The sequence below is a fragment of the Pelobates fuscus genome, chromosome 4 (genome assembly GCF_036172605.1).
Source record: "Pelobates fuscus isolate aPelFus1 chromosome 4, aPelFus1.pri, whole genome shotgun sequence".
NCBI lineage: Eukaryota > Metazoa > Chordata > Amphibia > Anura > Pelobatidae > Pelobates > Pelobates fuscus.
This window is the reverse complement of record NC_086320.1, coordinates 54157801-54229889: the sequence shown is the minus strand read 5'-3', so window position 1 is coordinate 54229889 and position 72089 is coordinate 54157801. Positions and strand designations below refer to the sequence as shown.

Genomic DNA, 72089 nt, shown 5'->3' with positions numbered 1-72089 from the left:
CGCTTTTTGGCATGCCTGAATGTGTCCCTGAATAGTTTTTCATGAACATTTGGCAGAGCCGAATCGTCATATGTCCAGAATAAAATTTCAATATTTCAAATATTGTTTGGCCTGAGTTATCAGGGACATTCCATTGTGCTTTTGTGAGTGTTCCACATTTAAAACATTTCTTTACAATGACTTCACCTTTGCCTTGCTAAATTAAGTTCATGATATAAACAATACATCTCTAGAGTATACAAGAAATACAAGAAGTTCCTTACACCATTCTAAGAAAAAGTGTTTTTTGGTTTTTAAATCTAACACAGCAAAAAATATTGAGAGATCTGTCTAGTTTAAATTAAAATCAGTGCATGAAATATGTTACTTGTCAAAATCCAACTGTCACCCTTCAGCAGCATTTTGGGCAACAATGGACCACTATAGTCACCTAAATTACTTTAGCTAAATAAAGCAGTTTTAGTGTATAGATCATTCCCCTGCAATTTCACTGCTCAATTCACTGTCATTTAGGCAGAGGCGGCTCTCTAATTAGGCGGTTTAGGCGGCCGCCTAAGGCCTCGCGCTGGCTGGGGCCTCGCGGCCGCCTAAACCGCCTGTTGGCAGAGTGTGTCAGGTCCTCGGTCACTGACCGAGGACCTGACACCAGGAGGGGGCCCGGCGGCTTGCCCGGTATGCCGCCGGGTGCGAGGCCCCTCCTGGCTGCCCGGCCACCATCGCAGACACTGGTCTGCAGCTCCGCAGTATGCAGAGCTGCAGACCATGTGACTTGCGAGAATTGGCCAATCAGAGCGTTGCCGCGGGTTACCACGGCAACGCTCTGAAATCTCGCGAGATTACACGGTCTGCAGCTCTGAGGAGCTGCAGACCGTGAGCAGTGGCCACCGGACCACCAGGGAGCCCACTGGACCACCAGGGAAAGGTAGGCTCTCCCTCCCCATCACCCCCCACCACCATCACCCCCACCACCCTCAGCCTCACCCCCCACGACCACCATCACCCCCCACCACCCTCAGCCTCACCCCCCACGACCACCATCACCCCCAGCCTCAACCCCACTACCACCATCACCCCCACCACCCTCAGCCTCACCCCCATTACCCCCACCACCATCACCCCCACCACCCTCAGCCTCACCCCCCACCACCACCATCACCCCCCACCACCCTCAGCCTCACCCTCACCACCATCACCACCATCACCCCCACCACCCTCAGCCTCAGCCTCACCCCCCCACCACCATCACCCCCCACCACCATCACCCCCACCACCCTCAGCCTCACCCCACCACAACCATCACCCCCACCACCCTCAGCCTCACCCCCCACCACCATCACCCCCACCACCCTCAGCTTTACCCCCCACCACCATCACCCCCACCACCCTCAGCATCACCCCCCACCACCACCCCCCACCACCACCATCACCCCCCTCAGCCTCACTCCCCACCACCATCACCCTCAGCTTCACCCCCCACCACCATCACCCCCACCACCCTCAGCCTCACCCCCCACCACCCTCAGCCTCACCCCCCACCACCCTCAGCTTCACCCCCCACCACCATCACCCCTCACCACCCTCACCATCACCCCTCCCCACCATCACCCCCCACCACCCTCAGCTTCACCCCACCACCATCACCCCTCCCCACCCTCAGCCTCACCCCCACCACCCTCAGCCTCACCATCCCCATAACCCCTCCCCACCCTCAGCCTCACCCCCACCACCCTCAGCCTCACCATCCCCCATAACCCCTCCCCACCTTCAGCCTCACCCCCACCACCCTCACCATTACCCCTTCACCCTCAGCCTCACCCCCCCACCACCCTCAGCCTCACCATCCCCCATAACCCCCACCACCCTCAGCCTCACCCCCCCACCACCATCACCCCCCACCACCCTCAGCTTCACCCCCCACCACCATCACCCCCACCACCATCACCCCCACCACCCTCAGCATCACCCCCCACCACCCTCAGCATCACCCCCCACCACCACCATCACCCCCCACCACCATCAGCCTCACCCCCCACCACCACCATCACCCCCCTCAGCCTCACTCCCCACCACCATCACCCTCATCTTCACCCCCCACCACCATCACCCCCACCACCCTCAGCCTCACCCCCCACCACCCTCAGCTTCACCCCCCACCACCATCACCCCTCACCACCCTCACCATCACCCCTCCCCACCATCACCCCCCACCACCCTCAGCTTCACCCCAGCAACATGACCCCTCCCCACCCTCAGCCTCACCATCCCCATAACCCCTCCCCACCCTCAGCCTCACCCCCCACCACCCTCAGCCTCACCATCCCCCATAACCCCTCCCCACCTTCAGCCTCACCCCCACCACCCTCACCATTACCCCTTCACCCTCAGCCTCACCCCCCACCACCCTCAGCCTCACCATCCCCCATAACCCCCCACCACCCTCAGCATCACCCCTCACCACCCTCAGCTTCACCACCCACCACCACCCTCAACATCACCACCCTCAGCATCACCCCCTCAGCATCACCCCCTCAGCATCACCCCCCTCAGCCTCACCCCCCACCACCCTCAGCATCACCACCCTCAGCATCACGCCTCACCACCCTCAGCATCGCCCCTCACCACCCTCAGCATTACCCCCCACCACCCTCAGTGTCACCACCCTCAGCCTCCCCCACTCACCATCACCCCCTCCTTCTCACATCACCCCCCTCTCACTCTCACATTACCCCCTCTCACTCTCAAATTACTATCTCACTATCAAATTACTAGCTCCCTCTCACATTACCATCACCCCCCGCTCCCTCTCACATTACCATCACCCCCCGCTCCCTCTCACATTACCATCACCCCCCGCTCCCTCTCACATTACCATCACCCCCCGCTCCCTCTCACATTACCATCACCCCCCGCTCCCTCTCACATTACCATCACCCCCCGCTCCCTCTCACATTACCATCACCCCCCGCTCCCTCTCACATTACCATCAACCCCCCGCTCCCTCTCACCATCACACCCCCCCGCTCCCTCTCACCATCACACCCCCCCGCTCCCTCTCACCATCACACCCCCCCGCTCCCTCTCACCATCACACCCCCCGCTCTCTCTCACCATCAGCTACCCCATACACATAGGGTCTCAGAAAAAAACGCAAACATGCTCACAGAGACATACATTCGCACACACAAGGATACTCTCTGTCAGACACACTCTCAGGCACATACACAGGTAGACAGTGCATCAATGTGTATATGTGACACTTTTTTGTTAGTGGGGCCTCATGTTTGCGTTTCGCCTAAGGCCTCATAAAGTCTAGAGCCGCCTCTGCATTTAGGAGTTAAATCACTTTGTTTCTGTTTATGAAGCCATGGCTATGATTGACAGAGCCTACATGAAAAAAAAACTGTTTTCACTTTCAAACAGATGTAATTTACCTTAAATAATTGTATCTCAATCTCTAAATTGAACTTTAATCACATACAGGAGGCTTGAGCAGGGTATGGCAAGCTATTAACATAGCAGGGGATAAGAAAATCTTAATTAAACAGAACTTGCAATAAAGAAAGACTAAATAGGGCTCTCTTTACAGGAAGTGTTTATGGTTATGCAAGTCACATGCAGGGAGGTGTGACTAGGGTTCATAAACAAAGGGATTTAACTCCTAAATGGCAGAGGATTGAGCAGTGATGCTGCAGGGGCATGTTCTATACACCAAAACTGCTTCATTAAGCTAAAGTTGTTCAGGTGACTATAGTGTCCCTTTAATAAATATAAATGTGGGTCTTATTATCGAACTAAGACTATATTGTAGACTTACACATATACTGCTATTGAATCCAAGTACATAACTTCAAGTGGAGACCTCAGCAACAGTTCCTAAAGGGATATTATAGGCACCAAAACAACTTTAGCTTAATATAGCAGTTTTGGTGCATAGATCATGCACCTGCAGTCTCATTGTGCAATTGTCTTCCATTTATGAGTTAAATCACTTTGTTTCTGTCCATGCAGCCCTAGCCACACCTCTCCTTGCTATGACTCACACAGCATGCATAAAAAATAAAATGGTTTCATTTTCAGTTAGATGTTAATTTGCTTACAGGACCACTATAGTGCCAGGAAAACAAACTAGCTTTCCTGGCACTATAGTGTTAATAGGTTCTCTCCACCCTCAGGGTCCCACTCTCGCCGGGCTAAAGGGGGAGGAAGAGGTTAAATTCTTACCTTTCTCCAGCGCTGGGGAACTCTCCTCCCTCTTCCGACGTCGGCGCCTGCGCGCATATTCAATCAATCCATAGGAAAGCATTACTCAATGCTTTGCTATTGACGTCAGCGTCTTCTCACTGTGATTTAAACAGTGAGAAGTGCGGAAACTCCTCTAGCGGCTGTCAATGAGACAGCCACTAGAGGCTGGATTAACCGAAGTGTAAACATAGCAGATGATTCTCTATAAGAAGTATTTGATTGGAACACGGATTGAGATGCAGTGACGTTGGACAGGACATGGAAACCAGTGAGGGGAGCTTCACCTGTTGCTGAATTTCAGGTAAGTTTAAAGCTTATAACGGGGACCCAATTACTAATGCCCAATAGGACATTCTAAATGTAATTAGAAAATCATTCAAAAAGGGTTGGAACATCCCTTTAAGGGTTGCTGTCAAACTCACGTATTTTGAAAGTTGCCCTTATCCGCTCTTGCACCGCTCCATGCTCCTCCTCCTACAATACCACCCCTCACTCATGTCCATTGAAAAGAAAAAAAAAGACCATGAGCATCTAAGGTAAGACGTTCTAATATTTTGTTGCCAACTGAGCTGTATTCGCTTACATTGTGATTTACTATTGCCGACCCATGATCTTTGTCTACTGAAAACCCGCTGCCCACTACAACTATTGACCGTCTCCGGATAGTGTAATTTGACTCACCTACATGCCTGCCAAATCTGTTTGATGCCTGAAAACCTAACCTTCATTTCCCAATACTAGTAACCTCAAGTTACTGCTACTAACCTCTGCAGCCATTACCTGCATTTTCCACTATCTGCCAGACATCACTTTTCTGCACTCCTGTTGATGGCTGTTCCCTAATCATTATTAACCTCATCTTCTGCAAAGTGAAGGAACACTATAGGCGGTGGGGGTCGGGGAGGCGACTGCAAAGAGATCTGACCCAGATTTTAAAAATCAGAGAATAATATTGCCAGGGTATGCTCCAAAAGACCATCCACCTTATTGCAAGGAGGAGGCCTCAGAAGCATCCCGAGAAGAGGAGGAAGCCCCTTCCTCACCACCAGCGAGTGACCGCTACAGTGAGTCAGACTCGGAGGACAATTCGTCACCGGCAACTAAAGGAGACATCAAAAGTCTCCTGCTGGAAAGGAGGCAAGTGTGGAAGGCAGGTCTGCTGGAAATGAAAGTGGAACTGGGGTCCTTGCACCAACAGATTACCGCTGGGGAGTCTAGAGAAGGCGCAAGGGAACAAAGGTTGCAGATCATCCACGACCAAGTCCAAGACCTCACCCAAAAAGTCCATAGTCTCACAAGAACGGTAATGGTGCTGGAGTCCCGACATAGACGGAAGAACATCTGTCTAAGGCGGGTGCCAGAAACGATTGGAGGAGAAGCCTTACTACCCTTCCTCCGGCGACTGCTCACCTTCATGGGCGTCAGGAACGGTGCCGACCAGAGGAATATAACCACAGAGTTCTGAGTCCGAAAAGCTGCAACAGCCCCAAGAGACATCATCGCAGTAACAAGAGACTTAATGGTTTAGACGGTGTATTGGATTGGATTAGACCGTCGAGCACCTCCTCCGTGATGTCACCTGGGGAGGAAAGATCAGCAGCTGATCAAGGTAAGTAGGGAACGGGTTAACCCTTTCAATGCTGGGAGAAGGGAGAGCAGTGGGACAAGACACCTAACACTACTAAGGACAGGAAAACTATAATGTAACTATAACGGAATACAAATTTGTTAATCCTAACATTATAATGTTTTTTTTTTTAAAGCAAATACAAACTATCAGGCCACATTCAATGTCTTCTTCAAAAAAAATCAGAAACAATCAAACCGTAAAAAAACATCATGAGAAGCTTTGTGGTATTTTTTTTAAAGGGACACCATAGTCACTAAAACAACTTTAGCTTAATGAAACAGCTTTGGTGTACAGATCATGCCCCTGCAGTCTCACTGCTCAATTCTCTGCCATTTAGGAGTTAAATCCCGTTGTTTATGCACCCTAGTCACACCTCCCTGCATGTGACTTGCACTGCCCTCCTAAATACCTCCTGTAAAGAGTCATGTAATGTTTATCCTTCCTTTATTGCAAGTTCTGTTTAATTTAGATTTTCTTATCCCCTGCTATGTTAATAGCTTGCTAGACCCTGCCTCCTATGTGTAATTAAAGAGCAGGAGATAAAATCATTTGAGGTAAGTTACATCCGATTCAAAGTGAAATCATTTTTTGTTTCATGTAGGTTGTGTCAATCAGATCCCGGAGAGGTGTGGCCAGGGCTACATACACAGAAACAAAGTGATTTAACTCCTAAATAGCAGTAGTTGAATAGTGAAACATCAGAGGCATGATCTATACACTAAAACTGCTTCATTAAGCTAAAGTTGTTTAGGTGACTATAGTGTTCATTTAAGTTTTATGTCAATAGTTGGAAACTAAAATATTAAAATGACAGAAAGGATACAAAAGAAGAAAAAGGTGACATGTTTCGCATCTGCAATTTCTCAAAAGATTCCTGGATTGGTGCTTTTCTAATAGCGAACAATTGAGTTGTATTTGAAACATACCTGAACAGTCACAGTGAAAGCTGCCATAAGCAATGGTATATTTAGCTTTCGCCAACTATCATCAAAGACAAGCAGCCTCAGATAGTGGAAAGTATTATATTAATGCAGGTCGTGTATGCTTTATAACATATTAGCAAAGTATTGTGTTTATTTTCCATTTGTACATTGACATGGAATATGCTAACTCTATATATAATATTTAGAATACGTAGAGCATACATTTCTATACATTCAATATCTATTTTATCTTTAAATACCTACATACATTAATTAATAATTGGAATTCCTAGCAGGCTTAATTTCAGCATTCTTTCCTTCAACCTACAAATAGCATATTTGCAACTGTTGCCTGTCTAGACTCCAAGAAAAAAAAAACCACAGCTGATATGATGTCCACTGCCAGTAACTCAAGGTTATATCTGATAATCGCATGGAGTGATGGGTGGGATATATGTACAACAATTGGAATTATTAGATACAATCACCCTAGCACAAAGCCTACAGAAAGGAAACAGAGGCTAAAGAACACAAGGACTTTAGAAATGTTGGAGCGATTAGGCTATCAAGAATACAAAAGGAAGTCAAGGGTCAGTTCTGGTCTCTGATTTTAGAAGTGATAAGGAAATGGGCTGACTAGGTGTGACAAGAGGTTCCTATCTAGATTCAGATGCAGGACTTCAATATAACAATATACTTGCAGAGGAAATGAGGGCTCTAAAGAAAAAAGGTTGCTCATAAATTATAATTTATATGTATAAGTTTTAAGTCTGCCAGTGGGAAAAAATGTATATTATTGCTTATTTTGTTAAGCTTTGCTATTATAATTATATATGCTACATTTTCTATATTGCAAAACTGTTGAAGACGTGTTCATATTTGTAAAAATGATTTAAAAAAAAAAAAAGATTTTGCAAAAAATAGATTTTCCTAATAAGAGGACACTATAGTCACAAGAACAACGACAGCTTAATGTAGTTGTTCAGGTGAGTATAGTCAGTCATTGCAGGCATTGTCATGTAAACACTGTCTTTTCAGATAAAACACTGTCTTTTCAGAAAAAAGGCAGTTTGCACATTACTTCCTAGGGATACCTCCAGTGGCAGTCACTCAGACGGCCACTAGAGGTGCTTCCTTGGTTAGGGCTGCATAACGTGCAGCACTGATATTCACCCCAATGAATTTTCTTCTCATCCTCTTTTTTGTTCTTTGTTTTCTAACTTCACCTTCTTTGTCTTTGCCTTATTCTTTGTCTTTCTCACCTACTTCTCCTCATCCTCCTTCTTTGTATTCCTAATGCTATTTCTCCTCCTCAGCCCTTTTTGTTATACTACTCCTCTTTTTACTATTTCTTCATCTTCCACTTCCTCCATCAATTTCTACCACATCATCTTTCTCCTAAACCTCCTTTTATTTTTCCTCCTCCTTCTTCTTTGTCTCTTGCCTCCTCTTTCTTCTTCCGCCTCCTATTTCTTCTTCTTTTTCCTGCTTTTCCTACTCTATCATTGTCTTTTTCCTCCTACTACTACCTTTTTATAATTTTGTATTACTCTTCCTCCTTATTTGTCTCACTCCTCCTCCTTCTTTGTTCTCCTGCTTCGTCTTTGTCGTTGTCCTCTTGTACTTCTTCCTCCTTACCATTCTTCCTACTCCTTCTCATTTTTAATTTGTCTGTCTTTCTCCCTCCCTTCTTCTCCTCCTTCTTATTCTTTCTCCTCCTGATCCCATTCTTTTATCATCTTGTTCCTCATTGTCCTCTTCCTATTTTCAATTCCTTAACCCCTTAAGGACCAAACTTCTGGAATAAAAGGGAATCATGACGTGTCACACACGTCATGTGTCCTTAAGGGGTTAAGAAGACACAGACATATGAAACGCTGCGTTATTTAAGCGTTTTACGTTAGTGCCTCAGTGCACAGTTAATGTGTTAACTTTCTTGTTGCAAGATAATATTTTGCCTCCAATCTTTAAGATCCTTTGCTGTAAGGTCCCTGAACAGAACTTGTCTCTGGATCTTCCTTAGTTGTTTCAGCCTGACTCCCTCGTTGCCTACCTTGGATCTGTACTTAACCTGCTTTCATATTTTTCCTATATTGCTTCAACTTGACTCCCTCATTCCCGTCCTTGGAACGGAACTTACCTTGCATTTGGATTTTCCTTAATTGTTTCAGTCTGACTCCCTCGTTGTCGACATTGGACAGGAAACTACTTTGCCCTCGGATCTTCCCTTTGCTAATACTGCCTTAACTGCCTATTACAGAAAATCTAATTGAAATATCCTTATTTCCAGCACCCTGCTCAAAACTTGGATTATATTTGAATCTTCATTCATCTTGAGAAGTGCAGAAGACCTCTTAAAGGGGAAAATTGTTTTCATTTCTATATTATTTGCAATTGATTTATGACAGAGGATGAAATGACAAAGAAGTAGGAGGAAAAAGATGAAGTCAGAGAAGAAGATGCAGAGGAAGGAGATGAAGGAGGAAGACAAAGAAAGGGGAGGGGGAAGAGGACAAAGATGAAGGAGTAGGAGAAGTGTGATAAAGAAAATGAGGAGTAATATGAAGAGAATGAGGAAGACAAAGAAGGAGCAGTATGAGGACAACAAATAAATAAATGGAGAAGAATAAGGAAGAAGTGTCAGGGTAATATACCCCAACAAGCAAGAATAGTCCAGATAGTCTAGAGGTCCAGATAGTCTAGAGGCAAGAAAACAAGATACGTCTTACCGGGCCTTAGAATGGCCGGACTTGACGAGGACAAGAAAAGACAGAGTCCAGAACGAGCCGAGGTAAAGGGGACAGAGAGACAGCATAAACTAGAACAAGCCAAGGACTGGTACACAGGAGAGCAAACCGGCGAACAAGACAAGCAGGGATAAAGAGAAAACGGATTCAGGAACAAAGCCAAGGTCTAGCACCAAAAACCACAACTGAATGATACAAGCACTAAAGGGAACTGAACCAGAAACCACGATAGGGCAGGGAGCTAAGGGAAAGGTGAGTATAAATACCTATTAGATTGATTAGATTGGCCCTTGTCATATCCACGCCCCCAATACGTGAGAGTATGGGGAATGTGGAATGACATGGGCCAATGGGAGACCTTTTTATTTTTTTGCTCCCGCTGTCCCTTTAAATGCACGCCCGCTGTGCGCGGCGCGCTCCCAGTACCAGGCGCATCACGTGGCTGCTTCTCGCGGTCCGTGCACGACTCCCTTTCAAAAGCAGGACGGCGTGCGGCGGAGAAGGAGGACCTCGCCTGGCCCCTGGAGAGGGTAAGTACCGCTACAGTACCCCCCCCGAAGACACGCCCACCGGGCGGGGAGGGCCTGGCCTGCCAGGAAAACGAGAATGGAAGGAGCACAAAAGGCGAGGAGCGTGAACAGCATCAGCGGAGATCCAACTGTGTTCCTCCGGCCCATATCCCTTCCAATGCACCAGGTACTGGAGGCGACCCCGGAGAAAACGAGAGTCAAGTACGGCAGCCACTTCAAATTCCTCATGACCCTCCACAGAAACAGGAGGAGGAGGAACATAGCAGAATCCACCAAAGAATGCTGAATCTGCTCCCAGGTAGTACGCAAACCGACCAAATGCTCATCCAAAACTGGCATGCCCCGCAAGGTGAATGCAGATGGAAGAACCACAAGATGCCGGCCATAAACAACGTAGAAAGGGCTAATACCGGAAGATTCATGAGTAGCGTTATTACGAGCAAACTCAGCCCAAGGAAGCAGGTCAGCCCAATTGTTCTGATGGTGGGATACGAAACAGCAAGGGTACTGCTCTAGCGATTGGTTGGCACGTTCAGCAGCTCCATTGGACTGGGGGTGGTAAGCTGAGGAAAACGAGAGAGTAATACCCATCTCTGAACAAAAGGCCTTCCAGAATCTAGAAATAATTGGCTACCCCTATCGGATACAATAGACTCAGGTATACCGTGTAACCTAAACACCTCCTTGGCAAAGATAGAGGCGAGTTCCTTAGATGAGGGTAATTTTACAAGAGAGACAAAATGAGCCATCTTAGAAAATCTATCCACGATCATCAGGATGAAGGGGGCAACTCAACAATAAAATCCATGTACAGATTAGATTAGACAGATTAGACCAAGGCTTCACGGGTATGGGTAACGGGTAACGGGTGCAACAACCCACAAGGAACACTATGTGAAGACTTCATACTGGCACAAGTAACACATGCCCGTACGTAATCGGTGACGTCCTTGCGCAAGGAGGCCCACCAGAAATATCTAGACACTACTGTAAAGGTTTTAGCGATACCAGGGTGACCAGCGGTTCTGGTGTCATGATAGAGTGACATGATTTCCTGCCTTTCAGGAACATCGACAAACAATTTATCAGCAGGTTTCTCTCTAGGTGCAATATTTTGTTTAGCTTGTATGACTTGCAAGATGGACGAAGAAATAGAAAGGACAGTAGTAGCGAACTGTCTGGACAGAGCGTCAGCTTTAGTATTACGATCACCCGATCTGTAGGTGATGATATAATTGAAACAAGACAAAAACAGAGGAACTCCAGCGTCAGATTTTCCCCATAGGAAAGCATTGAATGCGCAGCTGACGTCGGCAGGGAAGGAGCGTGGGCAGAGCTTGACCCAGTGCAGAGGGACATTGGCGCTGAATTCAGGTGAAAGACTGAAGGGGTTTTAAACCCTTCAGCCGCGCTGGTGGGAGGGTGGGGCATCATTAGGGAGGGGGGCACTCCAGGATTCTACAGTGCCAGGAAAGCGGGTTTGTTCTAACCCTGTTCTAACCCCACCCTCCCCCCCTTCTAACCCTGCCCAGACTTTCTGTGGCTGTCCAATTACTGACTTCCCAATAAAGCTCATTGAGAAGTCAGATGCTCTGGGCAATTGCTGCCTCCTGAGTTTAGTGCCACTGAGCTTAAAAAACAGGTAGTAACAAGACCAGTTGGCTGCTTAAAAGTCAAAGGGGTGTAACCATTTTCATTTATGAAAGTGTAAATTTCTATTGAAATCTGAACTTTTTTCAAAATGAAAAAAAAGAGGACACTCTCTTCACACATAATGCATATCAGCAAGCTAAAATGCTTTATGGCTCCATAGTGACCCTTTAAGGTGTACCAATTCTCAAGCTTTTTCACGTATGTACTGCAGTTTGCTTTGTGAGTTGATTGTGTATTAATATTTTTGGATGATACAGAGGAATTTTACAGCAAGCCACTTAAAGAAGAAAGACTATACAAAAAAATGATATATCACAATCATCATTAAAATACTTATTACACTAACCTCCTACATCGCCTTCTTTCTCAATTTATTTCTCATTTTCTTCGCCTTCTCTCTTTCCTCCCTCTTTTTTTCATCCTTTTTCTTTCTCTTCTTTTGTCAACGCCTCCTTCTTAATATTCTTAATCTTCCTCTTACTTGTCCACCTGTTTCATTTTCCTCCTCCACCTTCGTCTTCCTCATTTCCTTCTCTTCTTCTTCCTTCTATGCCTCTTCCTGCTTCTTCTTGCTCCTTCTCCTCTTGTGTCATCTTCCTCCTCCTTCTTATTCTTTTTCCTCCTGATACTCTTTGTCTTTCTCCTCCTCCATCTTCTTTGCCTTCCTCATTCCCCTCCTCCTAGTTTGTCCTCTTTCTCTTTTTCATTTGCCTCTACCTCCTTTTTCTATGTATTACTTCTCCTCTTTCATCTAACTCCCCTTTCTTCTTCATCTAACTTTTCTCCTATTTATCCTTTGTTCTCTTTCTCCCTTCTTCATCTTTCTCTTTCTCCTCTTCCTCATCTTTCTCTTCCACCTTCTCTTCCTCCTTGTCAGGATCGGGACAGGGATCCAACACGCAGAGTACAAACAGGTGGTAGGTACGTATACCGGACCTTAGAATGGCCGGACTTAACGTAAGGAGTAAGTAGAGAATGGTCTAGGAACAAGCCGAGGTCGAGGGAACGAGAGGACAGGTAAGCGAGAGACAAGCCGAGTCAAAGGGTAAACAGAGATAAACAGGGTAGTACAGACAAGCCGGGTCAGAACCAAAGAGACAACTAGAATACAAGAGCACTGAGTGACTAGACAGGCTAGAACCACGACAGGGCAATGAGCAGATGCCGAAAGCCTTACTTTATACCTTGATTCTAGAGGGTAATCACGCCCCCGACGAGTCCTGATTAGTGCTCGGGACTTGACTGACAGGTCGACCCGGGTTGGCGTCATGACGTCGACTACTGAGCGTCGCATCATATAAGGAAGTGGATCCCTCGCGGTCGGCTCGTAAATGGCCGAGAGAACCGCGAGGAACGGAAGAAACAACCCCTCTGGGAGGATAAACGTCTAAGTCTCTCACCTCCTCTGAGGTAGAGACTACAGGTACCCTGACAGTACCCCCCCTCTCAGAAACGCCCACCGGGCGGAAGGAACCGGGATGAGATGGAAAACGGGAGTGAAAAGCCCTGCGGAGGCGAGGAGCATGTACATCCTCCTGAGGTACCCAAGTCCTCTCCTCAGGACCATATCCCTTCCAGTCAATAAGATATTGTAACCTCCCCCGGGAGATTCGAGAATCGATGATGGAGTTGATCTCATACTCCTCCTGACCCTCAACCTGAACAGAGCGAGGAGAGGATATAGTGGAGGAAAATCTGTTACAGACTAGCGGTTTCAGTAAAGAAACATGAAAGGAGTTAGGAATGCGTAAGGCAGCTGGAAGAGCTAGGCGATACGCAACTGGGTTAATTCGAGTCAGAACCCTGTAAGGACCAATGTAACGAGGAGCGAATTTCATAGAAGGAACCTTCAAACGAATGTTTCTAGTACTCAACCATACCCTATCACCTGGAACAAAAACCGGAGCCGCCCTTCTGTGCTTATCAGCGTGTTTCTTGAACAACATGGAATTATGTAGGAGAATTTGTCGAGTCTGATCCCACAACTTCCTCAAATTGGCAACATGAACATCAACCGACGGTACCCCTTGGGAAGGAGAAACCGAGGGAAGAATGGAAGGATAAAAGCCATAATTCATGAAGAAGGGACTGGAACGAGTAGAATCACAAACGAGATTATTGTGTGCAAACTCCGCCCAAGGACTCAAACCGACCCAATCGTCCTGGTGTTCAGAAACAAAACAACGCAAATATTGTTCAATCTTTTGATTGGTACGTTCAGCAGCTCCGTTAGACTGAGGGTGATAGGCAGAAGAAAAATTCAATTTGATGCCTAGTTGAGAACAGAAGGATCTCCAAAAACGTGAAACAAATTGGGAACCTCTATCGGAAACAATTTCGGAAGGTATCCCATGTAAGCGAAAAATCTCTCTCGCGAATATCTCCGCCAATTCAGGAGAAGTCGGGAGTTTAGTTAAGGGCACGAAATGAACCATCTTAGTAAACCTATCAACCACCGTGAGGATCACAGTCTGTTTTTTAGAAACAGGCAAATCTACAATGAAGTCCATAGCCAAACAGGACCATGGTCTCTCTGGAATGTTCAAGGGATGTAACAACCCACATGGAAGCGTATGAGGTTGCTTAGTCTTCATACAGACCTCACATGCTCCGATGAAATCCCTAATATCCTTCCGTAAAGAAGGCCACCAGAAATCTTTAGAGATCAAGGAACATGTCTTGCGAATACCCGGATGCCCAGCCGCCTTACTGTTGTGAAAACACTGTAAGAGTTCCAGTTGGAGTTCAGGAGGAACGAAATGCCTTGCCCCAGGAGTCTGTCTAGGCGCCAGATGCTGCAACTTCATGATCTGACCAAGCAACGGAGAGTGAATCTTAAGACTCGTGTTGGCGATAATATTGCACCTGGGTACTATAGAAGACAAAACCGGCTCAGATATCGCAGAAGGTTCATATTGTCGAGACAAAGCATCGGCTTTAGAATTTTTAGAACCAGGTCTATAAGTGAGCACGTAATTGAAATGCGTGAGGAATAAAGACCAACGAGCTTGCCTGGAGGACAAGCGCTTGGCCTCCCCAATATAGGACAGGTTCTTGTGGTCTGTCAAAATAGTAACAGGATGTAAGGTGCCCTCCAATAAATGTCTCCACTCCTTTAAAGCCATGATAACTGCTAGTAGTTCCCTGTCACCAATGTCATATCTGCTCTCAGGGCCTGATAGTTTCTTGGAAAAAAAAACACATGGATGTAAGGGCTTATCCACACCTAACCTTTGGGACAGGATAGCACCTATACCTGTCTCTGAGGCGTCTACCTCGAGTAGGAAAGGCAGAGTCGTATCAGGGTGAACTAAAATTGGTGCAGAAGCAAACAGTTCCTTGAGTGTTTTGAAGGCAAGAAGGGCTTCAGTAGACCAGTTCTTAGTGTCAGCCCCCTGTCTGGTCATATTGGTAATAGGAGCTATAATTGAAGAGTAACCCTTAATGAAGCGCCTATAATAGTTGGAGAATCCAATAAACCTCTGAATGGTCTTGAGGCCCCTGGGTAAAGGCCAATCCAAAATGGACTGGAGCTTATCCGGGTCCATCTTAAACCCTTCCCCAGAAATCACATAACCAAGAAAGTTTATCTGGGATTGGTCAAAGCTGCATTTCTCCAATTTGCAGTACAGGCCATGTTGAAGAAGCTTGCGCAATACCCTTCTGACTTGTCTGTGGTGAGTCTCAATCTCTCTAGAGTGTATAAGTATATCATCCAGATATACAATAACGCAGTCATGTTGAAATTCCCTAAGAACTTCATTGATCAGGTCCTGAAATACTGCCGGTGCATTACAGAGGCCAAAAGGCATTACTGTGTATTCATAGTGCCCATAACGGGTATTGAACGCCGTCATCCACTCGTGTCCCTGCTGAATTCTCACCAAGTTATACGCCCCTCTGAGATCTAACTTGGTGAAAATCTTGGAGCCTTTTAGACGATCAAAGAGCTCGGTAATCAAAGGAATTGGGTAGGCATTTCTAATGGTTATTTTGTTCAAACCTTGATAATCAATGCAAGGTCTTAGTGTACCATCCTTCTTTTTAACAAAAAAAAAACCCAGCCCCGGCAGGAGAGGAGGATCTCCTAATGAATCCTTTTTCAAGGTTCTCCCGAATATACTCCTCTAAGACTAAGTTCTCTTTAGTGGACAAAGGATATACATTACCCCTGGGGGGCATAGTACCAGGTAGTAGATTAATCAAAAGACCTGTGTGGAGGTAAAGTATCAGCATTCTTTTTGTCAAATACTGCCTTTAAATCCAGGTACAGGGGCGGTATTTGTACCTCTGTAGAGTAGGTAGAATTAATCGGTGTGTTAACTGCGCAAAGCGGTGACACTGTCCGTAAGCACCTGTCCTGACAACCCTGACCCCATGAGATTATCTCCCCTAATTCCCAATCAATAATAGGGTTATGTTTTTTTAACCAAGGGTACCCCAGGACTATGGGAACAGAAAGAGAAGAAATAAGCAATAAAGATATGTCTTCCTCGTGTAAGATACCAACAGTTAATTTAACGGGTATGGTTTCACGGAAAGTAACAGGCTCAACTAAAGGTCTACCATCTATGGCCTCAACGGCCAAGGGTGTCTCCCTTAACTGGGATGGGATAGCGTGTTTGGTAACAAAAACTTGGTCGACAAAGCTCTCAGCAGCTCCGGAATCTATCAATGCCATAGTTTCTAGTACTCCCTTCTCCCAAGTTAAAGAAACGGGTAGCAGAAGCCTGTGATCTTTATAATTAAGATTAGAGGACAAAATAGAAACACCCAAGGCCTGTCCTCTAGAGAAACTTAGGTGCGAGCGTTTCCCGAGCGATTAGGACAATTTAGGCGTAAATGACCTCTGACTCCACAGTACATACACAACCCCTCCCTTCTCCTGTACTGTCTCTCCTCTTCTGAGAGGCGAGTATTGCCTATCTGCATAGGTTCTGGAAAAAGTGAGGTTGTGGATTCAGAACTTAGAAATGAAGGAGCTAGTTTAAAGGAAGGTCTACGGTTTCTCTCTCAAGTGGTCTGCCTCTCTCTTAAACGTTCGTCAATGCGAGAAATAAAAGAAATAAAATCCTCCAAATTTTCAGGAAGCTCTCTAGTAGCAACCTCGTCAAGGATTATGTCTGATAACCCGTTTAAAAATACATCAATATAAGCCTGTTCATTCCACTTAACCTCTGCCGCCAAGGACCTGAACTCTAGTGCATAATCCACAAGTGTTCGGTTTTCTTGTCTAAGGCGCAACAGTAATCTAGCTGCATTGACCTTTCTACCTGGAGGGTCAAAAGTTCTTCTGAAAGCAGCTCCAAAGCATTATAATTATATACTAACGGATTATCATTTTCCCACAATGGATTGGCCCATCTCAAAGCTTTCTCAACAAGTAATGTGATAATAAATCCAACCTTCGCCCTATCTGTAGGATAGGAGCGGGGTTGTAATTCGAAATGGATACCTATTTGGTTTAAGAAACCACGACACTTCTCTGGAGAACCACCATAACAGTGGCTAATAGTGGGAAGAAGCACCTACAGTGGCTACCTCTAGACCTGAACTCACTGGAGAGATAGAAGTATTACGCATCTCCTCTGGTTGATTACCAGAACGAGATAGTAACGCCTGTAGTTCTAGAGCCATCTGGTCCATTCTGTGATCCATGGCATCGAACCTAGAGTCAGAAGGACCAACCTGAGTGTTTGTACCTGCAGGATCCATTGGCCCTGTCGTAATGTCAGGATCGGGACAGGGATCCAACACGCAGAGTAAAAACAGGTGGTAGGTACGTATACCGGACCTTAGAATGGCCGGACTTAACGTAAGGAGTAAGTAGAGAATGGTCTAGGAACAAGCCGAGGTCGAGGGAACGAGAGGACAGGTAAGCGAGAGACAAGCCGAGTCAAAGGGTAACAGAGATAAACAGGGTAGTACAGACAAGCCGGGTCAGAACCAAAGAGACAACTAGAATACAAGAGCACTGAGTGACTAGACAGGCTAGAACCACGACAGGGCAATGAGCAGATGCCGAAAGCCTTACTTTATACCTTGATTCTAGAGGGTAATCAACCCCCGACGAGTCCTGATTAGTGCTCGGGACTTGACTGACAGGTCGACCCGGGTTGGCGTCATGACGTCGACTACTGAGCGTCGCGTCATATAAGGAAGTGGATCCCTCGCGGTCAGCTTGTAAATGGCCGAGAGAACCGCGAGGAACGGAAGAAACAACCCCTCTGGGAGGATAAACGTCTAAGTCTCTCACCTCCTCTGAGGTAGAGACTACAGGTACCCTGACACTCCTCCACCATCTCCTCTTTTTTTTAATTTTCCTTCTCCTTCTTCTTAATCTAACTATTTCTACCTCTTATTCTTTGTCCTTTTCTTCTCTTCCTCCTCCTTTTCATCTTACTCCACCTTCTTCTACTCTTTCTCCTCCTTCATATATGTCTTCCTCATTCTCTTCCACATTGTTCTTCATCTTCACCTTCCTCCTCCTAATCCCTCTTCTTCTTTATGGTTCACCTCCTCTTTTATTTTCTTATTTGGCTTTAACCTACTCTTTCTCTTTGTCCTTCATCTTCCTCCTCCACTTTCTTCTTCTTTCTCGTTTTCCTTATCATTCTTTGTTTTTAATCTCCTCATTCTTTGTCTTTCTCCTTCTTTTCCTTATGTATCTTCCCCACCAGCTTTTTCATTATCCTCTTCCATCTTTGTCTTAATCTCCCTCCTCCTCCTTTTCTCCTTCTTTCTCATCCTCCTCCTTCGCTGTCTTCCTTCTTCTTTCTCCTCCTGATTCTCCTCCATCTTCTTCTTCTTTGATTTACACATCTCCACCTTCTACTTCATCTTCTTCTCCTCCTCCTACATCTTCTTTATCATCATCCTGCTTTCTTTGTCTTCCTCCTCCTGCTTCTATATCTTCCTACTTGTATTTCCCTCCTTCCTTCTTTTTCTTGCTCTTCTGCTTGTTTTAGACTCCCATCTCTTCTTTTTCTTCCACCTTTTTTGCCTTCTCCTCCTCCTGTTTCTACTTCTTTGTCTTCCTCTTTCTTTTCCTCTTTCCTTGTCTTACTCCTCTTTCATCTTCTTCATCCTCTTGCTTCTCATTTTTATTCTTCTTTCTCTTCCTTCTTCTCCTTACGCTTCTTCTTAACCTTCCTCCTCCCTCTCCTTCTGCTTCTACTTCTTATTTCCTTATTTTTTATCTTCCTCTTTATTTTCCTCCTATTTTTTCCTCTCCTCCGTCTACTTGTTTGTCTTTCTTCTCCTCCTTCCTAGTCATCCTCCTCCTTGTTTTTCTTTGTCTATTTCCTACTATTCCTTCTCCTCATCATTTATCTTGTTTGTCTTCCACCTCCTTCTTATTCTTCTTCATCTTCTCCTTCTCCTTCTACTAGTACTTCTTCTTTGTCTTCCTCCCCTACTTCTACTTCTCCTCCTTCTTTGTCTTCCTCCTTCTTTGTTTTCTACCTCCTCTGTCATTTTCTTCTACGTTATCCTTCTCTTCATCCTCCTTTTATTTTTCCTCCTTTGCTGTTGTCTATCTTCCTCTTTCTTCTTCTACTTCCTCTTTCTACTTCTTTTTTCTCCTCTATTTTTCTCTTCTTCCTTCACCTGCTTCGTTATCTTCCTCCTTGTCCATCTTCATTGTATTTCTGCCTCTTATTCATCTCACTGCTCCTCCTTCTTCGTTGTCTTCTTTTTTTCTTCTTAATTTTACTGCTCCGCTTGCTTTGACTTCTTCTCATCCTCCTACTTCTTTGTCTTTCTTGTCCTCCTCCCCTCCTTCTTTGTCTTTCTCCTCTTCTTTAATGTTCTCATCCTTACTACTTTTCCTTCTTCTCATTTTTAGTCTTTCTGCTCCTTGTTTATTGTCTTCCTCTTTCCCCTTCTCCTCCTTCTCCTTTCTCTCCCCCTTCATCTTCTTCTTGTAGCGGTACTTACCCTCTCCAGGGGCCGGGCAAGGTCCTCCTTCTCCGCCGCACGCCGTCCTGCTTCTGAAGGGGAGGCATGCACAGACCGCGAGAAGCAGCCACGTGACGCGCCTGGTACTGGGACAGCGGGAAAAGGGGCAGTGGGAGCAAAAAAATAAAAAGGTCTCCCATTGGCCCATGTCATTCCACATTCCCCATACTCTCATGTATTGGGGGCGTGGATATGACAAGGGCCAATCAAATCAATCTAATAGGTATTTATACTCACCTTTTCCCTGCCCTATCGTGGTTTCTGGTTCAGTTCCCTTTAGTGCTTGTATCGTTCAGTTGTGGTTTTTGGTGCTAGACCTTGGCTTTGTTCCTGACCCCGTTTTCTCTTTATCCCTGCTTGTCTTGTTTGCTGGTTTGCTCTCCTGTGTACCAGTCTTTGGCTGGTTCTAGTTTACGCTGTCTCTCTGTCCCCTTGACCTCGGCTCGTTCTGGACTCTGTCTTTTCTTGTCCTCGTCAAGTCTGGCCATTCTAAGGTCCGGTAAGACGTATCTTGTTTTCTTGCCTCTAGACTATCTGGACTATTCTTGCATGTTGGGGTATATTACCGTGACCGTTATTTATTGAAATGTTATGAACTAAATGGAGAACCCTGAAGCAATTTCTGGATTCAATACCTTAGGTTGACTTGACTTCTGTAATTGCAGATATATCCACTTCTACCAAAAATTCAAAGCTGGCTGAGTGCAGAAAGGAAGTTCTAGAATCTACAGGTAGCTGAAATCAGGCAAATCAGAAATACGAATATTCCAATTTGTGCAGAAAAGACAGTCTCCAACTTTTTATAGCCGCAGTGCACTAGAGTTCCCCTGCTTTTATTTCAGTGTCCCAGCAGGAGTAGGTAGCAAACATTTCCTGGACAGACAGAGAACATGGCTTTAACCCCTTAAGGACCAAACTTCTGGAATAAAATGGAATAATGACGTGTCACACACGTCATGTGTCCTTAAGGGGTTAAAGTATTCAAAGTCTCAGCAGCATAGGGCAAAGCAGCAAAATATAACAGTATGTTACATCTGTCATCATAAAAATAGTATATAAGACAGGGAACATTATGTTAGCTTGGGAATTACCTGAATATGGCATGTAACCTGCTGCTAAATGCATTTCCTCACAATTAAAGACGAGACTAAAAAAGAACTTTCTTGTCTTGTCTAACTATGTTTTTTGTAACACCATGTTGTCAGGGTTTATAGTTTGGAAATGGTCTAAAGCAGTGGTTCCCAAACCAGTCCTCAAGGCTGTCAGGATGGGGTGGAACCAGAACACACAGATAATTTTACAATAAATGATTCTCGGTCTCTCCGATCTGCCCGTGACCACCTCCTGTCCGTTGTCCGCAGCCATACGGCCAACTCACGTTTGCAGGACTTCTCGCGGGCGGCTCCCTTCCTATGGAATAGCCTGCCTACTGCCATCAGAGTCTCCCCTAATCTTTCATCTTTTAAGAAGTGCCTTAAAACCCATCTGTTTAGGAAAGCTTATGGCCTCCAAGACTAACCTCTACCTCACACACCTGTCTCTTGCTCTCTCCTAAAGGGCAGCCCACCTTATTTGACTGCAAATTCATGTCCTAATGTGTTTTACACCTCACTTCCTATAGAATGTAAGCTCGATTGAGCAGGGTCCTCTTCAACCTATTATTCCCGTAAGTTTTTTGTAATTGTCCTATTTATAGTGAAATCCCCCACTCATAATATTGTAAAGCGCTACGGAATCTGTTGGCGCTATATAAATGGCAGTAATAATAATAAATAGACTTTCCGTATACCGGTCCTTAGAACGGTTGGGTTAACAGACAAACAGAGTCAGTAAGGATAGCCGAGGTCAAAGGAATACAGAAATCAGGATAAACATTATACAAGCCGAGGTCAAAGGATCACAGTAGACAGGAACAATGATAAACAAGAACCAAAAAAGAATACTGCAGTAACGCTCTATTGGGCTAACAAGAACTACAACAGGGCAACAAAGGAATGGGATAGGTAAGTATTTACAGGCAGGTCTTGACTCCAAGTGTTTCAGGACAGCTTGGAATTACGTATAATTCGTGGACGGTAATTGACCTTTTTAGTTTGACCTCTGATGACATATTTGTGCACCGAATTCAGCCGCACAAAAAGGCACACTGTGCGCAAGCGTACAGTGTCAGACGGAATGCAGTTGGATGAAGGGAACCTGGCAGCAGACCTGACAATGCACCCCTACAAGCCCAGGAGTTAGGGATTACCCAGTTGTGTCTAAGGTGTTTTTTTTTCTCTTCTAAAAACACCTTAGACACAACTGGAATATCCCTAAACCCTGGACTGGTAGAAGTCCCTTGAGGACTGGTTTGGGAACCACTGGTCTAGAGCATTTTAGCTCCCACACTAAGCAGTTTTTTCTATATTTTTACTGTGCATTCTTCCCCCTTTGTCCAGATAATTGAAAAGCCTTGCCTGGCCTTCCCCCCCCCCCCCCCCCCCCCGAAATTTGTCATCCTTAACCCCTTAAGGACCAAACTTCTGGAATAAAATGGAATCATGACATGTCACACACGTCATGTGTCCTTAAGGGGTTAAAGGGTTAACCCAACCAAAAAACAGTGTTTTAAGAAAATGTCTTTTGAGCCCTTGCTTTCCTGCCCCCTCCCCAAGTCAATGTTTTTTTTAAAATAAAGCTAAAACTAACCTGTATTCCAGCACCGAGGGTAAGTTCTCTCTTCATCCCGACTCTCCTCTGCTGACATCACATTCCCTAGCAGCCAGAGAGAGATGTAGGGGTTGGCTGAGGGGATGAAGATGGGAAGCAGGGGAATGTATGTCCCTTTGGTCGCCTGTCACCAGCGTTATGTGTGTGTGGACGAGAGACGTCCGATATGCACAAAATTAGCCTGTCCAAAACTCTTTTTTTCTGGCTTACTGATACCCTTCCTGCATCAATGGGGCTAAACTCTGTATGTGTGGTGCATATACAGATTCCAGGCACCACGACCACTTTAAAACAGTGAAGTGGTCGTGGTGCTTGGACTAGCCCTTTACCAGGCTTGTCTAGTCATTGCAGTGCACCTTTGGATCAGTAACCTTGGCTATTTTCCCCAGAATACTCTCTTACGCTTTTGTACAGCTCCAAGGCCTATTGTGTTAAGTCTGTATACAAACAGTTTGTTTCTCCTCCCCCAATGCAATGTGTGCCCTGACCTAGATTGTGATATTAAAGGGACTCTCGAGTGCCAGGAAAACATATTAGTTTTCCTGGCACTGCAGGACCTTGCAGTGCCCCTCTCCCTCCCACCCGCCCATCCCAAACTGCTGAAGGGGTTAAAACCCCTTCAGTGACTTACCGGAGTCCAGCACCGATGTCCCCCGTTGCTGGGTCAGGCTCCGCCTACTCTCCTCCTCCGCTGACATCAACCGCGCATCAGACCTAATGCTTTCCTATGGGGATTTCGGCGACGCTGGAGGTCCTCACATAGCTTGAGGACGTCCAGCTTCGCTTAAAACACTTTTCGTGTTCTAAGAACAGGGAAGTCCCTCTAGTGGCTGTCTGGTAGACAGCCACTAGAGGTGGAGTTAACCCTGCAAGGTAAATAACACTTGCAGGGTTAAGGGTGATGGGAGTTGGTACCCAGACCACTCCAATGGGCAGAAGTGGTCTGGGTGCCTGGAGTGTCCCTTTAAATTCTAAATCTTTACTATACAATCAGAAGACAATGGAGCATCATGTAACACAAATGGCCATAAATGATCATGTTTTATCGTTTTATTCAGTGGAATGATTGGTTTGCAGAGACAGTTCCCCACTGACACTGTTATAATAATGAGTCAGGTTCAGGGGTTATGATAACAATTCCCCTATTCAGGAATACATCAGGTGACACTGGAGGTAAAAAGCAGAACAAGAGCATGTGACAGCCAAATGTTACGCACACTCCCACCCACTCCTGTGCGTACGTGTGACGTCAGCGCGCAATCCACTACGCATAGTTGTGTTTAGAACTCTGCCAGCTACCCTCTTCTATTTGGACTATATTACTATTGGCAGAGCGCAGTGCGGGCCAGATATATTATTAATATTTTATTATTAAAAGACAAATGTAATGGAGTCTGGGTCGAGTTCGCCGGGCGGCCTGTGCAGCGACTAGTGGTGTCCTATGTCTCTTTCGTTTAGCGCTCTGCCGTTCGCCCCGCCCCCTCCCTGGCTGCCTGCGTTGGGCGGCGGTCAGCTGACTGGCTCACGTGACCCGGTGTGTATGTCTGAGAATGGCTGAGATGTTCTGAGAGCTGCCCCGAGCTCCGAGCGGATCGTGTGACCGAGATCCAGGCCTGGGAGGGGGACAGGGGACTGTCACAGCGTGCCAACCGCGGCTCCTGCTCACCCTGCTGTGAGTATCCCGGCCCGGGCGGACAGAGTGTCACTGGGCCTGCTCCTCCATTAATGGAGAATGGGGGGAGGGAGGCATTCTGCTCCAAGCTGGATACCTGACTGGCTGTGTGTGTTCAATGTATTGTGTCTGACTGTGTGTGTCTGAGCTCATTGTATTGTAGCTGGCTGTGTGTGTGTCTGAGCTCATTGTATTGTAGCTGGCTGTGTGTGTGTCTGAGCTCATTGTATTGTAGCTGGCTGTGTGTGTGTCTGAGCTCATTGTATTGTAGCTGGCTGTGTGTGTGTGTGTCTGAGCTCATTGTATTGTCGCTGGCTGTGTGTGTGTCTGAGCTCATTGTATTGTCGCTGGCTGTGTGTGTGTCTGAGCTCATTGTATTGTCGCTGGCTGTGTGTGTGTCTGAGCTCATTGTATTGTCGCTGGCTGTGTGTGTGTCTGAGCTCATTGTATTGTCGCTAGCTGTGTGTGTGTCTGAGCTCATTGTATTGTCGCTGGCTGTGTGTGTGTCTGAGCTCATTGTATTGTCGCTGGCTGTGTGTGTGTCTGAGCTCATTGTATTGTCGCTGGCTGTGTGTGTGTCTGAGCTCATTGTATTGTCGCTGGCTGTGTGTGTGTCTGAGCTCATTGTATTGTCGCTGGCTGTGTGTGTGTCTGAGCTCATTGTATTGTCGCTGGCTGTGTGTGTGTCTGAGCTCATTGTATTGTCGCTGGCTGTGTGTGTGTGTCTGAGCTCATTGTATTGTCGCTGGCTGTGTGTGTGTGTCTGAGCTCATTGTATTGTCGCTGGCTGTGTGTGTGTCTGAGCTCATTGTATTGTCGCTGGCTGTGTGTGTGTCTGAGCTCATTGTATTGTCGCTGGCTGTGTGTGTGTCTGAGCTCATTGTATTGTCGCTGTGTGTGTGTCTGAGCTCATTGTATTGTCGCTGTGTGTGTCTGAGCTCATTGTATTGTCGCTGTGTGTGTGTCTGAGCTCATTGTATTGTCGCTGGCTGTGTGTCTGTCTATGCTCAATGTATTGTCTCTGTTTTCTTTCTCAGTGGACGTTCAAAATGCATCTATTTCTGTCTGTAGAGCATTATGGGATCTTGCTAGAATGTCGATTTTTATATAGCAGCTCTAATTATATTTATATAGCAGCTCTAATTATATATACAGGTGATACTTGAAAAATTAGAATATTGTGCAAAAGTTCATTTATTTCAGTAATGTAACGTAAAAGGGGAAACTAATATATGAGAGAGACATATTACATACAAAACAAGATCGTTCAAGCCGTGATTTGTCATAGGTGGTATGAGTATGGCTTACAGCTCATGAAAACCCCAAATCCACAGTCTCAGTAAATTAGAATATTGTGAAAAGGTGCAATATTCTAGGCTCACAGGGTCCCACTCTAATCAGCTAAGTAAGCCATAACACCTGCAAAGGGTTTCTGAGCCTTAAAATGGTCTCTCAGTCTGGTTCAGTAGGAATCACAATCATGGGGAAGACTGCTGACCTGACAGTTGTGCAGAAAACCATCATTGACACCCACCATCCGGAGGGAAAGCCTCAAAAGGTAATTGCAAAGTTAGATGTTCCCAAAGTGCTGTTTCAAAGCACATTAATAGAAAGTTGTGTGGAAGAAAAAGGTGCTCAAGCAGCAGGGATGACCGCAGCCTGGAGAGGATTGTCAGGAAAAGGCCAATTCAAATGTGTTGGGGATTTTCACAAGGAGTGAACTGAGGCTGGAGTCAGTGCATCAAGAGCCACACACAGACGGATCCTGGACATGAGCTTCAGTTGTCGTATTCCTCTTGTAAAACCGCTCCTGAACAACAAACATCAGAAACTTCTTACCTGGGCTAAAGAAAAACAGACCTGGTCTGTTGCTCAGTGTCCAAAGTCCTCTTTTCTGATGAGAGCAACTTTTGCATCTCATTTGGAAACCAAGGACCCAGAGTCTGGAGGAAGAATGGAGAGGCACACATTGCAAGATGCTTGAAGTCCAGTGTGAAGTTTCCACAGTCTATGTTGATTTGGGGAGCTATGTCATCTGCTGGTGTTGGTCCACTGTGCTTCTTTAAGTCCAGGGTCAACACAGCAATCTACCAGGAGATTTTGGGTCACTTCGTGCTTCCTTCCGCAGACTAGCTTTATAGGGATGCTGACTTAATTTTCCAGCAGGACCTGGCACCTGCCCACACTGCCAAAAGCACCAAAGCCTGGTTCAATGGCTGTGGGATTACTGTGCTGGATTGGCCATCTATGGGGCATTGCCAAGAGAAAGATAAGAGACATAAGACTGAACAATGCAGAAGAGCTGAAGGCCGCTATTGAAGCATCCTGGTCTTCCATAACCCCTCAGCAGTGCCGGCTGATAGCTTCCATGTCCTGCCGCACTGAGGCAGTAATTGCTGCAAAAGGGGCCCAAACCAAATACTGAGTCCATATGCATGCTTATACTTTTCAGAGGTCCAATATTCTTCTATGTACACTCCTTGTTTTATTGATTGCATGTAATATTCTAATTTACTGAGATTGTGGATTTGGGGTTTTCATGAGCGGTAAGCCATAATCATCGCACTTATGACAAATCACGGCTTGAACTATCTTGCTTTGCATGTAATGTGTCTATCTCATATATTAGTTTCCCCTTTTACGTTGCATTACTGCAATAAATTAACTTTTGCACGATATTCTAATTTTTCAAGTATCCCCTGTATATGTGTGTCTTTAATTATGATCTTATTGTGCTCCTTTGTATACATCCCTCCCACACCCCAAATAATAGGACAGATCTGTCACTTTTGAGGTCTGCATATTTGGGGTTTGCATAATTCGCAAAGACCAATAAAGGTAGCTCTCCAGTGAGGGGTTAGTGGCTGCGCGGTGCAGTGCAAGGTATGTATATTTATCTGATGATGTCCCCCACAACCGTCTGCAGTTTCTGACGCTTCATCTGCCAGGAGCCACATTAGTGCTGTCCTCTCGCGCATGTTATAGAGAACAAAACTAATATCTTTGGAGGATCCCACAAGACCTAAGGTCATAGATCACATCTAGTTATAAGCAGTCGGCATGAGTATTATATTATGATTTATATAGCGCCAACAAATTCCGCAGCGCTCTACAATGAGTGGACTAACAAATACGTAATTGTAATCAGATGAATTGGGCGCAGTAACAGAGGGGTTGAGAGCCCTGCTCAATGAGCTTACATGCTAGAGGGAGTGTATCTTTATGAAATATGGCAAGGAGTTTCTTTTAGCGCTTCTGAGCTAAACCCTACGAGGCCAGCTTATTGATTGAGAGTGATCAGGTGATACTATAAGCAAACCTGTTTAATCCTGGCTAAAAAGGTATACAAACTTGCCCTCTTCCAGCGCCGCGCAAGTCTGGTCATCACAATGCTACAGTAACCAACATCTCCTCACAGAAATGCATTGAATCAATGAGGAATGTTTAGCGCCTCCGTGCAGGGTGTGGGGAGACACTAAATGTCAGTGCTGCACAATGTGCAGCACTGACCCAGGTAGCACCTTTAGTGACTGAATGAGTGACTGCCACTAGAGGTCTTACTAGGAAGTAATGTTTACATTAAATAGCCTGCAGGGACAGGCTGTAGATTACCTTAATCTATAGTGGTTCTGGTGACTATAGTGTCCTTTTAATCCCATTGCTGGGATAAGCCCAATACAGAAAACTTCTGACTCTCATGGAGGCCAAGACTAGTGCCTGGCAGGACCCATACAAGTTGTCAAATCATTAGCAAATGGCTATTTACATGGGGTTGCACCAGGGAACTCATGCACTGCTGTAGTGTTTAGTGTTAGTTTAAAGTCTTGAGTATTAAAATAATGACATTTTATTGAAGTGATGTATGCTACTTTGCTCATGAAAGCAGAGCTGTTTCTGATAACAGAGCAGACTAACAGTAAGCATGCGGCTTTTGGACCAATAGATTGTTATTAAATCTGTTTTACACTTGGCAAAAAGAAACATTTGACATCAGAACGCGGTCTGCCCAATGCTTCACTATGGATTTGTGGATTGGGTGATAGTTGTGCATGCACCATGTCCTTGTTGCTTCTCTGTAAGAAACATCTGATTAACCCCTTAAGGACCAAACTTCTGGAATAAAAGGGAATCATGACGTGTCACACACGTCATGTGTCCTTAAGGGGTTAAACAAAGGTCATCTATCTTTATGATCCCTCCAGTGGAGGATTGCAACAAGGAGTCTGTCTCGCTCTAAACTAAAGATATGTTTAATTCTTTTCACAGAAATCCAATTTATGTATATGACCTTGACCTTGACCTTTGCTTAAGGATGCATTCTCAATTAATTTATTTAGTGACCTGCTTCTTGAATTGTAATTTCATATATAAATTCTGTAAGCCCTCTTAGATTATTGTGTATATCTGATTAGCAAAATAAAATGGACATAAGTAAGAGTATCTTTAGAGTACTCAAATTCTTCTTGGAATGTTGCCATACAAGTCCTGAAGAATGAAGGAGTTATCAATCTATTTAACATGCAGCCTTCTAGAAATGTTGGGTAAATGTTCATTGATGGCTTGATTTGGTGATTGAAGAGGCCATAGAAGACATGTTAACAAATGTTTCAATTGTGGCGGATCAGAAAAGATTTGCTGTTGTTTGGCCAAAAGAGTTTTGCTGGAAATATAGCCGGTTTGGGAAAATGTAGGCCAGAATTACAGGACTGGAAACAAATTAATTTCCTAGTCAGTTCTTCATAATGCTCTGTTTAATGAGCCTCTTTTGATTTCAACTTTGTGCTTGCGAAACCACTCTTGAATTTGATTAACATTTTGCATTGAGGTATCAGCATCCTGAAATAATATAACATTACAAAGGGATAACAAAATGGCCTCATTTCTTGACCATATTATAAACATGCAAGTTTGAATTGTTTTTGTAGTATGTTTTAAAGTCTTTAGATGAGTTAATTTGTAAAACAGAGAAATGGCAGTATACAAATCTATATCCATAATGAAAACATGAAATGTGTCTGCCTGCCTATGTATCATAATGAGTATGGCAAAGTCTTCAGGTATATTCCTTTAATGAGGTAGAAAAATTGCAAAGAAATTCACGTAATGAATGGGGAAAATGTATGCAGCATATTGTAATACGTAGTGTGCTGCTGCTATTACATTGCTTGAAGGAGGAGACGTGGTACACAGCGGGGATCTTGGATGCTGTGTTTAAAAAAAAAAAAAAAAAAAATTCTATTTATTTGTAGTGTTTACCAGTAGGGTAGAACAGTGATTTGCAACGGGTGTGTCACAAGCCATCAGAACATACATACTAGCGGATAGTTATCAAAATGTTCTGAAAAGTGATGGTTATAGGAACACAATAACATTAGGAATACAAACTTGTAAGCAGAGTACACACACTTGTAAGTGATTTCTATTTCTTCCATTGACGTGTGTCTTTGTCCAAAATAGACAGGGTCATGCTATAGCTTTGGGAAAACAGTCTTGTATTCCTAATGCTACAGTGTTCCTTTAAGTTCTATATTTACAGTGTGACCATGCTGTTTTTTCCATAACAATTGCACTAAAATATAAAGCATTTGGCATTGTGTTTTTTTTGCTGTTATACATATTTTAAAATAGCAGTAAGCAGAATAGTCTTCCTTTTGATGTATGGTCCATTGTCTGATTTTTGTTGTAATTGATGATTTGGAGTAGGTAATCAGTATTTGGTTATTGGGATTCTTGTTCTTACTGGAACTTTTCTTGTGCTACTCGGTTCCTGACATTTAATAAAACAGTAGGCTATTGTACAGCTTCATTCTGCCAGCCTTTCCAAGCGAGAAATAGATAATAGTTGTCTCCACAGTGGCGCAGTATGTTTTCTGATAACCTTGTGTTTCATGGTATCTAGTATTGCCTAACATTCAGAAGGGAAGTAGGGCCTATAATTTAAGGAACAAGCTAATTCTGTTTTTCTTATTGTGGATTAAATTCGTCCATTTTTGTTTCATCTTGACACACAACATTCTAGGAGTGTCGTACAAGTTTAGTCCTTTATTAAATGTTTTACAATATGCTTACTATGAACTTCACAGACGGTTCCACATTTAGGAGAATAAAGTGCCTAGCTTGCTTGGTTCATGAAAGATGTACACCAATGCCTTGGTTTTACTTTTGTTTATAGGCATCAGATTTTTGCTGCATCTCATTTATTTTGTCTATCTTCTTATAGTATTTTATTTTGACACTCTAAGGGTTACTTATTTAAGTGAGAATTATCAGGAGTTTATTGCTTATTTCACATTCATAGAAACATTCCATAGGAAAAAATATCCTTGTTTTTCACTTAAAGAAAATTAGGATATATAAAAAAACGGCTTGCAAAAGCTGCAGACTTACTGTCTGCAGCCTTTACAAGCCATCCCCTCTTCCCCCAGCACACTATAGTCACCAGAACAACTACAGCTTAATGCAGTTGTTCTGCTGAGTATATCATTATATGCAAGCATTTTAATGCAAACACTGTTTACATTGCCCCATGGAACACCTCCAAGTGGCCACTCCTCAGAAGGCCATGGTAGGTGCCCTCTGGCTCAGTGCTGCACAGTAGGCAGCACTGCCGTTCAGCGTCTCCACGCTCTGCATAGGAATACAAAACGGTTTTCCCGAAGCGATAGCAGGACCTTATCTATTTTAGATCAAGACAAATGTCAATGGAAGAAAAATCCATTGTGTGTGTACTGTTTCCAAGTTTATATTCCTAATGTTATTGTGATGTGTTCAATGCATCTCTATGAGGAGGTGCTGATTGGCCAAAACTGTTTGGCCCCGCCCCTTGATGATTTTATCCAATCCAAGGAGCCTTTTAACCCTGCAGGTAAAATAAGAATTGTAAGAAACGGGAGAATCGTGCCAGGATAATCCTGACATAACTGATGCAGAGCGAGCTGTAGTGACTATGATGCTTGAAGTATAACCCTTTAATAATTGGCATTTCCCCCCTCCCTTTCCTATTCCTCTTATTAGTACTCCCTTCTTCCCTATGCCAGTATTAGTATGCTATTTTTCTTCTTCTCTGTAATAGTTACTATTCATTGCCAGTAGTAAAGGCCCATTTCAAAGCCACCCACGTTTTGCTTATTTCTGCCAGCAAGGCAATTGCCCCTCCCTGTTTATAGTGTTTTCTGTATTTGTGTCAATCGTTCGTGGAGCATCCAGATATTTTAGCTTGCTACTGTAGATCTAAAAAATAAAACCACATGCACCAGCTTCCCAGAGCTGGATTTAAACTTGCAAAACACAGGAGTGTGACTGGACGTTTTAAATCCCTGATATTTATTTATGTAGAGATACCTATCCTTCAGGTGATCTTAAATGTCCTTGCAGAAGCCTTTGGTGCAAAATATATTTAAAACCCCAGGATCAGCTACCAGTTATGTTGGGAATATATTTTTATATAACATGCATTTTTTCCATTAAAAAAAAATGTATTTAAAACATTTATTCTTGATTGGGACTGAACGACTGCCGAGCTTTGCAACGCATGAGTTCTGTACTTTAACACTGAGAAACCTGGTTAAATCACAGAACAGTTCTTAAATGCTTATCAGTCAACATTCTCAGACACATAGAGACTACTGTGGGCAAGAGAAATAAGAAGCTGAGGCTATCTGTTGCTGGAGGCACCTGAGATGTCGGGGACCTCATGCAGGTAGGCCTAAGATGGCACCCGTAGAAGATCTCTGCTCCCACTCTTCCAAGGATCCACATTTGGACACACATGACACCTCAGGTTAGCTCCTCAACTACAACAGACACAGCTAAAAGTTCTCCGGCTACTAAAAGGGACATACAAGACCTCTTCTCCCACATCAAGCGTGTGTTCGCAGCAGACTTGGAGACACTAAGGGAGGGAATGGGAGGAACATCCGGAATGTTCCAAAGGATGACCCTTGCATCCAGACATTGGACGTGGACTCCACAGTCCCCTTTGTGCCAACGAATGGTCCTTGAAGGACCTTGAGTGGGTTACTTCCGTTTTGTTTTTCTGCTCTGGGGTTTCATGGGCACTGGGTTTACCCTATAAAGTTGGTTAATGGGCTTTAATTAGCCCCAGTTAAAAGAAAGTTGTTGCTCCTAAGTTATTTTTTTAAAAGTTTATGAATGTCATATATCTTTCTCTACCCCTCCCCATAGCGGCATCTGTCCCAAATTAAGCTTCCTTTCATCATAATGTGTTTTGGTTTACCATTTGGGTAGTCCCTTTCTATTCAACAATTAGATTTAGCCCACCTCCACTTCTAAGTTCTGCTAATTTTATATCAGTGGAATTGGTATATTGCATTATAGTATTGTTTCACATATATTGTAAAATGTGAGTCCTGTTTTGAAAATAAAGAATGCAAAAAGGTGTTTTATTCTTACTTGTATGTATTGTCTTTCGTTGTGAAAAAAGTGATCTTATCGCCTCTTACAATTTAGTTTGGTGGTAAATTTACTTGGGTTTCCACCAGTTTTGGTAGTCCATAAAGCAATGCTTGTATGCATTGCCAGACTTCAAACTAATTGTCATCCTTTCTGCCCATTCTTCTGTAGGTAAATGTAGAACTCTTGCAGTAGTTCTTGGAATTGTATAACTTCTTGTAATGCACAAATTGTATCCACTATGTTTTTTACAGTTAGGTTAGTATACATGGCTTGATTAATAGGTTAAATCTAGCGTTAATATAGATTGTCTGTAAGCTTAACATAATCGTAAAAAATAAAATCAAGACACTGAGCTGGTTTTACAGCCATGTATATAGCAGACATTCTGAGGTTTTTGCCCTTACGCTAGTGCATGGATCCTGGAAAATGTATTGGTCTAAGTATCAGCTGACTACAAAATATATTGTGTAAGAAATATTTGCTATGCATTCGGATTTGTAGCAAGAAGTGTCTCATAAGTACTTTTTTTTTTTTTTTTTTTTTTAATTCTTTATTTTTGTATGTGCATATAGGTTACAAACAAGCGTGCAGGGCCACGACAGCTACTGCAGGCATATTCAAGGCATTTCAATGAGTGGCATTTTGGTACAGCACATATTTTTGTAATTTTTTTTTTTTCAAACATGAAAACATCGAGTATTGATACAGATTAGGCTTGCATAAGACAATCCGAAGCATTTCTGGGTTTAGTAATATATTTAGCTGGTGAGCATTCATTTGTCAAGCTAGGACAACAGCATTACTATTATTCTAGTAAGATTAGATAGTCGCTATGAAGCAATATTAGGTTAGAGTAACCTTGCTGGTGGACAATATGATTAGCATTAAGTGAAGAATAGACTTATGTTCAAACAGGTGTAACTAATATAGAGAATAACTAGGTCATTTAAGCTAAAACAATAAGGTAAAGTGTCGCAATATTACGGCAGCTTGTGAGTCACTGGTTTGGTACCGACAGGCTGGGTTTGGGCTGTAAGTCCTTTAGGGGACATGGATACCTTGCTCAAGAGTATGTGGCACGATCAGCCGATACCTCGGCTTGGTAGAGCCATGTCGTCCCTGGGATTTCTTCTGATTGCTTGGTTGCAGTTTTGTGGCAGTGCTTGGTGTGTGTTGTGCCCGTCTTCTCTTTGGGTCACGGCCTCCCTGGACGGCAGCGTCGATTCGCCCCGGGTTTGCAGTGTTTGGATCCAATTCCTCCCATCTGGGGCTGAGCCCTACTTGCCCGAGGTTGTCGGGTACGTTGTGTGTGGGTCGGCAGGTCCCTCTCTGGGTTGTGGAAGCTTGGGTGCTTGCGCCCGGGATTTCCCGCCCTTGCGGTCGTCGCTGTGCGGTTGGTCGGGCGGGTGCCCTGAGGGCTCGTTGTTGGGGTCCGTAGTGGTGGCGGCGGGTCTCCGGACGGAGCCAAGAGGCCACCACTCGAGTCGCTTGACGGTGGGACAGTCCCTTATCGCACATGAGCTTGTGGAAGCCTGTGCAGAGGAGGTCTAGAGCTTCCAGTTGGCAAGCGCGTGTGTAAGTGCTAGTGTTCCCGCCTTTAGGCCCGTGCCGGGCGGCCATCTTGGGTGTGCCGTGGCAGGCTGGGGTCACTGCTGGCTGCGAGGCTGCAGTCTTTTGTCGTTGTGTCGGTCCGCTTGGTTTGTGGATACCAGGATAACCCCCTCCGGTCCAAGGGGGGGGGGGGGGGGGTTGGGAGATCAGGAGCGCCTCTGAGGGGATCTGGTGCCGGGGAGAGCGGCCGCCTCTCCCCAGCCCCTACTCCCGTAGGCCGCAGGTCTCGTTTCGGGTTCAGGGCTCCGACAGGCTCCGGGAAGGTGTCCGTTGAGTCTGCGGTGCACCCCCAGTGTGGGTAGCGCACCTCGGTGCGTTTTTGGGCTGAATAGCCTCCGTTATGGTCCATTTTGCTGCCCGCCTGTCAGGAGCTCCTTCCATGCACGTCTGTGCAGCTTGGCGGTCAGACTCCGCCCCCCTCATAAGTACTTTTAATTTGGGACAATAGCCTTCACCAGATCATTATCCGCTTTTCTTTGTAACTATAGACCAATATACGGTTCTAAATGATCCTTGCAAGCATACAATGTATGCATTCTAAAGTAAGAGTTGAATTTAATGCAGATTACAGTCTGTTAATATTAATACAGATCTGTCTATTGTTTTTTTTTTTTTTAGGAATATTTTTTAGATTTTGTAAAGACTCCCTGAGTTGACATTTCTGGTTTGGGTCTAGTGCCCTAGAGTGTTGAGGAAGGTAGGTTTATTACCTTAAGGGGACACTCCATTGCCCAAATACAAATATAAATGAAAATCTCCTCTTTGTAGATATGCCCTAAATGAAAACCTGCATGCCTTTTATTATGCATATTTTCATTGGCGGTAAATGTAAAAAAACGCTTGCAAAACCTGAATTACTTTTTTATTTTATTTTTTATTTTTTTCTGTTGCCTTTACAAGCCCTCCCCTTCTAACCCCATTTAGGCTTTATTTTTCTTTCCAATCACAGACTTCCAAATGCAGCTCAACGAGAAGTCTTTGTAAGTCAGGTGCTCTGGGCAATTGCTGCCTCTTGAGTTTTTTTTTTTTTTTTTTTTTAATTCTTTATTTTTGATGTGCACAAGATGAACATATAGCCTTGGCGCGCCACAACAGCGACACCTGGGTGAATTAGCAGACATTTGCTTTACAATGTGTGGCATTAGTTAGTCTGGCACATTTTTGTTATTTATCAAAGTTTAACAGTGTAGTGTACATTGATGGAGAGGTAATAAACATTTTTATGAGTATAGTAACATAGGCTATGGTTATTCATGCTTGACCTGTGGCTAGACGTCGAGTACGTCAGTAAGCTGGCAACATGAAATCTAGATAACTGGCGCATAGCTGGCCTTAAGGGTAAGTAATGTGGGCCACAGTAAATATTTACATGCATAGATTATGGGCTAGGCTGATTAGCGTTTGACTCTTGGTTAAATGTGGATTAAGACAGTAGGCTGGCTACATAAAACATAATTACCCGGCATTCAAACTGGCACAGAGGGTAAGAGTTGGGAACCACAGTAAAAAAGACATAGCTAGCAAAATCATTTAAGCATCAACTGATGGCAAAGAGAACTGGGTTAGTTAGTCCTACAGCGCTGGCATTGTAGGAGTGGTCTGCCCTGGCAGTAAGCCTGGCATGTCAGTACAGTCAAGCAGTCATTCAGCCAATTCCCTGGCTGGGCTGTAAGCTTCCATGTGAAGACATTTCGAGGGCCTCGGCCTTGCGTGTCAGGTAGGCTAGAGGGATTCCACCGCTGCTACCCTGACTTGTGTGGGTATCGTGGGTGGCGGTGATGCCTCCCTGGTGATGTGGCAGCCTCTCCGCTCCCCGTGTTGTTTTGTGGGTCTGAGTCCCTGTGTGTCTCCATGGTACAGAGGCATAGTCCTTCTGTGTTTGGTTTGCGGCTTTGCGTCGCTGCTTCTGGGCGGTGCGCTGGCAGGTCCTCTTGGTGTCGCTTGGTGCAGGCCGTGTCCTGGCCCCTCGGGTGCGCTGTTTTAGTTGGCATGGCTGCAGGTCGCGTTTAGAGGCCATCCGAGTTTGGTGGGACCCGGGCCAGCGGTGTCGGATGCGCAGCCTGTGGTTCAGGAGTCTGGGCATGCCCCTCGCCGCCCCCTGCTGTTTCATGCCGGTCGGTAGCTGAGCTGTACGTTGCAGAGTTGGTCTCCGTGCAGGCAGGGTAGTGGGCAGCCGGGGGACCTCTGTGGTTGCTTGGGTCCTCACCGTTATGGCTTGCCACCGTGCCCAGAACAGGTTGAAGGCTGCCGTTATGCGGTCCTCACAGGGGGAGTCGCTTGTCCGTTGCGTTGACAGGGGTTGGACGGGTGGAGACCCAGTGGCCCAGTCAGAGGACGCCATTTTGGCTTTTGGGTTCGGAGGGCTTGTGTTCTCTAAGGCTCGTAGGGTGCTGAAGCCCTGTGGATTTTGGACCGGGATGACCCCCGCCGGTCCATGGGGGGGGGGGGAGCAAGGGTCTTTGTTCCATGTGGTAGCTCGTCGTGGTGGTGGGAGAGCGGCCGTCTCTCCCGCGCTCGCCATGTGAATAGGCCTCGACCGCCTGACCGGTGAAGGTAGCTTGTTGTGCCGCTTGTGGGGTACCATATTGCTTCGCTTGACGTCCCCTTTTGGTTGCTGGCCGTTGTGGCCCGCTCAGTTGCTGTTTGAGTCGTACAAGTAGGTTTTATCCGTAGATTAATGCCGGAGCTCTGGAGGTTCACGTCCTCTCGGCTCTGCGGTCAGGCCCCGCCCCCGCCTCTTGAGTTTAGCTCCACTGAGCTACTCAAAGCAGGAAGTAACATAACTGGTTGTCTGTTTGAAAGTCAAGGGGGTGTAACCAGGTTATTTTATAAAAGTGCCAATTTCCATCACAATCTGCATTTATTGCAAAATGGAAAAAAGAGGACTCCCTCATCACACATACAGTTTTTATTCTGCAAGCAAAAGTGCTTTAGGTGTCTGCAGTGTCCCTTTAAGCTGTCCGTTGCCGCTGCCACCATCTTCTCCAAAATGATGACATCTTGGGTAAAATCATTCCTGATCGTCCGGTTATGATTTTTTTTAAAAGGCAGACAATCTCAAAAGCAAATTAGCTCAGAGTTTGCTTCCAGATAGAAAAAATAAGATCCAAAGAATGACATTGGGCACAAACTGCAAAGGAGGATACTATAGCTGTGGCCATTGCTCGACATGCACGCACCAAAAAAGTTACAAAACCTTTTATTGGTACTTGTATCCAGAAGGAATATAAAGTCAATAAGTTTATACAATGTTCCTCTTCTCACGCAGTTTATCTGTTACAATGTGATTGTGGGGCCCAACACGTGGGCAGAACAACACGCAAGCTACATGTTAGAATACGGGAACATTTTAACATTGTACGAAAATATAAGAAAATTGATCAGTGTCCCCAGACACTGTAATGCATGTCCAGTTTTTTAGTGGCACAATTTTATAGCCATAGGAATATATCAGATGCCAATAAATTGGAGAGGAGGCAATAGATCTTTAGGGCTTGCTAAAAAAAGCTAAATGGATCTTTAATTTAAAAACCCTCAAGTCAGGTCTGAATATGGATATAGATTTGACTTGTTTAATTTAATCTTTTCTCTTTTGTCTGATTTCTGTTTATAGGGGTGTGGGGGTGTGTGTGTGTATATATATATATATATATATATATATATATATATATATATATATATATATATAATTTTTTTATATTTGTAAAAAATTTCGATATATATATATATATATTGTTTAAATTTTTTTTTTTTTTTTTTTTTTTTTTTACTTTCTTTATTTTTGTCGTGCATTGTTTACACGTCAGCCTGTTCGGCCACACAGCTGGAACAGGTATTATAACATTAGGCTTTACAATGACAGTTGAGAAATTTGCACATTTTTAAACGAGGTTAAACAGAGCAAGTAAGCCAGATGTTGTAATATAAGTACTGCGGGGCGGTTTTCATGGGGCTGTAGAGTGTGTCAGAGGGTTCAGAGAGGGATTGGTCGGTTGACCCTGGTGTGCTGGGACCGAGCCCTTATGACTAGTGTCTGGGTTGTAGGTGGTTGAGTCATGTACCTCTGTGTGTAGGTAAAGTAGAGCTTCAAGCCATATTGGAAGCTCCGGTGTGCGGTTATTAATAGAGGGTGACTACATGGCACTTGTTGTGGTGAGTGTGGCGTTTGGTTAGGTTGGACTGATTTGCGTCCGTGCGCGTACATATACAGCTCCTCCGTGGAATGCGTATGATGAATGCATATGATGGGAGCTGGGGTGGTGGTTATTAAGGAGCTAGCGTGTCCGGGGAAATTCCCGGTCTTGGCCGTATACGGCCTCTGTGGGTGGTCGTGTTATAACTTTGTGTAGTGTTCTAAACGTTTGTCACATAGTCAACATTTAACAAAGGGCGAAGCCCAACATAGAGAGAAACTACATATAAAGAATGTTTAGGCTTATGAGTCAGGTATTCTCCCTCCTAGGTCCTCCCTCTGAAGCAGGGATGAATGGCACAGTTTTTGCTGGGTCCCAGGTTGTAGAGGGGGGTGGGGTTGTGAAGCCCAGGGCCGCCAGGACAGTGTCCATCTCAGAAACTTCCGCCACCCTTTGTTCAGTGCCTTGGTGCTGAATGAGGAGTACATGTGTAGGTCCCCAATGGTACTTCACTCCCCTAGCTGCTAGCGTAGTTGTCAGCGGACAAAGAGATTTCCTCCAGAGCAGAGTATTGCGGGAGAGGTCAGGGTAGAACGACAGTTCCATATCTTCAAATCTATAGGGTTTTTTCCTCTGGTCGCGCTCATGAAGGCTGCCCTGTCCTGCCCGTTTTGAAACGTAATCCGTAAATCGCTGGTAGTTGCGCTTGAGGGTGTTGTTGGTTTGGGCAGGTGGAACATCTCATTTAGTTGTATTCCTTTGGCTTGCCTGGGGGATAAGAGGGCCGCGAATAGCCTTCGCATAAAATTAGGCATTTCTGCTGGGAGAATTTCATCAGAGAGGCCTCTGATTTTAACATGCTTCCACCGCCGTTTATCCTCCATAGATGCTAGTTGGTGGGTGAGAGTGGTGTGAGCAACTGTCAGGTCGGTGACCTGCTTCTGTAGTGCCAGGACCTGTGTTGAGGTTGTTTGGGAGGTCTGCTCCACTGCAGTAAGGCAGGCAGTGAACCCCGTGATGTCTTCCCTCACTTGTGAAATTTCAGGGGAGAGCGTTTGGCGGAGGTCTGTGAGGAGGTTAGTAATTACCTCCGTGGTGACCGGGTTAGAGGTGCCTGCTGTGGTGGTTTGGGGGGCCCTTTATACCCCAGCGTACCTGGGCTGTGTACTGGAGCCTCTTCTGAACTGTCCGGGAAGTCGTCGTACACGGCCGCCATATTGGATCCGACCGCGCCTATGTTTGCTGTAAACCGCGGCTGATCCGCTCGCGGTTTTTAGTTTTTTACTCCCCATCGGTGTGGGCGCTCTTTCCGACCGTCGGCCGGGTCGTGTGCGGGTTTATATCGGCTGTATTGAAGCCTGTAGTGTTTGCCGACCAGGAGAGCTGTGATCATATATATTCGTTTTATGTCCATGTGTTTGTAATTAAAAAAAATAAATAAAAAAAATCTGATCGAAGATCTGAAATTAGGTGTATATATAAACTGAGAAGCGGTTACAGTGTCCCAGATCCCGAAAGAAGTCCACGGATTGGATGAAACGCGTTGGATGTTTATTTGGGACTTGTTTTATTTTACCATTTTCACTTATTAGCTATTGTTCCTGCTCCATCCAGCCCATACCAGTGTGCTGTTTTAAGGTCCACCTTGGGTGGAGATATGCTTGAACATACTGCCTTCTTGTAAATGCTTTTTTTTTTTTACTTTTTTTTTTTACTTTTTTACTTTATCGTGCTATTGGCTTTCCTCCTTTTTATAATCTACAGCTGCAAGTTGAAGGACCATCAGACCTTTTCCCCTTTTTTGGGGAGACTAGCTTGAATTTACCGACGTCTTGTGAGTTTTCTCACACACCCCTCCCCTCCCTGTTTTACCCCTCTTATTTTACTGTATAACACGATGTACAGTTTTATTTTTTTCTAGATATGCTAATTATATAACCAGGTGGTATTTATCTTCTTAAAGTGTGGAGCTTGTCCTTTTCTTATACTTTGTATAAATGTATGTTTATCTTTTTCCAGTGGTACTGTGAGGTTCACCATATAAGCTCCAAACTTATCTATACACCTCTTAGTGACTCTTTTTTTCTGTTTTTTTTTTTTTTGCACGCTGCCACCATCTTGTCCCAGGAGACCTTCTTTGGCTCCTCATCTGCCAGGAGTGTCCATGCTGTACGTGTGCTCATATGTGAGAGTACAACACTAAGGTCTACAAAGCATCCTGCAAGCCTGCAGAAGCCCTATACATTCAATCTTGCAATGATTGAGACCACAGATCCAAAATAAGAACAGTACCTACAAACCACACAAGGGTTTAAGAATTCTGTTTCTGCCCAAACCAGTATTTATTCATTAAAGTAGAAATATAAATTCCGGCACTTTCTTTTGAAACTAGTGTCCCTTTACTCAGGTGCCCAAAGTGTACAACAACATAGTTACTACCACTACAACAGTCTTTACCCTGCTAGCTGTTCCGGACTGCCAAATGTCGAATCTGTGCAAAATGTATGCCTGTGACGACAGATATAATGGTTTTCCTTGCGTGTAGTGCACCTACAAGGGGAATCTTGCTCTTCCCTCTATTTTTGCACTCTCTCCTACCTGATTCCATTAAACAAAGTGCATGTTTTAATTTTTTTTTTTTATTAAATCCCTCTTTTGCTGGTTTGGAGCCTGCACATGTACTCTGAGACTGCAAAATGGTCCAATTAAAGGCTTCTCTATGAAAAACCTTTGAACAGCAGGAAAGCAGGGATAATGTTGGACGGAGGGGTACAGGTCAAAGCCAGTTGCATTGCCTGCTGTTTGATTTCAGATTTAATATGATTTTTGCAGGTTGTACGGGAGTGAGGGGTCTGTTAGTATTGCGTGATCAGGCATTTTAAATTAATAAGGAAAAAAAGGGTAAAGGGTTATCCTTTTAATAACAAAATACTGGGACTATATTTTGTTAATAATGCTAATTAATTAGTGATAGAAGGTCTGATATAGTAAATAATCTATACACTATAGATAAACCATGCTAAGAAATGCAGTGCTTATTGAATTTGCTTGCTTAAGTGCAGACATGTGAGTGGCCACTCATATTTAAGTATTTTTTTTTCTTTTTTATCTTCTATCTTGAAACAAAACCCACACGTTATATCCTGAAGCAAATTGTTATCTATTTCAGGGAAACTAATGACGTTCATTCTATTTGCACACTTCATAGAAAACTGTTTCTGACCTATAATGAACCAGATGTATTCCAAATGCAGTAAAGGGATGTTCCAGCTTTGGACAGATATGACCACTATTTCTCAATTGTGTGTGACAGTCCGCTGAATCATCATTGAACTGTGGACTAAACCCTTGCTTGCAAGTACCAACTCTTGTTTCTTCTTCTATAAAACTTTTTATTTATTTATTTTTTTTCTCCTCCAGGGATTTTGCTTTCTGACGAGCACTGAAAATTTTTAATCATGACTGAATTCTGGTTGATTTCTGCTCCCGGGGAGAAGACGTGCCAACAAACATGGGAAAAGTTGCTGGCGGCAACCACGAAGAGTAACAATCTGTCTACCAACTCAAAATTCAACATTCCGGACTTAAAGGTATAAATTCAAACTTTTAAATATAAAGCAAAACAAAAATCCTACCCAATGTTGTCTGGAGCCATGAATGTTGTAATTCATATTTTTTTATTTATTTTTTTATTTTTTTTAAATTGGCCTAACTTTACATCTGTGATTCATATTGGAAATAAGTAACCGTTTTATGCACATACGTCATGTGGGCTAGTCAGCCTTCTTATTCATTTGGAAAAATAAATAGGAACTTGGATATGGTGTGTGTGTGTGTGTGTGTGTGTGTGTATATATAATATATATATGTATATGTGTGTGTGTATATATTTTTTATTTTATTTTATATAAATAAAGGTTAATTAAAAGAGTGCACCTAGCCAGAGTAATATGTAAATTGAAAGATACATTCTATTTCAAATCGGGGAAGAAGCCTGTATGCTCTAGTAGGAGGTATCTAGATTGTCTTGGTTGCTAACATTCTCTCATTCATTCCAGAGTGACTATGTTTTCATGTAATAAATAAGGAAGGATTGTTGGGTAGTATGTCCTACTAATATACCCATTACATGGGGTGTTGTGAGAATATAAAAGCCACTGTTTATGACGCTCTCTGGTGCTGTCCCAGCACAATAATTGTATTATGTCCAACACTCTGCTGTTTCTTGCAAATACTCCCCTTCACCCCTCAATTCAGCCTAATTTCAGGTCATATTTGCCAGTTAATGTCCTGAATGGGGGAAACTGACATTCTCTGCAGCTGCTTATAGATGTTAATATCAACTGCAGGTGAAGGTGTAGCATGTACATTTCTATAACTGCCAAGGTTGAGAAGTATAAAATCAGGAAGGGGGAGGGCAAGGTCAGAGTAAGGGCTTGTCATTGATGCAGTTTGCCATGGTCCAAAACTACCTACTTAGAATCACCTGCAGGGCTTGCTCACATTGGCTGATCACTTACAAAGCACTGCTGAATCACTCTCACATGAATTGGGAGCATAGAACAAAAAAGCTAGATATAGAAGTGAAGGGGTCCTAAACTGGGAATGTAGTGAGGTATGGAGTTGATCTTCATTAACCCCTTCACTACCAAACACTTTTTGATTAACTAATGCCAGAATAATATTTATTTGAAGCTTGGGGATATATAGCTAGCATGTAAACATATCATAACTGCAATTTTATGTATGGATTGCTTTGCAGACAAACTTAAAAAAAAAAAAAAAAAAAAAGAGAAAATTATGTAAATTTACACTTAAAAAAATAATAATAATAATAATAATAATTTATTTGGGAAACTAAAAGCTTTAAACAGTATATAGTGTCCTTTATCTTGCAATATTTAATACTGGGTCTGAAATGTTGCTCTAATAGCAAAAATACTATATATATATATATATATATATATATATATACCGTATTTTTCGCTCCATAAGACGCACCTCACCATAAGACGCACCTAGTTTTTAGAGGAAGAAACCCAGAAAAAAAATATTCTGAACAAACTGTCCCATAGTGTTTCTTACTATGGGACAGTTTGTACAGAATATTTTTTTTCTCCCCTGTCCCATAGTCTTCTCCTCTCTCCCATAGTCTTCACTCCCCCCCTCCCCATAGTCTTCACCCACCCCCTCCCCATAGTCTTCACCCACCCCCTCCCCATAGACTTCATCCCCCCCCGTCCCCATAGACTTCATCCCCCCCGTCCCCATAGACTTCATCCCCCCCCGTCCCCATAGACTTCATCCCCCCCCGTCCCCATAGACTTCACCCCCCCCCTCCCCATAGATAAATCTGCCTTCATAAGAAGCCTCCAGATGTGCCCAGATATTGATATTACAACTATGCAAATGTCATATTGTATTGACGGTGTAAGATAATTTCAATTTTAGTCAGTGGTCACACCAAAAAGCAGTAATCCATTGTTTTTTTTTTTTTTTTAACAATTACTGATATTTGTTTTGATTTTGAGCCCTTTCACTACTTTACAATGCATTAAATATTTGGTATCTCCTTAATATACCATTAGATTTAGACTATTCCTTTAATATACCATAACCCCATCAACCATTTACTACACATTTTCAAAGTTAATAAAATATTAAATAAGTTTTTATTACAAATGAAAATGCATTAGCATTCTTCTCTCCCATACTGTCCCCCTCCCCTTGTCCCATAATTACTTACCTGTCTTGTAGCGTTGGCCGGCAGCACAGGGCGCACCGCGGTAGTGGAACTTGAATTTCATGTTCCGGTTTCCGGCGGAATTCTGTATCCAAATCACCTGTAAATCTTCTGTGTGTGTTTTTTTTTTTTCTCCTGGCCAAAATTAATTCACCTGTTGAAAACCTGAAGTGGAAGTGCGTTCCACCACATGCTTACGTGCGTTCCACTCATTAATTGCCAAATAATCTGGAAGCCAATATGGCTGTGCGTTCCGGAGTGTCCAATGGCGTTGTCTCTTCTGGTGTTGGCTAGGAGAATAGCAAGACAAACGCTTAGAAAATAAATAAGTAAATCGTGATATGTATCTACTAAAGAAATATAATGTTATTCCCATGTCATGGTTTTCTTTATCCAAAATGGACACCTTAATTATTCATGATGTAATGTTAGATAAAGTATATAAAAATAATTTATGAGAAATACTTATTTTTATTTTTATTATATTATATTTTTTCTTTCTTTGTGATGTTTACTAGATCACAAAAAACATTCAATTTTAAAGTGACAGGTGCACTATATAAACGGAATTATAATTACAAATATATCTTTTGAATTTCACCAAGTTCTTAAAATATAAAAATTATAACAAAAATTAATATAATATATATATAATAACCACACATACCTATCCTTTATAATATGTTTATATCTTAATTGATACATAATTTAGCATGGTATAGTATCTAATATCCTCATTTGAAGGTTATAATGAGAATTACTCTCTCTCTGTCTCTCTCTCATATAGTGGTATAAGGGAAATTTATTACTGTAAAATTACAAAAAACAAACTGAACTGAAATGGTTTAACCCCAAAGTTTGCCTCCAACGCCAGACCTCACTTTCCTTAGCCGCATCTGGCTTCTTTAATTGATTTTTCAGGAAGCATGGAGTGCTGCCCGGCATTGGTGCTGCTGAATGGCTAGAGTGGTCATGAACTGAGAGCTACTGATTGATTTAGAGTGTCAGCTGACTGCTCCAACCATTTAGCGGCACTCTGCGCTACCTTAAAGTTCATTGAAGAAGCCGGATGCAGCTGGGGAAAGGGAGACACAGCGCTGGAGGCAACCTTTTGGGGTTAAACCATTTGAGAAGAAAGTGCTTCAACATTTTGAAGTTATGGTGCCCGGTGTGTTTCTGCTCATCTCTCACTACTAGGGAGCATCCTAGTTTTTTGTTTTTTTTTAAACGGGTTGTAAAATATACATACTCTACTTGTTTTATAGTGATAATAATTAAAAGATGCTTGTCTGTCATTTGCTACTAGAAATGTAACTATTTTTGAAGGAGCCACATTTTCTTTTCCGTTTTATACTAATCGCTGCTTTCATGGTTATATTATGTATGTTGGTTTTATCGGGGCATATTTGTGCATTAATGACTTCTCTCTCCTTTGAAATCTTCAGGTTGGCACTCTGGATGTGCTAGTTGGGCTGTCTGATGAACTTGCAAAACTAGATTCATTTGTAGAAGGGTAAGAATACTGTCTAAACATTGAATTTGTACATGAACAGTAGTTCTCGCCCCAACACCCCATACACACATTCTTTATTAACTCCAGTGTTCCTCATCCTGAAATGTCTGGTTAGGCATACATAGTGTATTTATATTTTTATACAAATTGGCTCACATTTTAAAATACATACAATGGTGGATCACACGTCTAGATGTGTAAGCCTGGAGCCAAATACGATCATATGGCTCCAATGAGTTGCGCAGTGGGACTTTTCAATAGAATGTCCCCGTCCGTCTTCTATGCACTCCTGTAGTTCCCAGACAACATAGGAATAAAGCTGACTAAATGGGATTTCTTCACGAAGAGCTTTTATTCAGGGTATACAATAAAAAATGAAAATATAAAAAAAACATGGACTGTAATAGATCCAAAGTCCAATATAGCCAAATGGCTAATAATGTCTCTCAATGACTGAAACGCGTTTCGCCCCTATTGGGGGCTTCCTCAGTCGGTAGTGGTGTGTCCGAGCTTCTTAGCTTCCTTTTCTGTTGTCTCTTTCGTCTACTTCCGGGTTTCGTTGTCGCATATTTGGAACACAATGTGCGTTCCAATTCAGGCGCCATGCGTTTCATTTCCGGGTTACGTTACCTGCGTCTACTCAGGCGCATAGCTGACGTCACTGGAACGCATAACGCATGCGTTCCATTTTGGAATTACTCCGTTTTTTTTTTCTATCTGTAATCTTAATGAATGGACAACAACTCTAGATATAATCTCTAGGATAAAATAATAACAATAAACCTCATTAAAGGAAAAAGAGAGAAGAAACTTCAATAGTGTTAATTATGTAAAAAACATTTAATATAAGCATCAATATGATCTATTTCACTCTCCATTGTGTTTAAAATGAACAGATATATGGGGGGCGGAGCCTAGCTGCGAACCAGAGCGGCCACACTTTTCCCGAGCTCTGCAATAAGTTGCCCTAAAAGGCTGTTTTAGAGGGGCTGTCTGGCACACAAAAAGGCTACAAACCTTCCCCAACGCACCTTAACCGATATGGGTCGGAAAAATAAGAAACCCAGGGCGGACAAAGACATACCTAGCCGGGACATCGGTGAGATGCTCCGCAGTACACAGAAGGCCGCATGGGACAAGATGGCGTCCCTCGAGGAGGGATCTTCATACTCTTCAGACGATTTTTTCGCTGAGCCGGAGGAGGGTGCTGCCCTCAGATTACACACGGCTTCCAGGCCACGTAAGCTAGAATACAGGGAGCCGGTCACCGCCGCTCAGCTAAAAGCAATGCTAGCGGAGCTCTGCACCAATATAGCAGGAGATATGACTCACTTTAAAACAACCGTGGAAGGCGCAACAACGAAAATTGCCCAGCTGGAGGTGGCACACAGCACCCACGACTCTAGGCTATCCACAGTGGAGAAGAGGGTCGCAGAACTAGAGCAGCTCCACCTCAACACCACAAGCAGGCTTGATGCCGTAGCGGATATGCGGAGACGGTATAACCTCAGGTTTAGGGGTGTACCTGAGGCACTGGGGATATTGGACTTACCTCATTTCCTGCGGCGATTTCTAGCAGCATATATGCCACACAAACAGGCAAAGGCAATAAACCTCGACGGTGTGTTCCGCATCCGAAAACCTGCGGGCGCACCGCCATCCGCAACACCGGATCTCATTGTCAGATTCCAATCAATGCAGGACAAGGCCCTACTCCTTACAGCAGTAAGAGGGAAGACTCCGATATCGTTTGAAGGAGCCCCACTGCAGATATTTCCGGACCTCACCAGGAACACACTGGCCTGGCGCCACTCTCTGCGCCCACATCTGCAGCTCATGCGAGCGAACGACATCCCTTATCGTTGGGGTCTTCCAAGAACCCTTCGGTTCCAGGCACAGGGGGAAACATATAGTGTGGGCAGTCCTCAGGAACTCTAAGACCAACTGAGCAAGCTGGGACTCCTCAACCCGAGCGCAACTACTAGTTCAGGACTAGCTCGCATAGACCCGGCTAAGATCCTGGAATTCACACCCCGTTTGGCTCAAGTCCCATCGGCATCCAGAGACTTAACTTGACTCCCAAGGCCGTGACCGATTGGCAGGAAGACACCCTAGCCACGACAGCCTCCCATCATACCGGGACTTACATAGTAACACCACCGAACTGTACCTATTATCTACTGATGTTTTCCTTTGATTGTTCGGCTCTTTGCTTCCTTATTTCTCAAATGTGTTTAATTTTTTTTTTTTTTTTTATTTATTTCCGTTCTTTCATCTTTTATGACCTGGTAAATCACAGATGTGCCAAACTCCGTTGTACAATACAGTCACATACCTGCATACAGATAGCTTGGAGACCTGACCAGACAGTTCCCTAATGCTTTGTTCATCGCCATAGGCGACCTACTCCCCCACCCCTTCCAGTTAGACCCTACCGGGCTCACGGTCCACTTCTCTTTATACTACTACACATGGGAGGCGTTGCCCCCGTAAGTGGTGGACACACGCCAAGACTTCATAATTGTCACTAGCCCACTATAAGGGGTAACACTATATGATCTCTTAGAAGTTCACCTTCCTTTATATTAAAACCCCTCATCCCACACTTCCACGCATGTCACAAACTTACTCATCTCTCAGTCTTTGCCATTGTCAGTCAAGCTAAATATTGTCAACGATACTATGTTTATCCCTTTTTATCTCTCCTCTGTGACCTGTGGCTTATACTTTCTTGTACGAGTAATGTGTGGCATGAAAGAAATAAAGAATTAAAAAAAAAAAATTTGTAAAAAATGAACAGATATATAAAAATGTATAGGTGGATGAATGTATCTTTTGATCCCAACCTCCTCCATTAATTGATGGTGAAGGAGATATAGGAAAACGTGTATAACGATATAATGAAAAAGTGCAAAAGGGCATACACTCGTTACCAAATGATAAAAGAATTTTAAAAAAGTGGCATATCTCAAAATCTAAATTGAGGCCGTGCGGTACCAATGTATTAAACTTATAAATGAACTTCATTTCCTCTGTTCCTTTTTTTTATTGTAATTTCCCCCTCTCCAATCTTTTTTTTTTTTAATTTTTTTTTTTTAAAATCTTTATTTTTGACGTGCATATATGTAATACAAGCTGGCTAGAGGTGCCCCAAAAGCAGTCCTCTGGCTTATCCCACGTAAAACATGTGGGGCACATGAATAACAAGCACAATTTTTGTGTTTTTATCAGGCTTAAACAATTGAATTTAAACATAGCTTGTGAGTATAGTTAGGTTAGATCGTTGCAATAAACATGCTATAAGTCATCTTATCAGTGTAGTAATGTGTCATTAGTAATAGAGACATGCTATAGCTTCAGTGTTCAGGATAACACGTTTAGTAACATCGATTACAGTGAGACAGTATGCAGTATCACGGTATTGGAGCCTGCAGGATCATAGTTCGCTTCAGGTACATACAATATTCTATGGTAGCTCAGTAGCCGGGGCAACTCATAGTTCGCCAACAGCATATGCGGTTTTATAGAGAGGGGAGTCTGTGAGGCAGGATAAACCAGTGCCCAGAGAGTCAGTGCGGTTGTTCAGGAATCCACTCCGGGGCCCGGGAGAGGTGTCTGTGCCTCACCTTGTGGGATCATCCGTGGTCAGCCGATGCCTGCCCTGCTGGGCTGTTGGTGCTGATCGCGAATCTCTGGGGTGCTATGTGCATTCGTGCGACATGGTAGGTGCCCCTCCAGAGTTGGCCATTGTAGGTGAGTAGTTTCAATGGTCTGCGTGGAGTCCCTTGGTGCGGGCTTAGCGTGATGCTCCGCTTTAGCCCTGGAGTGCAGAGTGGTTGCATGCTGGCCTGAGGGTCTGTACTTGGGTATGTTGCTTGGGCTTTGGGGTTGCCCAGCGGTCTCGTTCCTGTGTGTGTTGGAGCGGGTGCGTGCACCCGGGTCGCTTAGATCCCTTTTCCGCCATTGCGGTCGTCGCTTGCGTGGCTGAATGGCCGCTTTGAAGGCCTGCAGCGGGAGCCCATAATAGCGCCGGCGGGTTGCAGGACGAATCCATGAGGCCACCAGGCAGATTGCTTGTCGGTATGGCATTCCGCCGCCACATAGCATCTTGCATAGGCTTGAGCAAAGCCGGTCAAGGGCCTTCAGGGAGTTAGAGTGTGACACTAGCTTGGCGGCCATCTTGGAAGAGCTCTGGCTGTCTCGTGTCTCTGCTGGCTATGTAACCTTGGTTGCTCGATTGCAGCTTCACCGAGGTTAGTGTTATCCTAATGGAGTCCGGGATAACCCCCACCGGACCACATGGGGGGGTACAGGGCCCTAGTCGCTCTTCTGGTGTGCCAGGTCCGGTCGGAGGATCGGCCGCCTCCCCCGCCAGGCCCCGGCGCCGGCCTCGAGTGTCGCTTGTCGACTGCCGCAAGTCCGCTCCAGGTCCCTAGTTGCTTCTAGGTATGCCCAGGAGCCTCCGGTCATAAATTATTAGCCTGAAAGGGCTGTCAAGCAGTGGGTTTGGGCAATAATTAGAGTTGTGGTCCGGAGCTGATGCGTGCAGTGTCCGCTTAGCTTGGCGGTCAGGCCCCGCCCCCCCTCTCCAATCTTTTTTTTATGAGTTTTATGGGACAAAAGAACATGTTTTCTGGGTTTTGATGGTGATATTTTTTTAAATGGTTAGAGACACTATGGGTCTCCAGTCCATTTTTAATATTCCGTACATGTTCTGAGATCCTAGTATGGATACATCTGATGGTCCGGCCTATATAGAGCAAGTTGCAGGGGCATTTTAGTACATATGTAACACCTTTCGAGAAACATGTAAGTTGGTCCTTAATAGTAAAATCCCTACCAATATATTCTTGAATATCAGTAAGGTGCCTTTTTTTACTTTTAGTAGACCTACACGCCAAGCAGGTGCCACAACCATAGTACCCGCTTTTCTGATTCAAAAAATGTTTAATAGTTGCTGGGCCTTCACTACTCTGAACTAGTGATTTCTTCAGGTTTGCTGCACCTCTATATATAATTTGAGGTTGTGCTGGTAAAATCTCTTAAAATTGGGTCATCTCTCAAGATATGCCAGTACTTATTAATGGCTTTCCTAATTTTTTTGTTTTTACCATTAAAATTACATATAAAGGGAATTTTCTGAGTATATGTTTGTTGTATATTTTTAGGTTTATAAGTTAATAATTCTTGTCTTGATGTATTTTTAACTTCTTCCATCGCTGTACTCAATCTATTTTCTTCGTATCCCTTTTCTAGAAACTGTTCTTTTATTCTCATTGCTTATTTTATGTAATCCTCATCATTGGTGCAATTTCGTCTGATTCTCAGAAATTGGCCTTTGGGTGCATTGTTTAACCATGGTTTATGATGGCAGCTATTTCTTTCAATGTATCCATTAGCATCTACCGCTTTAAAGAAATTTTTGGTTCTGACCTGATCATTTTGTATAAAAACATGAAGATCTAAAAAATTAATATCCGTCTCACTATGAGTGGTAGTAAGTATAATGCCCCACTCATTGTCATTTAAAAAAAATTCGAACATTTCTAAAAGTTCAACAGAACCATTCCAAATAAAAAAAATGTCATCGATGTAACGGCGATAGCACACCACACTCGACACCCAGGGATGCATGGAGAATACAAAGTGTTCCTCCCAATACGCCATAAACAGATTAGCGTAACTGGGTGCGAATTTGGTGCCCATCGCCGTTCCTCTGATCTGGAGATAAAAAGTGTTGTTGTACCAAACAAAATTGTTTATTAAAATAAGGTAAATACCTTCTAAAATAAACTATTTGTTCTTCTTTAAAATCTGCTTTAGTTAAAAAAATATTTTACAGCTCTAATGCCTATATCGTGGGGAATAATACTATACAATGACGTGACATCACTAGTAACTAAACGATAGTTACTGCTCCATTGGATAGTATTCAAGACTTGCAAAATATGGATTGTATCTTTTAGATGTGATATATGTTACGGACCATTTCAGCAGACAAGGGGTTAAAATCCGTTTTTAGGCGATATGCCCCTTTCTGAGAGACAGGCACAGCTACTGCAGAACACCAAACTCCCGAACTGGATACAAAATAGCACTCCAAACTGGAACCTCACGAATAGCTGCTAGCAGACGAACAGGAAAAGCATACATCAGCTTACACTCCTGGCAATCAGTCTCCAACAGCATACAGTGAATCCCCCCAATAACGAGACAAGGCTCCGTGTTGAGGGTCAAGCAGTGGTCTGAGGTGCTGGCACACCCAGCCTGGTTTTTATTAGTCTTTTCAAATACAGGACCGCCCACAGGGAGGTATAAAACAACCAATCACATATCCGTTACATCACACATATTCCCTCCCCTTTTCCTGAGAGGAAACTCAATTATACATACAGTTAAACATACTTTCTACCCAACTTTCATAACTCTAAAACCATACATCACATTCACATAAAAACATATCACATTCAATCAATTCAGGGGAACAACATATTAAAAAAATGGCTGCTTATATTGCGAATTTTGTTCCCTACCCAATGGTTCTTCCTTATCGTGAATGAATTTTTTCAGACATAAAATCCTCATAAATGTATTCATGTCAACAAAAAAATTCAAATTTGTCCAATTCCGCTGTGGGTGCAAATTTGAGACCTTTTTTAAGGACCTTTACCCCCTCTTCAGCAAATCTCTGGGAGGTGGTGCCCGATAATGTCGAGATCTTTCAAAATCCTGCGTGTATTGATAATCATTTGGATTTTTCTGTTTAGGTTCCCCTCGTGGTCTCCACCACTCCATATCTCTATTCCAATATTGTTTTGCTGAACCAGTATGTGTTCTTTTGGGAAATCTAATGTTACCTGTTTTATAAAGGGAGAATTATTTCACGATAAGGAAGAACCATTGGATAGGGAACAAAATTTGCAATATAAGCAGACACAATTAAAAGAGAAATCCCTTTTTTTCCCCAGACACATGGTCTCCGATGAAATGAACACTTTTGAGACCATGGTCATGGGAGAAATTAAGAAGGAAAAAAAACTTAATAGATTCCAACAGAATATGTCAATACGGGAAAAAAATACTTTAAAAAAATTACAAAAGAACGAAAGTTTGGTCATTAAACCGGACGATAAGGGAGGTGGGGTCGTAATTTTGTCCAAAATTAAGTATATGGAGGAATCTGAACGAATCCTTTCGGATAATACGACATATCAGAAACTCAACTCCAATCCTACAGAAAAAGTGAAAGATCTATTCGATAAATCATTCAAAAGGGATTAGAGAAAGAGATATTAACAGAAAAAGAAGGGAAATATTTACGGATAACACATCCAAAGATTCCAGTCTTTTATTACTTGCCTAAAGTACATAAAAGTTTAGTTAATCCACCAGGCCACCCCATCATATCAGGGATTGACTCTATATCTTCTAGGGTCTCTGAATATATTGACACCTTATTGCAGCCCCTAGTGGTAAAAAATATATCACATCTAAAAGATACAATCCATATTTTGCAAGTCTTGAATACTATCCAATGGAGCAGTAACTATCGTTTAGTTACTAGTGATGTCACATCATTGTATAGTATTATTCCCCACGATATAGGCATTAGAGCTGTAAAATATTTTTTAACTAAAGCAGATTTTAAAGAAGAACAAATAGTTTATTTTAGAAGGTATTTACCTTATTTTAATAAACAATTTTGTTTGGTACAACAACACTTTTTATCTCCAGATCAGAGGAACGGCGATGGGCCCCAAATCCGCACCCAGTTACGCTAATCTGTTTATGGCGTATTGGGAGGAACACTTTGTATTCTCCATGCATCCCTGGGTGTCGAGTGTGGTGTGCTATCGCCGTTACATCGATGACATTTTTTTTATTTGGAATGGTTCTGTTGAACTTTTAGAAATGTTCGAATTTTTTTTAAATGACAATGAGTGGGGCATTATACTTACTACCACTCATAGTGAGACGGATATTAATTTTTTAGATCTTCATGTTTTTATACAAAATGATCAGGTCAGAACCAAAAATTTCTTTAAAGCGGTAGATGCTAATGGATACATTGAAAGAAATAGCTGCCATCATAAACCATGGTTAAACAATGCACCCAAAGGCCAATTTCTGAGAATCAGACGAAATTGCACCAATGATGAGGATTACATAAAATAAGCAATGAGAATAAAAGAACAGTTTCTAGAAAAGGGATACGAAGAAAATAGATTGAGTACAGCGATGGAAGAAGTTAAAAATACATCAAGACAAGAATGATTAACTTATAAACCTAAAAATATACAACAAACATATACTCAGAAAATTCCCTTTATATGTAATTTTAATGGTAAAAACAAAAAAATTAGGAAAGCCATTAATAAGTACTGGCATATCTTGAGAGATGACCCAATTTTAAGAGATTTTACCAGCACAACCTCAAATTATATATAGAGGTGCAGCAAACCTGAAGAAATCACTAGTTCAGAGTAGTGAAGGCCCAGCAACTATTAAACATTTTTTGAATCAGAAAAGCGGGTACTATGGTTGTGGCACCTGCTTGGCGTGTAGGTCTACTAAAAGTAAAAAAAGGCACCTTACTGATATTCAAGAATATATTGGTAGGGATTTTAGTATTCAGGACCAACTTACATGTTTCTCGAAAGGTGTTATATATGTACTAAAATGCCCCTGCAACTTGCTCTATATAGGCCGGACCATCAGATGTATCCATACTAGGATCTCAGAACATGTACGGAATATTAAAAATGGAGGTTGGGATCAAAAGATACATTCATCCACGTATACATTTTTATATATCTGTTCATTTTAAACACAATGGAGAGTGCAATATATTATCATATTGATGCTTATATTAAATGTTTTTAATATTTTTTTACATAATTAACACTATTGAAGTTTCTTCTCTCTTTTTCCTTTAATGATGTTCATTGTTATTATTTTATCCTAGAGATTATATCTAGTTGTTGTCCATTCATTAAGATTACAGATAAAAAAAAAACTGAGTAATTCCAAAATGGAACGCATGCGTCATGCGCCATGCGTTCCAGTGACGTCAGCTATGCGCCAGAGTCGACGCAGGTAACGTAACCCGGAAATGAAACGCATGGCGCCTGAATTAGAACGCACATTGCGTTCCAAATATGCGACAACGAAACCCGGAAGTAGACGAAAGAGACAACATAAAAGAAAGCTAAGAAGCTCAGACACACCACTACCGACTGAGGAAGCCCCCAATAGGGGCAAAACGCGTTTCGGTCATTGAGAGACATTATTAGCCATTTGGCTATATTGGACTTTGGATCTATTACAGTCCATGTTTTTTTATATTTTCATTTTTTATTGTATACCCTGAATAAAAGCTCTTCGTGAAGAAATCCCATTTAGTCAGCTTTATTCCTATGCTGTCTGGGAACTACAGGAGTACTTAGAAGACGGACGAGACATTCTGTTGAAAAGTCCCACTGCGCAACTCATTGGAGCCATATGATAGTATTTGGCTCCAGGCTTATACATCTAGACGTGTGATCCACCATTGTATGTATTTTACTTTTGTATTTGTTAGAGTGGTCTAAGCCAGTTCCCACTCAAGTGGTTTATAGCATTCTTTGCTATCACACTTATTCACTTTTGTCACTGTATACATTTCGTATTTATGGCTCACATTTTAAATGCATGAAACACTGGAAATTCAAATATTAGTATTTTTTCCTATTCTTTTTAGTATTTATATTTTTAATACATTGCTTAATTAAATTACTAGTTTGGAATGTCCTTTCAAGGTGGGTTAGTACATTTAAAAAAGTTGGTTTTAAGGATAAAAAGCCAACTAGGTCAGAGGTATCAATTAACTCACAATTGCTGGTGTGTTAAATTTTTTTTTTTTTAAAAATAACACGTTGCAGCATGTGGTTCAATCCAAGAGGTGTCCCATTTTTTACCAGCTCACTTAAAGAAAAAAGAAAAACAAAAAAGACCCTGTTTAGCAAGTAACTGTGGCATTTATTAAGTGCTTTGTATTTTTGTAATCAAAATATCTACTCTAATTGTTGTTGCAATTATCTGCCAGAGAACATTACTGTAACGTGTGAAGTCATCTTGCAAAATCTTTACAAGTGTTAAATAGTTTGTTGCATAAAATGTGAATGAAACCAAAGTTTGCATCATTGCTGTACAGGGGCAAAATATGATGGCTGTTTGTAAGTGCCATGAGCAGAAGGATAATTTGGTAAAAATGGGAGCCTCGTACACAGAATTGAACTGATATATTCTGCTCCAAACTGATGTTTACAGGCTATGCATTTAACTTCTCTATCAAAAATTTGGATTACAAAAGCAGATTGGAAGACACACACAAATGTCTCACACAACACCCTCTTTTATTTTCTCTTTAACACTTGCACATGCTAGAAGTAGACTAACTTGGCATGATTATAAAAAAACTAAACACGGTTTGCTCACTCTCCTCCCTGACCCCACCCTTGCCGGATAACTGTTTACTTGTATACAAATTTAAAAGAACATATTTCTAATAACCTCTATTTTTATTTTATTTTTCCTTCTAGAACGGTGAAGAAAGTGGCTCAGTACATGGCTGATGTTTTGGAGGATAGCAGAGATAAGGTTCAGGAGAACCTTTTGGCCAGTGGAGGTATGCAAAGTTGAAAGGAATACCATATATATGATACTCTGATGCTATTTGTGCCCTTAAAAAAATAAATGTTTTCTTACCTGAGTAAGGCAGCAGCACCCACCTATATGGAATACCATGTACTCCAGTTAAAACCATGAAACCTGAATACATGCTCACTTTTTCAGTTTGCATTATGACTAAGATACATTCTTAAAGCTCAATACTAAATACCATAATCTGCTAAGAGCATATGTACATACTTGATGGGTTCATGATCTGTGATCTCATGATCTATAGGGACACTATAGTCACCCAGACCACTTCAGCTCATTGAAGTGCAGTGACCCTGCATTGTTAATTATTGCAATTTCTGAAACACTGCAAATTACCTTGCAGGGTAAAGACTGCCTCTAGTGGCTGTCAGTCGGCCAGCAGAGGCACTTCCTGGTGATTAGGCAGACTTTTGCATCATCAAACGTCACCCAAACACCCATAGGAAAACATTGCAGCAATGCTTTCCTATGGTGGAGACCTAATGTGCTTGCGGCGTTCGATGTGCATAAGTGTCCCCGTCGTGTGACATCGGATCGGGCTGAGCTCCGACCCAGCGCCGAGGGACATTAGCGCTGGAATTGGCCAAGTGCAGTTGTTTTTTTTGGTTTTCACCCTTACACTGGTAGTGGGGGTGCGTGGGAGCACTAGAGTATCCCTTTAAAAGCAATAGCTAAGTAATTAATGGAAGTTGTCTTTTACTATGTAAGAAGACCAGAGGAACTAGCTGTAAGCCTTTGTTAATGGAAAAATATAGTATAAAACTAAACTTTTTTTTAATATATATACAAAAATGAAAAAAAGAATGTATGATAAAAGTGGAGACAATCTCAAAAGTTGCCACTAGGTGGAGACAACACCTAATGGTGCTAAATAAGCATGATATACATATTAACAATTAGAAATTTGCTCTGTAATGTAAGGATAGATAAATATCAACTCACTAAATCTGCTGTAGTTTGCTACAATATTAGTATACTATGTTACAATATGTCTTTGGGATGCAAACCAAAACGGTAACTAAATGGTTACTATGTTATGCCGGGTTGAATCCTCGGCGATGTGAAAATTCAAACAGTACTGCAGCTGCGAAGTGATGTAACGAGTGAGGTCCTGGTGAGTCTTTTACTATATATCAGGCATAGGCAACCTTTGGCACTCCAGATGTTTTGGACTACACCTCCCATGATGTTTTGCCAGCACTATGGGTGTAAGGTCATGATGGGGGTGTAGTCCACAACATGTGGAGTGCTGAAGGTTGCCTACCCCTGCTATGTATCATTTTATGCCATTACAAATTAAGATCCTGTGTTTTATAGCCCCTATAGAGATAATCTGGCAGAAAATATGTATGAAACAGTAGAAGGTAAATAATTAGGGACGGTTGAATATTTACTAAAATTATGAAGTGTATGAAGTGAATGACCTTCCTATGAATATACATTTATTTCAATGTGCGTTAAAGGTTAGTGCTCTTCTCTCACATCCTGATCTTCCTTCCATTTTTTTCTTCTTTCTTTTCTTAGTTGATTTGGTGACATACATTACCAGGTTCCAGTGGGATATGGCAAAGTATCCAATTAAACAGTCCTTAAAGAACATTGCTGAAATAATTGCAAAAGTAAGATCTATATTAAAGTGATCTGTACGTTTGTCGTCATCTCTTTTTTCCAATACAAAACGTCAATAAGAAAGTACACTCAGAGTGCAAAATAAGTAAATACCGAACATGCAAAATTGCAATGTTCCTCTGATTCGGAAGGTAATTCATCAGTACAGGAAAATGTAAAAACATGAATAATAGTGCAGACTTAAAAATAAAGAACAAAAAAAAAATTAAAATGTGTATAGAATTAACTAAAAATAACATTGGTACATGCACATCCCTTCTCTTTCCACAGGCTGGTACATATTTAAAAAGTCTATAATTTCTTCCTTATGTATGGAGTGCTACATATAGAGCCAAGGTTGGGCTCTATGGTTTGTAAGTTGCCATAACATCCAGTCCTCTTAGTTTAAGTATATTAATTTGTATACACATTTCAATTTCTTTGGTTTATTTCTTTTTCTTCAGTTTGTTTTTCACTCTGCACTCTTATTGTACCCATTTTTTGTTTTTCATCTCCTTTTTATATATTGATGAATTTTCCTTCGAATTACTGTTTGGTATTGTGTATTTTAGAGTTGGATCTGTGAAGGGATAACATTAAAGTGTTTGCACTGCTCATAATTAACATGTATGCATTGTTTTAGGAGCGCCTTTTATTCACTTGCTGTTAGTTATGGGCCATCTAGCCTACAAAACTTGTATTTATTTGTTGTTTAGAGAAGTCTTCTAGTCAAAGGGAACAGATAAAACACTTAAAAAAAATAAAATAAAAATGTAGGCTTTCATAAAATGATCAAAGTAACTTTTTTTTTTTAACTTTCATACCAGACACAGAGGAAAACATAACCCAATTTGTTTAACCCCTTAAGGACACATGACGTGTGTGACATGTCATGATTTCCTTTTATTCCCGAAGTTTGGTCCTTAAGGGGTTAAAAAAAAAATTAAAAAAAAATTTGGTTTTCCAAAAGTTGATTTTACTAGTTAATTTTATTTGCGTATTAACCAAAATAAACATATGTTGCAGTAAGATTACAGAATTTCCCTTTATCTAAAGCAGCATTTAAAATAAAAAAAAAAAAATTTGAATCTTTTTAAAACTATCAAAGGTATTAATATGGTTAGTTTTATACCATTACTGATTTTAGTTTCCATAGATTTAACGGGTTTGTTGAATTTCTGACTTTATCTCCAAAATTGCCTTGTTAGTCACACATATTAAAGGGACACACCAAACAGGATTATCACTACAATGTTTTAAAGCGTTCTGATGTACTACTATGATTGGACTAAAACTAGGGCTTCCCTGTTACCACAGATGTCTAATTCTCACCATCTTCATTTTGCTTTCCATTTCAGGGCGTAACCCAGATTGATAATGACCTTAAAGCAAGAGCCTCTGCTTATAATAACCTGAAAGGAAATCTTCAGAATCTCGAAAGAAAAAATGCGTAAAGTTTCCTTTTATAGGCAATCTGTTTTGTCTCATTTCCCCTCTTTCTCTTCCAATCTCCCATTGTCATCATATATATTTATTATTGCATGCCATAAATAGTCACTGTGATAAGAAAAAACACACAAAACATGTATACAATACTGTTACAAAGAAAAGTCTTTATTTTTGGCCTTATAGATGTGTATTGCTAACACTTTAGTGTTCATGTAATGTACATAAAATGCAAATACATTTTTTGGTATCGCCTACTTCTAAAAATAAATTGGGCACAAATTTAGAAAAGAACTATACGGTTTACGTTCTGTAAATGTTCTAATGCTTTTTTTCTTTTCACCAATTGTAGGGGAAGTTTAGTAACTAGAAGCTTAGCTGAAATTGTGAAAAAAGATGACTTTGTGCTGGAATCTGAATATCTGGTCACTCTTTTGGTGGTTGTACCAAAGTAAGTATACTTGGATATTTTCTTTCAGCTTTACTACGTGTTAATACTCTGATGTTAAATTTGTGTAGAGTTGAGTTTATGGCTTTAATTTTGTCACAAAATAGAAGGAATCCCAAAAACCAGATCTGATTTCACAACAGCGAGTTCTATAATCTATGTTACTGGTGCTTAGAGTGGCTGACTTTAAAGTATGAATGGTCAGAGAGAGCCAAGGTCAAGGGTAGGAGAAAACAGAGTAAACGGTAGACAAGCCAAATATCAGGATTGCTGATAGCAGACTAAGCGAATAACACGCAAAGGTCAGTATCCGAAAGTCAGAATAATCACACACATGTTTTGGGGTTAAACAAAAACCATACAGCTTGGATTTAAGTAGTGGACTCTTTATTACTATTGGGCCATCTCATAGGAGAGCGCCAGAAGACTCGAGGATGGCAGATTGCCAAATTCGCGTCATGCTCTTGGTCTTTAACGCACGCCAAATAGTCATTCAGGACGCATTATTTGGGCATGACTGCAAATAAATACACATACTACCGGTGTGTGGTGTCAGAGACCCTGGAGGTGCCCTGTAAATTTGTAGACATTTAAGAGGAACTGCCACTAATTTTTGTTTGTACCAGTTATATTTTTATTCACCCCAGTAAAAGACCATTATACTCGCATGTGAAATGTTCAGCACAGTAAATAAAACTCACCTATCTTGACCTTCCCCACGCCCCTCCAACATATGATTTCACTGATGGAAACAGATTGACCGAAAACAAGGTGAAGGAGCCAATGGACTCATTGCATTATAGGCATTAGATTTTGCTGAAGTAGCTATGATGCACAATGTTATGACCATTAATTCTTGGTGCATAGAGACCTAATTGAAGTTGTTCTCTATTTTGTTTTAACAGATTAAACTACAATGACTGGGTTAAACAATATGAAACACTTTCCGAGATGGTGGTTCCACGTTCTAGCAAGTGAGTTGCATTTCAAATTGTTCTGGTAAAAAAAAAAAAAAAAAAGGTAAATGACTGACGAGACAGAAGTACCAAGGAAAAGGCTTTTGATTTGTTTATTTTTGGTGGTTTGGATTTCAAGAGGGAAAGAGACAGAGAAAATAAAGTATTTTCTTCTGAAATATCTTATGGCACCATGGCAAAAATTGACATAATTTAAATATAATTTTTGGTTTTACGTTTGCATTTAAAACATTGAGGCCACACTGCTCATTTTACCGGTCTTTCTGCCTGGAATCTTGAACGTCCATGGCGCATCCAAAAAGCGTCCCTTTAGGTCAAAAGTGGTTTTAGACCAGCTAGAAAAACGCGATCGTGAATTAGAATCACTTGCAGAATTAAGTAATAGTGATTCATGGGAAAATTCGTCATCAGACACTAAAAGTGACGACAGCGAAGATTTTGCGACTGTGCTCAGTGATGTGCAAACTTGGTGCTCTATTGACTGTGGTACGCATCAGGCAGCGCCCCCAAGATTCCCATTTGGTGGAGCATCTGGTATGAAAGTAGACGTTGAACACAACAACGCCCTGGCTTACTTACAATTATTTCTGACCGATAAGGTTATTGAAAAAATAGTTACGGAGACAAACCGGTACAAAGAGCAACAATTAGCTACTCTGCATCGGACATTGTCAAGAAGCAGAAAGTGGGAACCAGTGACCAAAGATGACATTTGGAAATTCTGGGACTAATAATACTTCACGGAGTGGTATTGGACAACCAATAAATTACTTGCCACTCCATCTTTGGTACGGTCATGTTAGCGTAAAGCATGCCGCCAATGTTTGGCAATAAAAAGCTGAAGACTGGCGAAATGGTTGCCTGGCAAAATAATGGCACTGTGATGGCATGACAAAAAAGATGTGTGCCTAATGAGTACAGTTCGTAATACATCCACTGTTATGGTACGTCTGAAAGATGGGAAAGAAATCATGAAGCCCCAAGTAGTGTTAGACTACAATAACATCGTGGGAGGTGTCAATAGAGCTGATATTCTACCCAGCAATGAGGAAACCGCAAAAGAAGTACTTCAAGAAGATCTTCAGGCATCTTCTTTAACAAAGCTTGTGGAATGCCTACATTCTGTTTAAAAAAAGTGACAAGCCTGTGATTCATTCTGACTTCATTTGGAAAGTTGCTGAACGTATCTTTGTGAACCACCAAACACCATCAATGGCTGTGAATAAAGCTGGATGTTGTGCTGTTGGCATTGTCAACCCGGAACGCCTGACTGGTCATCACTTCATGGACTACATCCCATCAACCGATAAGTCAGCACCTGCAATGATGTGTGTGGTTTGTTGCTCGAAGCGAGATGGCAGTGGAAAGAAAATCAGTAAGGAAACCAGGTTCCATTGTCCGGATTGTAACGTTGGACTTTGTGCAGTCCCATGTTTCAAATTTTTTCATACCCAGGATGTTTACTAAACTAAAATGCAGTGTCTGGTATTTCAGTGACTAGTAATATTGGACCCTTGTTTGGACAAATTTCAGTATTTTTGGTTTGATTACATTATTCTTTAAATTTGTTATATAATATATTATATTATATTTTATGATTTTGTGTTTCAAACTTTGTCATACCCATGATGTCTACTAAACTCTTATTTGGACAGATTTAAGTGAGTTATTCCTAAGAATTACAAGCCTACAATAAGAAACAACAAATTTCCATACAAAACAATGTACCGCTTTAACATTAAAAAAAATATGACAGAATCAGACCGCCAGAGAGGTTAAACAGAATGTGCAATAAAAGATTTAAAACATTAGTTCTCTCTTTACAGAATTTGTTTTGGAAAGCTCTGCAAACCACATACAGGGATGTGTTGCTAGGGCTGCAGAAACAAAATTATATAACTCCCTTTAACCATTCCAAAAATGGAACGGTAGTTATAATGCTCCACCACTAGTTTGTCGTCAACATGCCTTCGTGTTCAGCGATCAGTAAATGTCATCAATCCTACTCTCCTGTCATTACTAATATAACCCTACCGTTAGAGTAAAAAAGTAAAAGCTAGGAAAAATAGAGTAATTGGCTCTTGGAGCAGTTAAGTGCAAGATATACAGTCACGGGAAAAAGAAAATACACCATTTTTTTAATTCTATGGTTTTACACATCAGGACATACTAATATGTTTCTTAGCAGGTCTTAAAATTGGGTAAATACAACTTCATTTAAACAACACATAACCTATTTCACCGTGTCATGATTAATTTAACAAAAAACTGCTTCCATACTGCAAACAGGTGCTGCTAATCAAATGCCCTCGATTAATTGATTATCAGCAAGTTTGACCATCTCTTTACAAGCTGATGTTTTAGCAGTCTGCTGGTCTAGAGCATTCAGGTGTGTTAACACAGTGCCAAGGAGGAAAGACAGCAATTGTTCCTGCCCATTAATCTGGGAAGGGTTATAAGGCCATTTCCAAACAATTTAAAGTTAATCATAATACTTTCTTTTATCCATGGCTATAGCAGTGTCAAAATATAAATGTGGCCAATAAAAGAACGGCATATCAACCGGCAAAAAGAGACCCAGGGATTTAAATCAATACCCGCCTTTTATTGTATTGTAACTAAAACGTTATTATCCTTTTAAAACGTTTCAATACGATGTGTAAGGCATAATGTTACTTATTAGAGATAACATGCTATTTCTCTTTTTTTTTTTTTTTTTTAACAGTGTTCTATCCGAAGACCAGGACTGTTATCTCTGCAATGTTACTTTGTTCAGGAAAGCTGTAGATGACTTCCGACATAAAGCCAGAGAAAATAAGTAAGATCACTGTGTGCATCCAAGAAAGGACGTTATTATTGGATGTTTGCACCCAGTTAAATTGATTTGTACTTTATTGTAGATTTATTGTTCGCGATTTCCAGTACAATGAAGAGGAAATGAAAGCCGATAAGGAAGAAATGAACAGACTCTCCACTGATAAGAAGAAACAGTTTGTAAGAATCTGTAAACACAATGTTTTATAGGTTTACACACTGCCTAGCTCACCCTAGTAGACATTTCTACTACAGACCTGCATTTCTGTCCATTTGCTAAAAATATCAGTTATTAACATAAGTTGTCCATAAGTATCCGTGGCAGACTAGGCTGTACAAGACCAAATACAAACCTTGTATACCACTTCTAAACAGTCAACATTAATCAGTTGTGGGCAATGTACTAGCAATAGGGCAACCAAGATGGTCTTTCTAAAGGGAATCTGTTGAAGAAACTGTATACTACAATGCTGCATTAATCATATCTGATTTTGCCACAGACATTTCATGTAAATTAGTGGGATTTCTAACCAGTGTAACATTGCTTCACGGGCTTTCTAGTGCTTTAAGTTATGGACGTACAAGAGACTTTGTCCTAATTTGGGTTTCTTGATAGACCTGCATTGAGCCCTGGATTGTTAAAATGCCCCCTTGGGAACTACAATCAGGGATACTCTGCATATCCAGAGAACAATCAAGACTCCATCTCTCCGTATTCAGGGTTTTCCTTCTATAATAACCTGCAATTGCACTTTGTGTTGCCTTTTAATATTTACACTGCATATTACTATGGAGTTGATGTTTCATCAATGCATACTGTGTCCCAATATATTTCAGAATGCCAAACCAAATTGGAATCATTGGTTCTCAATTTCTTATCTATTCCCTTAGTTTATCACTTAGAGCTATCATGTAACTACTTTTATTATTTAATATTTACATACTTTTATGTATATTAAAATGGTAACTAAGGGAACTTTATATAATATGCCATGAGACACTACTTTAAACATCCCCTGCTTTTGGAAACTGAGAAAGAAATAACCGAACATACATAGATAAACATTGTGGTTTTCCGATCAACGCAAAGATGAGTGAACTAGGACATACACTGTTAGTCGGCTTAACTTAAAAGGACCCTCTGGCCACCAATATAACTTTTTAATGTATTTGATGTGTTTTGGCCTCATTAATGTGCTCTGTGGGCTTGGCAAATAAGGGCAGGCTTATGGTGTAGCAACCTGTAAAACCTTTTTTTAAATGCAAAAACTATAAAGATTTGAGCATCGAAAAAATACAGCATACGAATGAGGCCAAAATCTATCAAATGCATTAAAGTTGTATTGGTCCTCGGAATGTCATTTTAAAGGCAAATACAGTACTAGGATGTAGTATTTACAGTGGCTCTGTCGCTTGCAATCTCCCTTTTTGCGCAACTTTAAAAAAATAAACAAAAAAATAGCCCGTTTAGCTGGAATTACCACTTGAAGATCTGCCAGTGGTTGATTGTGGACAATAAAAAAAAACAAACACAAAAATCTAAATTTAAATAATAAAAAAGGTGAGTGATAAAATTGTTACACAGATCATACAAAAGTATAAAAGTAACACCCTGAATAAATACATAATGCAAATGCTTTCCATTGCTGTTCCAACAGGGGATACAATACAAGAAACCTATCAAATAAAAAGCAAAAAAAAACACAATAACTGTAACACTGATAAGATGATCAATATAGTATAGAAGTACTGTGTGAGAAAGCTTTAAATGAGCTAAAATGGTGGTGACTGAGGTTTTGCATCATATATCGCCAATGTCCACCTGCACCTCCTTCGTAAGTTTTCCTTTAATGGAGTATATAAAGGAAATATTGCAGGATGTTTTTGTACTATAAACCACTGCAATTTATTGCACTTATCTTTAAAATGAAATTGAAAGCATGTCACAAATAAAGCAAACTACCAACAACTTCCTGGCATCTGTTACCTTGTCCCAATATTTTTGTTGGCCGGTGATGTTCATGACATGCTTTTTAGTATAGTAAGATTAAGTGCAATAATTATTTTTATTTTTTTTCTTATGTGTTCCATTAAGGTGCACTTGGGAGGGAGGATGAATCATTACTAATCCATTGCGAAATAAATCCGTGATTGCTTTAGTAATAAGAACCCTTTAACCATCATTTTAACGAATTCAAAACCTTGAGTTTGTCACTTTCATGAGTGACATACTACTTGTCTATAGTGAATGTTTTTAGTGTTGCTCTATTGTTTGTGTTTCATGTCTTCGGTTTGTTAAACTTCTATATATTTTCTATTTACTGATTACAGAATAAAGTCAGCACTCAGACAAACTTTATTTGCAGAATAGTCCACAGTTTTCTACGGTCCATGTAAGGCTGTAGTCTTTTGTTTTATTTAAAAAAAAAAAAAAAAAAAAAAGAGCAACCAACCTGTTGACAGATTGAAAACAATATCCAAATATTGTCAGTTTTTGGACATGTATTAGGATATTGCATATTGCAGAGCTACTTTTATGCTTAATTTCCAGCTCAAAATACAAATTGATCACAGCCAATTCTCAGTTCAAGTTTGCAACATGTGTCAATATTAAAACTTTTTGTTGTCCCCAGGGCCCCTTAGTTCGATGGCTCAAAGTCAATTTCAGTGAAGCTTTCATTGCTTGGATCCATGTTAAAGCTTTGCGGGTGTTTGTGGAATCTGTTTTAAGGTAAGTACTGATTCCCCAATGAGTTCATGAAACACTTGTGTATATACTGTTTAATATAAAAGTAATTACAGGAACTGGATACAATAATACCTTTTTAGTATATACCCTTGTATCATTCATACAAAGATTTAGATTAAGTTTGCTTAGGTTAATATTGTCAAACATGTTAATCAAAACATTTACTGTTCTGTTTAATATATCCAGCCCGTCTGCCTAGCTTTTCAGCTATATACAATAATTATGTATAACAACATTTTTACTGTTAGGTATGGCTTACCGGTCAACTTCCAAGCAATGCTGCTTCAACCCAATAAGAAGACCATGAAAAAACTGAGGGAGGTTTTATATGACCTGTACAAACACTTGGACAGCAGTGCTGCATCCATAATTGATGTGAGTAATTAATGTTTTGCTATGTACATACGGTTAGTATAATTCCTTCATAGCATATCCATGAACGTTGAAAGCCTTCAAATTGGTGTTAAAAAAAAAAAAAAAAAAGAGGGTGGGCATTCAATTTAAATAATATGTCTGCAAGCAGATCCCAAGAGGGGGATAGCTCCCTCAGCGTTACTAACAGCTAGAAAGCCTGCACAAACTTAGAGCACTGTAGAAGCACTTCTCCATGTGTAGAATTCCACGCAGTTGCCTCGTTCAGGCACAAGTGAGATAGTTGTAAACATGCTGTGCTTTTGGGGGCGTTGCTCTTTCTCTTAAAGAGCAATACTGCATAGATGTTAAAACTATGCTGTTTACACTACATAACTAGATGGCAAAGGGCCTGAGACAACTAAAAGTGAATGCAGTTGGCTGTAACTTGTGCTCAACATTCTTTCTAGTCATTCTTTGGATTGAATGCATTTCCTATTCTGCCACTTCTAGTAATGTAGTTGGATACTGCATTAGGGGTGTTTTAAGAGAACGCCAGCTGGAATTTGCCTAACCGGGCTTAAAAAGCATAGCTACTGATTGTACCTGTTTTTTAAAATGTGATATTTATTTCCCATGCAGGCTCCAATGGATATTCCAGGATTAAACCTCAGCCAGCAAGAGTACTACCCATATGTATACTACAAAATTGATTGCAACATGCTTGATTTTAAGTAAAATAAAGCTGTAGTTGTATTGTTGGATCAGAAATGAGTATGAAGTACAGCAACACCCTGAACCCTGTGCTTGCTCCTCATTTCCTCTCCCAAGGTGATTTCCCCTGTAGTTGTCATTTGCTACTTATTTTCTCCCTTATTTTAAAAACCGTTCTATAAATATATTGTTGCTTTTAATCAATGAGATATTTAAATGTCTACTGAGCAAATCAGAATTTATGTATAAAGAGATATATTTAAAGTCCTGCGGTGCAAGAGCATATGGTCGGGCATTGCCGAGCTATTGCTGACAGACCAATCAGCACATAGGGTTATATTTAACACTTCATTCCTCATTTGTACGGTGATCAGCATTGAGTTGACTTGTTACCACTGCTCCTTTTAGATCTTGTTTACAAGGGGTCATGGTGTAATTGTTTTATGCCATTCCATTCACTGTATTTAGTTCATAAATGGTGTTTAAATGTGAAGTTGTGATGTTAAGTCCATGTAATATTTAACTTATGTGCTTTCTGAATGTTTCATAAAGATCCTAGAGCACTGTTGGTACACACAGGAAGAATTAAATGTACCTGTGCAAACAACCTGCGTGTGAAGTTATTTCCTTCAATTTTTGTTACTTTAGAAGTGATTTTGAATGTGTTTACAGTAGAGGATCAAAACCTATACATCTGGGAAAGTTTGATCTGCTGGAACTAGATGTGTTGGGGGAATTGATGGCCATACTAACATGACCTTAGAGTCTAAATAACATGGAGTATAAATAGACATGATCATGAGGCTGAAGCTCAAATATTTTGGCCATATAATGAGGGCAGGATTCTCTAGAGTAGACTCTGATGCTGGGAAAGATTGAAGGCACACAAAGAAGGGGACGACAGACGGAGATGGATAGATTAGGTCACTGAAGCCACGAACATAAAGTTGCTCGAATTCAGAGGGGCAGTGACTAACAGATGTACCTTGCGTGCTATGGTCCATATGGTCACGACTGAATGACTAAACAACATAAATACACAAACTTGGATTGGTTTACACAAAGGGGAAGGCCAACGAAGGAAATATGTTATTACAAAAGAAAATAAACACACACTTTCAATCAAATACCAAGGCCTCCTTGCAGACTAATCCTCTTCTGGTGACATAACCTCCCTTTACTTAATAGATTAGGATTGGCTGGTGGAGATCTTGGGTCTCCTAGGCTGCATAGTGAAACTCTGTATATTACATACTCTAAGCACCATAATCACTTCAAAACACTGAGCTGGTCATGGTGCTTGGAATAATATTTTAATTTTTTTTTTGAAATTACAAAAATACTGATCATTTTACAGATAGCTCTGGAATTGGGACTTGGTGTTTCTGAACTATCACATTTTCCTGGAAAAATTAGGCGGACCTGTGTTTGATCTGATCTTGTATTACATCAATTAATAAAAAAACTTAACGTAATAACAAAATGTTACCTGGGAAGATAAATGTTAAACAGGATGTGTACTTGACCATGGTAAAACAAAAACTAGTTCTATGTTTGAAAGCTTACCACTGGAGGTCTTTGATGTACCATTACAAATAGCAACTCTACATTACCCACGTACAGAAAATGCCGGGCTCGGCGAGACTACAAGAAAACTCCTACAAAATCCTTACCAGGTGGTGCATAACCCCATCGAGCCTCCACGCCAGAGACCCTCAGATCCCAGATACTTGCTGGCAGTGCGAAGAAGCGGTAGTCACCTTTAAACATATCTGGTGGGAATGCGCCCGTATCCGACCCTTCTGGGAGACGATCCGAAAAGTAATACAAGATGTAACAGACGAGGCCCTACCACAGACACCAGCCGCCTTTCTCCTCCATCACACCACCATGCCGACGCCGGCGTACACCAGATCCGTCATCCCGAGACTCCTTAACGCGGCCAAGGCAACGGTCCCCATATTTTGGAGACAGACATGTACACCACCCATGAGACGTTGGGTGGAGGACATGAGAAAATACGAAGACATGAAAGCAGCCACCCCAAAACAAAGAGATAACTACACAAAACGCTGGTTTCACTGGTTACGTAACCTTAACTCGGACGACTTCCTACAACACATTGCCGAACCATAAGCAGGAACGAGAAGGGAGACACAGGCGGACCCAGAGGGGGTGAACCCACCAACCCACGAGACCCTCCCCCACCCCGACGGACACACTAAATGCAGGACAAGGACCACGACCGCCTACTACGACCCAGACACACCACTGCACTACCCTAACCACATTACAGCGGGACCCAGGAATCGAACTGGGAGGAAACACACCATCCACGGACATTTAACAAGCCATTAATAACAACACATAAACCCAAGACCCATGGTCGTCCTCATCACCACACATGATCCAATCACCGACCAACTACAAAATTCAACCCAGACAACCTACACACCCACAAAAGAACCGGGTCGGAATAGGACCCAGTAGAGCAACGAACAGCACCCTGCCACTCATACTAGGAGACGCAGACACACAATGTAACCTGCCCTCGCTGCCCAGACTCCCCACGACACGGGAGCAGACACAGGTCCAGCACCCGAATTGCTACACCCCTACTCGACACATGAGACACAGATCAACACACACCGATGGCACCCAACCCCTAAACAATAGGACCATGCCCACACAGTAACGTCTGGCATCATGCCGGACGCCATCCCTCACAGACACTGAGACGTGGGGAAGCAGGGAAATCATACACACAAACAAGCACCAAAAATTACACAGCACTCAATACAGGAACCCATAGACAGGGCCAAGCAACAGGCTAGCCATACAATGACTAATTATTGACAGGGCTACAACCGGAAAAGCTATGAGGGAAGACCCTGACCGACTCCAAACCAACCAAACCCAACGAACGAAACACCAGGGCACATGGCGCAACAAGTACTCAGATTGCCCAGGCTAACCATGCCAATGAATGACCCTGACGACAACGACACCCCGGACTGCTATATTACACCCAATAGTGGAACTCAAAAGGGATCAAACCCACAGGACCAAACGCCTAATCATAAGGATCCCGGGAACTCATACACTCAATACCATAGACCTTCCAAACACCACACGCCGACCCACACATGACTATATTAGAGTCAACCACAGTTGCTTACTGAAATAGGCCAATGTTGAAAATAACCGAGTTAATACGCTGATAGCACATAGAACACTATGAAACTGTAAAGTATTGCTAAAAGTTAGCCTCTGCGTAGGCGCATTTCCTACTTCCTTTGTTACACAAGCAGAGCCTCTGCGTAGGCGATGATGCAGTAAAAGTTTGAATATGATGTATGTATGCCTAACTTATGTAAACGTAATCAAAACAATTCAACACAAACAGTAACTCTATATACAACCATAGATTACTGTGGAAGGGGATAGGCTTGTATCACAAAACTAAAATACTATTACAGTGAAAGTTCCTGGTTGCTCTGCACCTCACTTGGCATTCTCCTAATCTATCTCAAAATGCTCTGCTTTCAAATCCACTAAGAGGGCTGTGTGTTTTGTGCATGTTTACTCTACACATTTTTTTTATTAATTTCTATCTTCCAAGTTACTTCCATTTTCATTCTTCCTTTTTCCTTGACTTAAATTTTTTTTTTTTTTTATATCTTTTCTTTCGAATAGATGGATTATTCGAAACACAATTCACATAATTGTTATTCAGTACTTGGATCAGAATAAAAATGTGACTAGCAACATAGGATAGGATATACAAAACTGGAGAGAGAGAAGCTCCCACCAAATTTGTAGTGGTTGTGGGGAAAACAGGGCCTAACCCAGAGAAAATAGATAATAGAGAGGGCTTGAAACAGGTCTGCAAAGCGGCACACCCGATTCCAGTCCTATTATCCTGGAAATTACTGAGTAAAGGTAATTGGCATATAGTGCCTAATATATATATATATATATATATATATATACACACACATAGAAAAGAAAAAAACAAACTTTATTGTCCAATACTGGATAAACACATCTAAATATCCCAGACACCAAAGTGAAAAAAATAATAATAATGAAAAAAAAAAGGTGATCGTAAGAATAAAAATAGGACCAACTGCTGGAGCTGATATGTACAAAGTGATGACGAAATAGCCAGATAGTGATACTGATAAAGTGGAAACAGTATCTAAGGGGAGATATACAGTGTATACATAGATAGATACAATAAGGTAACCCTAGTCGTACTGGCCAAGTGGCAACAGAATGGGTATATCTTATAACTAGTCAAGCTCAAAGTAATTTAAATCGGTCTGTGTGGCTCTAAGTACAGCAGGATCAAATAGGTATATGGCTTGTTAGAGAGTATCTGGGAAGTCCACAAGAGACCCCAGATGAAATAGTCATGATTGGGAAAACTGACACTGGATAGCATAAGAAATTGCTCTACCCTATTATGATAGTCTCTGATAGCACCTAAATGTAAGTAACTGAGCACACAGTTGTATCCTGATAGATTCAGGGCATAAGTATCAATCCGTAAAAAAACAAAAAAACGGCTTGAATAAACCTATATAGTGTAAAGTATATCAAATCTGAATTAGATAACCCCCAAAAAACAGGTTATGGGCTTAAATGGCAGATAAGGGATAGCGTCCAGTATACTACTGCAGATCCCTAAATGGACTCTTAAGATAGATAGTGCCCTGATGAATCTCTGGGTCACAGGATAGATTATTCAGTACTGTGCTGTAAGAGTCCCTGGGAAAAAGAGCCCGCTAGAATGGAT

At 42.0% G+C, this 72089-nt stretch overlaps 1 protein-coding gene across 1 annotated transcript; it reads left to right on the top strand.

The window, feature by feature from the left end:
* Positions 1-41641: 41641 nt before the first annotated feature.
* ATP6V1C1 (ATPase H+ transporting V1 subunit C1) lies at positions 41642-67895 on the top strand. The gene is made up of 12 exons (XM_063451181.1): positions 41642-41814; positions 45413-45480; positions 56061-56146; positions 57706-57800; positions 59148-59239; positions 59588-59686; positions 60589-60657; positions 63386-63478; positions 63561-63654; positions 66108-66205; positions 66472-66598; positions 67217-67895. Exons 1-12 carry the CDS (start codon positions 41683-41685, stop codon positions 67310-67312), a joined length of 1149 nt encoding a protein of 382 aa, XP_063307251.1. The 5' UTR covers positions 41642-41682; the 3' UTR covers positions 67313-67895.
* The last annotated feature ends 4194 nt before the right edge of the window (positions 67896-72089 follow it).

Bases quoted from the DNA above. Each gene is read 5' to 3' on its own strand.
- ATP6V1C1 (XM_063451181.1), top strand. From the start codon at position 41,683: ATGACTGAATTCTGGTTGATTTCTGCTCCCGGGGAGAAGACGTGCCAA. The intron at 56,147-57,705 runs GTATGCAAAGTT...TTCTTTTCTTAG, and splicing joins GAACCTTTTGGCCAGTGGAG to TTGATTTGGTGACATACATT. The intron at 66,599-67,216 runs GTGAGTAATTAA...TTTCCCATGCAG, and splicing joins GTGCTGCATCCATAATTGAT to GCTCCAATGGATATTCCAGG.